This window comes from Lathyrus oleraceus, chromosome 7 (assembly GCF_024323335.1).
Source record: "Lathyrus oleraceus cultivar Zhongwan6 chromosome 7, CAAS_Psat_ZW6_1.0, whole genome shotgun sequence".
NCBI classification, from domain to species: Eukaryota; Viridiplantae; Streptophyta; class Magnoliopsida; order Fabales; family Fabaceae; genus Lathyrus; species Lathyrus oleraceus.
Genome location: NC_066585.1, coordinates 42,717,066 through 42,789,154, shown reverse-complemented (window position 1 = coordinate 42,789,154; position 72,089 = coordinate 42,717,066). Strand labels below are relative to the sequence as shown.

The window sequence follows — 72,089 nt, the reverse complement described above, 5'->3', positions numbered from 1 at the left end:
ATTAATTTTTTTTTCCAGGAAAAATGAAGGGTAAATTTTGGGGTATTACAATGTCTATGTGGATCTTCACCTGCAAGACCACTAAACTTTGGCAACAAGTGTATTAAACCCGATTTTAATTCAAAAGGAACAGCAACAACATCATATTCAATACACAAACCATTGTAATTCACATCAGGAGCAGCTAACTGCCTTAAGGTTCTATTATCAGCCATTGTCAAAAACAAACACAATGAAGGAAAACGATTAAAATAAATTTATAAAAATAAACTAACACCGAAATTAGTCTAATAACGTCATTTAAAATATTTGAGAATTTTTCCGGAATTTTCTAAAACTATCAAAACAGAAAAAAAATCATAAAAAATAGAAAAATAAGGAATTTTGATTTTTTAGGGTGTCGTCCACAATTTAGCCCCTAAATAGAGGCTTTTGATCCTTGATTTTTTCCTAATAAATAGACAAAAAATAGGAACAATCTGACACGATTTTCCTAAAAACAGATTTTTTTCCTAAACCGCAAAAACACCCGAACGTAAGTTGGACGAAACTGCGAGGAAACTAGGACCTATACGCTTAGACACTAAACCTATGACTCTAAAAACGATTAAAAGAAACAAGAATCCCCGACAACGACGCCAATTTGATTCGCTGTCGCACGCGGGTCAAAACGAGTAATTTTGTAAAAACGTAATACAACGACAATTAAACTCAGATATCGTCTCAAGGATTCTTGTTTGTAATAATTAAACGTAATCGAATGGGGGGGGGTTGATTTGGTGTTCAATTACAAAAATGCAGAAAATAAGTGATTATGAAAAGTGATTATTTGAATAAGCTGAAACGAATCAACCCACTATATTATCTTCTGACTTATCATTGATCCCTATAAAACTCCAATTCCCTAAACGAGTCTGATCCTATTCGATTACAAAAGCTACTGACAAGCGCAATAACAATTATACGAAGTATGCCCCTGAATTCCGAGTAAAGCAAACGGATTAAAACTATTGCGAATTAAGCAAACGCAATATGATCGAACGCGATAATGCAAAAGCTACACTAATCACGAAATTGATTCAAAAGCAGACAACAATCAAATTAAAGAATTCTATCATGTAAAAACAATTAAATTAAGCAAGTAATTGTGATTATAGATATAATTCAAAGGAACAGATTAATGGAAAATTATAAAAGAACCTCAAAGTGGCATCCGATTACAGTAAATTGATTCTTGGGAAATTAGTTCTCCATAGTCATTCTTTGCAAGCTCTCAAATTCGTACCTCAATAGTGATTTTCCCGTCCCCTTCCTAATGGTGTACGGCTGCTAGACCTAGGGGAAAACAAAGACCCGTTTTACAACTCAACTGGGTCGACCCAGCCCACTACAAATGACCCAACAAAAATACAAATAAAATTCTGCAACTTCAACAGACTTTCTGGCCCTGCTACAGTCCGATTCAGCTCTCGACTTCTGAACAAAAGTTGTAGATCTTTTCCTTATCTTTCCAACGCATACTCACAAGCCTCAATCTGATACTCGTAGCTCAAGATATGATTTTTCTCGTGAAAGCTGCTAATGCTGAAAATATAATGCGAAAAACAAATAAGTGCAAAAATAAAATAAATTGTAAAAACACATTAAAACATAAAAATAAGTAAAGCAAACCAAAGAAATGCTTAAGTACAAACATGGAAGAACGTGCATCAAAATGCACTGATCAGACCCTCCACAGCAAACCCCATCTGTCTCCTAAGAAGCACCGGGTTGTAATTAATGCAACCCTGAACCCCATCTCGTCCATCCATACCATTGTGAGTCCAAGCTATGTCCTTGGCTCGCAAACCCATCAACCTGAATGACCACTTGACAGTAGGATCAAGAAAAGCAAAGGCACCTCTGGAAGGCAAATACCCCATGAACCACTTGTACAGCAGCTGAGCGCAACATCGGATCAATCCCCCACGCCGCTTCTCGTTCTGATTATGGACCGAGTAGTATACATCTCCAACCAAGGTAGGAATGGGATTCCTCTGCATAAACATCCTGATGGCATTAATGTCCACAAAGTTCTTCTGATTAGGAAACAAAATGGTCCCATAAATGCTCACAGCAATCAAGGCACAGACAGTCCTCCAATTACCCACAACAGCATGCTCCTTGGCTTTAGCCTCCAAGAAACTCAGATGAAAACCGGGTAACTTTCCCTTCTCCTTCAAACCTCCCTTGGTCACCTCCGGACTCAAATAAAGAGCACGAGAAATCTCAGCAACATCAGGCTCCCCCTTAGTGGCAAAGAAAGGAATCTGATCTCGGATCTGAATACCCAGGATGCTAGCATAATCCTCCATCAAAGGCCCTAACAAATAATCCGGGAAGACGAAACATCTCAAGCCCGGGTCATAGAACTGGAGAAGAGTATGAACGACGCTCATATCATTGTCTGTGAGCCTGAAAACCAACTTCAGAATACCACTGTATGCCTCACGGAACATCCCCACATGGTCAAGCGTATCAATGCTATCATATCTCTCAGCACACCAATCTCTGGGTCAAAGAAACTGTAGACGACGTCATCTTTCAAGCCGGTCCTCATGTCTGAGCAAAGAGGTCTCTCAACCAGGATCTCAATTAAAATGTCCTCTACATATGGATAAACATGAGTTAGATGCAGATAAATGCAAAATGTGAATGATGTTGATGTATGAATGCAATGCACTGTGCCATCCTCCAAGTCCTCTGATCATCCACTGCACTGAGTTACAGCCTCTGAACTGATCACAACCATCTGAAGGAATATGTAACCACAAATCCCACTCAGGGTTCCGAAATAAACGGAACTGAAAGATACATCACCATCATCACCAGACATTCTCTGAACAGATAACCATAAGACCTTCTGAACCAGCCCAGGGAATCCTGAAATAAATGGATCCCCACTGATAAATACCACGGACAGCACTCCGGCGTCTCGGAAATAAACGTCCATAAATCCGACTTATAAATAGGACTCTGATCAACGGCTGAACCATTAGTCACCAACAAAGTCACCATCAGAACATGCATCTACAAGAATCAACCCTCCCCTCACAGGTGAATTCTAATCAGGTCATCCTAAGGCGGATAATGGTCTCGACAATCGGGCAAAGATACTCAACGGGTTTGCCCTTTCGGGTGTGCCGTTGTAGCTCTCTTAAAATCGTCTAAACCAAAGATCCGGGAAAGATCGGTCACCGAAGTCAATAGCTCAGATGAAGTAACTCAACCAAAGTGGATACTCCACAAAGGAAGAGCTCCCTCAAATGAACCTCGTCCGGCTTGTGGTATGTCACGTCGCCAAAAACATGTTGACCTAACATGAGAGGCAACATGAGACCACACTAATCCTAGGTGTATACTCGGGCCTGGGTTTTAGCCCCACTCATAACACCCACCCCAAATCAGAGAAACCACCTGTACAGAAGACAGCACAATAATAGTATGATGCATGCAAACATTTATGCAAATAATCACAACATAATAATCATAAATTCAATAAATAGAACAGCACAAGCAACCTAAACTATCCTAGAGAGCGCTAGGAGAGACTCGCTTAGGGAAGATGGACCAGCAAGAGGTCAACTTCTCATGTCCCCAGCAGAGTCGCCAGCTGTCGCATCCGCGAAAAACAACCGGCGGGCTAAAACAAAACAAACAGAGCCGCCACCGTGCGTTATTTATCCCAAAAGAGGGAAAGGAAACGCTCGAAGTAAACCTGGAAAAGACATGGTCTCGCGACCAAAGAGAGATGGGATCGGGAGTCGGTTATACGAAGGGAAGGTATTAGCACCCCTACGCATCCGTCGTACTCGACGGGATCCACGCTCAAAACGATAGAAGAAAGGTTGCTAAACAGTGCTCAAAAGAATGCACACACACACTGGAAACAACACAGGTGGGATAAGAGGGGAAAGGGCTCGCTAGGATATCGCATCATATGCCTACGTATCTCATCTGGAATGAGAATCAGAGCTACCGTAGTTCGGCTCACGCACGCCAAATAAAACACACGCAGGAAACCGACTGCCAATCGCTGGACTTACGTCAGACTCCACACAAACAGGCAAACATGGAAACCGAATGCCAATCGCTGGACTTACATCAGACTCCGAACCAACAAACACACACTGGAAACCAACTGCCAATCGTTGGGCTTACGTCAGACTCCACACAAACAAACACCAATAGGATACGGACTGCCAATCGCTGGTCTTACGTCCATCTCCTAACACACACAAGAAGGTTAACAAACAAACAAGTTAATAGGGAGTCTGGAACTCGAGCCTAATAACTGTCAAGCAAACACACTCAAAAAGAAAAAGGGTGCCCGGAGAGATCTCGTATGATCTCCTACCTACGTACCTCATCTGGTATGAGGATCAGGGCAACGTAGTTCCCCTTAACAGGGGAGAAACTTTCTCCTAACCAGAGACTGGGAAATGACAAACTAGAAGGGAGACTGACTCGAGCCTAATAGTTATCATGTAATCCACCATAGTCCTAGGTTGAGGTTTCTATCTAACTTGCACAGGCAGCAAGCTATCCTAAACAGCACAGGCAAAGCCAACATACACACAATTAGCACACACTATATACAAACAAAGTGGGCTCACACAAGGTTAGGCTGTGAAACACAAGCCAACTGGAATCGGGTGTAGTTAGCTCTTAACCCTAACATTGAGAGTTAGGGTGAAGCAGATGAAATGGGAAGTGAGGGTAAGACCTCACAGCTCTTATCCCTGGCCTGGGAGAGCTTCAGACAAATGAAAGTGTGGGAGTTCAGAAAGTTGGAACTCTTCTCCACATATGACTGACTCAACAAAGATCTTGGGTTAATATCCACAATGCATCAACACAAGGTGTGTGAGCAAAGTGGATGACACACTGAATAGCAGGAGATGGATTGCACATCTCTTTTATCTGCCAATTACCTCATAGAGGTCTTTTCCTGCTTGGCACAAAAATAAACATTCACAAGCATTGCCTCTTAAGGAGGGCTTCAGACAGGTGCCTGCCCAAGTAACAGGACAGGTCTTCCAGACTACATGAAGTCAGAGAGTTATACCTATGTGGTTAAGCAACCAAGCAAAAGCAAGTTCAAATTGAACTTAAGCAACTTATGTACCTGTAGAAACATCACACAAGTCAGTTAAACTGTACAGACAAACAGACAATCATGAATATCAAACAGTCAAACCCAATGATCAAAGGCATAAGCCAACAAGTCAAACTCGAATGAGTTAACAACCCTACAAAACACACAAGGTTAGTAGCCAAAAGCAAGCATCACATGCTTAAGTGAGGTAGCCTCATGAACCATATAACCTGGATGTTCAACCTGAAATCAAAGCTCAAAGATGAGACAAACCACTAGGTCAAGGCCTAGGGTCAAAGAGGGGGGAAAAATTCAAAACAGAACATGAAAATTGACATGAATCAACTTCAATCAATTAATAACACCATCCAAAAGGTCCCATGTCAACATCAATTACCAATTTCATTTCATGAACCAAATATGACAAGGTATGCACATTGAAACCACATTGTGACATCAGAATGAACAAATGCACATTAAATCAAAAATGATTCAAATAATTTCAAAAAAATTCATGGGTAAACAGAACATACAACATGATCATCACACAAAAAATTAGAGCATTTGGACAATAATAGGCATGGTAATCAAATTGCATAAGTCAAGGCAAGCACAATCAAGCACATATGTGACACAATTTGGTACACCAACTTAGCACAAGCCTAAAACAGAAATGGTAAAAGGTAAAACCCTCAAACCAAAGCCAAAACACCATTCAACATGTCTAGAAATAGTGTGTAAAATTTCACATCCATTGGATAAACAACCAGCATTTCACAAACAATTGAAATTCAAGACACTTCAAAATCTCACAAATGACCATCCAGAATGAAAAATCTCAAACAAATCAGAAATGAATCCAAAAATTCCAAGAAAATTCATGATCAATCACAACATCCACATCAAGCATCATACAAACAATCACATCATTTGGCATGGAAAATCAATTAATCAAGTTGAGCAAGCAAAGGTATGACACACATTGTCACACCTACATTCACATGATCATATTTCAGCAATGGCACATGATAAAATTGCAAACTCAACACCAAAATGTCCAGCATGAAGTCTAGTTTAATCATGTAAAATTTCATAGGAATTGGATAAACAACCATCATTTCACAAATGGAAAAGCAAGGCAAGGTACAAATAGCATACATGTTCACAAACCCTAAGCCAAATAATTTTCCAGCCAGGCACATTTTCTGAAAAAATAACCAAAAAAAGCTAGACACAAAATGTGATCTAATGCAAAAATTCCCATGTTTTTTGGATCATTATTTAATCAGATATGAATTTTTAAAGTGAAAGAAAAATTAAACAAATGCATGTGAAGTATGTATGAACATGTGGAGATAGCATGGAGAAAAATGAAATGAAGCATGAACATATGGCCTGGCAGGGATTCGAACTCGGTGCATTTTCAAACAAGAAAGGGTGCGCTTGCATGGCAATCTCATGCAACCAATCAGGTTGCAACCCTAGCGCGCGCCTAAGGCCACGCTTTGGAACAAGAAAAAACCGTTGCCAAAAGCTTGTGTTCATCTTCTTCAAAATTCGCGCGCGATGAACAGTAACAGCATCATCAACTCAAGAACAAATTTTCCAGTTTTTGAAATTGAGCACATGGATAGGTAGATCTTTCATCACATAACAATAATCCACAATCAATTTAACCAAAAACGCAAAGGCATGCATGAATCGAAGACATCAAAAATCATGTGTGAAACTTTAATTGCATGTAACTTCATGGATATAGCACCAAATCACTCGATTCAAAGTGCAGAATCATCACCATTAAGAGATCTACAAGAATGTATCAACAATTTCAAGAAATAAGAGGATCGAATTTGTGACCTCTTGATGAGCAGCTTTGTAATTCGTGTGTTTCTGGCCTTGCAATGCTTCAATCTTCCTCTAGCAAGCTTATACAAGTGAATGGAAGAGATTTTGAGGTTCGATTGGTCTTGATTCAACAGAATTTTGATTCCACCATTGATGCACTCAAGCTTTGAATATGCTTCAAACTGCACGAAATCACTTGGATCTTGGTTCAAACATGCTCCATGATGATACTAGATGATGAATTGATCCAAAAAAATGCAAGAGATGTGAAGAAATTTGGAGAAAAAATGAGAGAGAATTTTGAGAGACTTTGAGAATTCTAGATCTAGAATTGGGAAATGTGATGAATTCTGTTATGATTTTCTATTTATATGCTATGCTAAACATGATTAATTAACCTAAACCAAGTGCTAATGAAAATTAATTAAGTTTGGAGGTGTTTTGCAAAATTGGAATTTCACCTTATGCATGAAAATGCATGGATGAACAGTACGAATTTGCACTTATTTTCACTTCAAATGATGTTTTGGAGCCAATGGAAGTAATGCCATGTTCAAATAATTGACCAATTTCAAACTTGGAAATTTCCCTCCAAAATTCAAGTGAAAAATCAAATGGTTATGTGATGAGAATACATGGCATGTGAGGTATGTTTTGGATAGTATATGTCAAGACATGAACAATGCAAAAAGAACCACTCCATTTGGCCTTTTGGTTTGAAAGTTATGCCCCTTTGAAGTTCCATGTTCATTTGGCCAAGTTTGATCCATATCTCCTTAACCACACATGAGAAATTCATGATCTTGGACTTTTTGGAAAGGGGAGAGAAAGATCTACAACTTTCATGTTCAACAAAATTTCATTTGAAGCTTTCTTGATGATGTAATCTTGAGTTGAAAACCTTTCCATTTTTGGCAATTTCAAATTATAAGTCACTTTCTATTTTTGGAAAGTTTTGTCCTGACTTTATTTTCTTCAATGTTGATGTTTGAAATGTCAAATGAGACTTGTTTGAACATGAATGGAGTATTTCTAGCCACTTCCCACCTCCAAATCCAACAGTTGACTATACAGTTGACTTTTGCAATTGATAGATGACTTGGTCATGCACAGATGAACTTGGGCCTCAATCTCCTGATGAAATGGCTCCAAAATGAAACCCTAGCTTATACAAGCTCAATAAAATCATATGATGATCCCCATCTCAATGAAGACCTCATCTCCTTGCAAAACCCTGACTGGCATAGCGCAACTGATTAGGGTTGACCAGAGGTCAAAACCCTAATCCCAAGGAGTCTGATCAGGAACAATGAACCTCTTGGTGATGATAAGACCATGATGAGGGTGATGTACCATTTCAACCAAGATAATACTCAACCTCCTTGAGGAACCAAGAAACCCTAATTGAAGCACAAACCCTCAGATGATTAGTGATCAATTCATGAGACCCTCAAGCTTAAATCTTTTAACCTCTCCATCTTCTGAGAAAGACCTAGGAGGATGACTTGCTCATTATTTCCACATGATATGAAAAAATGTAATGCCTAATGTCCTACAAAATGAAATGCAATATGCTAAGCTAGTCCCAAGAGAGGAGGGCAAATTTTGAGGTGTTACACATATGACCAGGCAAAGACGTCAATATATTCTCGTAGCAACTTAATCAACCCATTCTTAACAGGTTCTTCCAGGAGTGCCCCAATCTTCACTTCTCGCACACAATCTTCAGACCCCAAGTTGATTGTTTCCAGATTCTCAAGATGCGGCTGAATGATTTTCTCTTCATGCTCAAGTAGTCGGGTGATCTCATCAGGAATCTCTTCAACATCATCTTCCTCTGCCTCAAATACAGGGAATTCAAAATTGGGAGATGGTGTTGGGTCATTATGTTCAATGGGTTTAGAAATCAACCTGCATAATGATTTTGGATATGAAAAGATTTAGAATTCAAACAAGGCAAATCATTATGCAGATGAAAAAGATCGATTTTATTCTATTTTTTAGGGTTTTATGTGATCACCAATTTCATGCAAAAAGCAAAAAGGGAAAATAAATGGGAAAACAAACATTTAACATGAATTTATTGAATGAAAATATCATTGTACTTATGCGCCAACAATGTCATCACTCCTCCTTTTGGCATGGGAGAAGGGTTTTCAAACAAAGTGATCATTACGTTGACTTATGGACAACTGTTGGAATATCCACAGCAACCCAATTGTTGCAGACCCCTCCAGGGATGATGAAATTTCCAGAATCCTTTGTATCTTCTTCTAAAACGGCAGCAGCCTCCTCATCTAGACCAGCGTGGATGAAACCTCCACTCTTGAATAGCCCTTGCTTGTTGAAAGTACCAGAAGAAAAACCTATGCCATCCCGGGACTCGTTGTCTTCTAACTCAATCATTTTTCCTAAACCAATGGTTGCACCACGCTCAATGGCCAACTTTGCATCTTTGTAGGAAGCAAATGAAGGAGTTCTCTTCTCAATAGGCTCAGCAATAGATAATGCTTGGAAAGGAGTTCCAACTTCAACCTCAGCATCTATATAAGAGAAGGAAGACAAATGGCTAACCAGGAGAGCCCTTTCTCCCCCTACCACTACCAGCTTCTTGTTTTTCACGAATTTCAATTTCTGGTGTAGGATGGACGTCACGGCGCCTGCCTCGTGAATCCATGGTCTTGAAATATTGGCTCTAGTGTAGTACCGGTGGGTCAACTTATCTTCAAAATAAATGAAGGACACAGAGTTAGACCACAGGGCAAGGGACCGGAAACAAAACCTGCTTATGCATATGATGCATGCAATGTTTGTGCATATGATTTGTTTTTTTTTCAAAGGAACTTTAGAGTTTTATTTGCAAATTTTGGAAATATTAAGCATTTTATCACATATGGAAATATCTCATCAAATAATATCAGGGAAAAGAAGTGCAACATCGTCAGTCATATACAAGAGAAAGGGAAAATAATCATCCTATGGATCCCTAGAAACAATCATCTAAAGCTCGGGACACAGGAAGATAAGATACGTGAAGCCTCTTCACCTCCCTCTCGTAGGCTGCCTCCATATCGGCCTTCTCTTTGGCGAGTCGATCATACCTCCTCTTCCAGAACTTAGAAGACTGAGGAAGTAGAGAAGTCCATACATCATCAAGGTCATCCATAACCTGATGCTCAAGAAACTCAATCAACGCATCCTTCTCCTTAATCTGCTAAAGCAACTCTTCACGTTCACGGATCCAGGCACGTGAACGGTCTTCGTCTCTCAACTCCTCTACTCCTTGATTAGGGAGGGTTGAAGGCCCAGCCATAATCATAGGTGTAGGTCTCGGATACTCGTAAGGCATGAGATACTCAGACGCCCTCTTCCTAACCCAAACAGTGTAAGGCTCCAAAGCGATGCAATTCTTAGGACCTAACTCTTTCCTTCCTTTCCTATGAATCTTGCGCCAAGCGCGGACTATCCTAGCTTTCAAGCCTTGGGGATCTTTACCATCCTGAAAGAATACACCCTCTAACAGAATGTTATTGGGTTTATCCTTTAAGGGGGACCCAAGATGACGACGTGCCAAAACAGGATTGTAGTTAATCCCACCACATGTACCAAGAAGAGGTACATTGGAGAATTCACCACAAGAGTCAATAATCTGCACACCATCATACACACGGTTATACCAAGAGATATCATCATTAGTGAGAGACATAAGTCTCGTGGACCACCGTAGACATTCCTTGTTCTCCTTGAAAGCGACCGTCTGAGGTAAGTGAGAAATAAACCACTTATACAACAAAGGCAAACAACACACAATGGCGCCACCACCCTTTGCATTTCTCATATGCAAAGAGAAGTAGGTATCGCCCAACAGAGTCGGAACGAGATTAAGAGTAGAGAAAATCCTAATAGCATTCACATCCACAAACTTGTAGATGTTGGGGAATAACACTAGCCCATAGATGAGAAGTACAAATATGGTCTCAAAGGCGTCCTCACTCATGGCCTTCCCATACATAGTAGCTTGAGCGATGAGGAACTCAGAAGGGAGACCTTGAATTCCCCCTTTGGTAGTCATATGAGCATCAACCAGAGAATCATCTACGTGTAACATGTCTGCTATCTCTTGAGAAGTAGGAACCCTTTCCAAGCCACTGAACGGCAACTGATCCAGAACAGGTATACCCACAAGATAAGCATACTCCTCAAGTGTAGGCAAAAGCTGAAAATCCGAAAACGTGAAGCAACGGTACAAAGGATCGTAAAACTGCACCAATACACTCATCAATCCTTCATCCACCTGAGTAGTCAGAAGAGGAAGAAGCTTCCCAAAACGAGCTTTGAAACCCAAGGGATCTAATACATAAGATGTCTAATTCCTTAACTCTTTCAAGTCTGGTTGTCTGAAACTGTACTTCTTTGTATTCCTTCTTTGTCTTTCCATGTCTGAAAATTTTGCAAATAGACCTCTTAAGTTCCTTGAAAATTTTCTTATTTATTGATGATATGGATGCAAATGGGTGCATGAATGCATGAATGCAACAATCACACTCAAGGATCAAGCAAAGCACACCAAACAAAGGTCATGGGATGGATCATGTTATCCTTAATATCAATCATCCATTTTGGTGGATTATGGTTTACACCTTATCAACACCCAAGTTCCATTGATATTAAGGATTCATGAACGGATCAACCATGAATCAAGGGTTTGTTGTAAGTCACGAGCATGGAGTTAGGTTAAGAACCACCCAAAAGGGAGTGTACTAGGGTTTAAACCTGCCAAACATGTTCTACAAAAGGTTCCCATAGTCATCATCCCATCTTTTGGATATTATCGGAGAAACGACTACTCGTATTCCAAAAATATTCTCAAGAGAGACTCTTATGAGTGTAGTATCGCGTAACAATCGTATCAAATCTTACACTTGAACGACTTTCGCACTACATCCTACGAATAGGCCAAGATGGGTTTGGTAAACTAAGGCCCTTGGCTTCTAAGGTCTATATTGGAAAAGTAATGTCTAACCACAACTAGTTGTGTGACATTATTGATCCCAACATGACCTCCACCAAGTGAATGGGCTTGCAAGTCAACTTGCTAAGGAATAACTCCACACAAGTCGACAAGACTATGCCATTCTCCTATCCTAAGTGCACTCGAGTTCGGGTATAGAACTCATCTCACAAAGATCACCAAGCATACAAGGAATTAATATTCAAGCAATTCAATCATTACATACAATACAATAATCCCAAATTGCACAAAAATATGTCACAAAACAATATACAATATAATACAACAAAATATGAAAAGTAGGCAAAACCCACTAGGCAAACAAGTCCCCAGCAGAGTCACCACTTTTCTGTAGCGGGGTATTCGTTACCATTAGAGATATTGACTAAATCCAAGGTAAATCATACAAGTCGAGTCGCATCCGCACTTCTATTTATCCAAAGGAATGGTTAGAAAGCGAACAAAAACCTAAAAGTTTTATCGAATCAAAAACTAGTAAAAATGCCAGAGATCTGGGTAAGGGGGCTGGTTATGCAATGGGAAGGTATTAGGCACCCAAAGCATCCTAGGTACTCCTAGGGAGCCCTTTTCACATTTGTTGCAAAGGTTGTTGTTTTCTTTTTTGAAAATTTATTTGTGCGAACATGATTGAAGGGATGAGAAAAACGTGTATGTTTATCTAATGTACTACTTACTAAAAGAAGGGTCAAAAGAAAATGACTCGCACGGACGTCGCATCCACTGCATACGTATCTCATCTGAATCTGAGAATCAGAGTCTTCGTAGCTCGGCTACCTATGGGTTAAAGAGGAGTGTGCTCGCTAAGACACCGCGTCTTATGCCTACGTATCTCATCTGGGATGAAAATCAAAGCAAAACGTAGTTCGACCAACTACGGGATAAGGGTTGTGTTTTGGGGTGAACGACATTACTACGCAATCTACCGGATGCTCGACCTTTGGAGACTTACTCGCCTGTAGTAGAAGGAGTAAACGTGTTCTTAGGAGAAGAAAAATCAATGAAAAAGGGTAACGAGGATAAGACCTCATAGCTCTTAACCCTGGACCGGGTAAGCTCATGACAAAAAGTGGGGGTTCAGAAAGGTGAAACCCTCTCCACTGACCGACCGGACAAAAGTAACACACAAGGACATTGCCTCCTATCGAGGTCTTCCAGCTAAGAAAGCAGTAAAATATGGGAAAGTGGTAAAAGTACCACACGGATAAAGATCCGAAGTAATAGCAATTAAGGGTACAGAAAACCCAGAGATCTCTCAAGCTAGCACCATCAAAGAAAGTGAGTCAGTACAGGTAATCGGAATAAACCTCCAGGTGGTATCCCACAAATAAAGTGGAACACCAGGCAAGCCATCTCTGCAAGAGTCATATGAGCCCTCACAAAACAAAAATCAACAAACAGGTTAGAGAAACAAGATAGGGTAATCAAGAGTTGCCCCTAAATCAAAATGTAACCACATGAATCATGCCATTAAAATTCACAAAAAGCAACCAAGGGTAAGAGGCCTAAACCTCTTGTCAAACACATGCATCAAAAGGGTATCAAATTCACCCATAATACCTCATACATTCAGAGCATTCAAATTAAAAGCATAAAGTAATGGGAATAAGGCAAACCTGACTAGAGAGATCGAATGAAATTGAATTGCCCGGTTGGGTTTGCAAAGCATTCTTAGGGTTTATATGAGAGGGAATTGGTTCTTTGCAGATGAGTTCCCTTCAGTCTCTGGAGGTTGCTCTGAACTCTGTTAGCTCTTCTCTAACTATCTTTTTCCTGCCAGGGTAATAGGAATAGAATATCTTTTGTTTCACTAAAACTCTGAATTTATAACCTGATTTTTGTGGACCTGTGGGCTCAAATGAGAGAGGCCCAAGTCCAAAAAAATTCTGTTATATTTTATTTATTTATTTATTTATTTATTTATTTGTTTATTTTTATTTATTTATTTTTTTCGTTTTTCATTTTTTTTCGTTCTTCGTTTTTTTATATTTAAACATGTGGGCTTCGCCTAGCGAGCATGACAGTTCAAGAAATTCCTCTGAGCGTAGGTGATTCTGGTGGCTTTTCTTGGGACTCGCTAGGCGACCAATTCTGCTCGCCTAGCGAGCATGACAGCTCATGAACAAACTTTTACTCCGTCAAGATTAACGTTTTGACTGACAAATAGACCCCATTTGAACCTGTTGGAAGTATCTCAAGCCATTCCCTTGTGTTGACTGATCATCTAAATAGAACCCACAAAGTATCTTGGATGATACTCAAGCTTTAAACAAAAGATGTTAGTGACACATTTTTGTGCTTTTGGTTAGTAAACAAAAGTAAGAGAAACAATGATGTATAATTCAAGCATGCTTGGTGATCTCAAACCAATCACAAGGAGTCCCACCCAAAGGCAAAGGGAACCAAGATGCTAAAGATCCTTGAGGCAATGCAAATGCAATCTTATGATGCCATAAGAGATCTTAGGGTCAAAATTGGGGTCTTACAACGTCATTGCTTCACCATACTTTCGTCGGATTCCGAAGCAAATGACCATTGATCGCTCAAAGGAAAACAACCATTAAGTATTTGAATGAACGAAAGAGAAACATTATATCATATATACCGTATTTTGCATCAGAATTACTTATATCATATATATAACTTGATCGATCTCAATTGTGTAACCTATGGACGATCGATGTATCGCTGCTTCACCATACTAACGTCGGATTCTGAAGCATAGTCAACATCAATCATCCAAATCGTACACACATGATGCCAAATTTAATTACTCGTTTACTCTTTGATTCATTCTGTCTTTTAATCGTATTAATCTAGAAAATACAGAAAATAAACAGATATCAGATGCATGGTTTCATAAGTGGCTCTGATACCACTTAAGGAGAATAGCGATCCAAAACGCAACGGAAATTACAAATTTTCTCCTTTAGTAATCCTTACGGTGTTCTACAATTCACTTAAGTGCACTGTACCTTACGGTGTTCCTTATTTACTCTATATCTCATCAATTTGTCCTTTTGTGTGTGACCTTGTAGGTTTTCGGGACATTAGCAATTACATTAAATCACGTATTTAACATAATAAACAGTGAGCAGTATCTAGCAACACATCATTGCTACCCAAGACACGAAAATGTCATGTGATCTGACAAATCATTTTGTGATAATACTTATGTGCATAATTACCCTTTTGCCCTTATGTATATATTGAACACAAGGCATAGATCGTGTCATCCTTATCCAATTCAATATTGGGCCTTTAGGCATTTATCCTGTTACGCAGGATGGGCAAATTTCATCTAGGTCACTCATGTCCCCCACCATGCTTCGTGGAGTACCCATCAACTGTCCTTATGGTCATCCAGTTACGGACAATGTTTGATCAACAATAAGGCATTCGACTCTACATCTAGGGTCCATAGTGGTTTTAGGTCGAAGGGTGGTATACACCACTATCATCATGAGAATAACTTATGACACTTTGCATAACATTCTATATAGTATTCTCATAGCGGGTCAATCCAGTATAAATATTACTCTTAATATTCATACCTATGTTTAAGACTTGATAACTCCTTATCCATGATCCATGAGATGTGATCATCAGTCTATATACATAATAGTCTTAATGCTTTAATGTTATCCAACTTTATAATAAAGCTCGACTACAGATACTTTAAGAATAATGTCCTTATGTTTAATGGGATCTCATGATTAAGTCACACTTGATACATTAAACGGACTAGCTATTCTAGGGACTTTATTAAACATACATAATAAAGAAAAAGCCTTTTATTATTAATAAATAATTCGATACAAGTACCAAAAGTATTGGCCTCTAGGGCTTACACCAACACATAGATGGCTCTAATGGAAATGGCAACAAAATTTCTTCAACCCTCTCCTTAATCCACTGCGTATAGGCTTCCTTAGCAATGTAATCCTTCTTCCCTAGCTCAGATATTCCTTGAGGACAGACTTCCCTCCAAGCTTTGATGATCTTCTTTAGTAACTCACGATTGTCAACCCCTTCGTACAAAATAAACTCCTCCACATGCTCGGAATTTGGCTTGTGCATCAACGGGTAACCCAACTGACATAAAGTTATCCTTGGGTTATAGTTGATCCCACCTTTTGTACCTATGAGGGGTACATCAGGGAAACTTCCATAATTAAGGATAACCTTGACATCATCATAGGCTCTAAAGTACCACATAATATCATTAGTGGTCAGAGACATGATTCTCTGAGACCACTTGAGATTATCCTTGTTCTCAATGAAAGAACCTTTGTTGGGTAGGTACGAAATAAACCACATATACAGCAGAGGGACACAACACATGATATTACCCTTCTTCTTCTGAGTCCTCGTATGGATAGAGTAATAAGTGTCAACAAGAAGTGTAGGAATCAGATTCTTGGGCAGGAAGATGTGAATAGATACAAGGTCCACAAAGTCTACCATACTAGAAAATAACATGATCCCATAGATGAGAAAAGCGAATACGGCGTTGAAATCTATCCAACTTCCAACGTCGACAAAGGCAGTGGCTTTCTTAACTAAAAACTTCAGAGTAAAACCATGGGTTCCATCCTTAGGCTTAAGGTTAACCTCCACTTCCTTCGTCTCTAAATGCAAAGCTTCGACTAAAAGATGAGACTTTTGTAGTTCCTTGGTACTGAGGAAAGGAACCTGATCCTTAATTCCGACCCCCAAGATATATGATTATTCCTCTAACGTCGGCGCCAACTGATAATCCCAAAAAGTGAAACACCTCAAGGGAGGATCATAGAATTGTACCAAAGTATGGACCGATGTAGTGCTCACTTCAGTATTGAGAATACCTAGGAGATTCCCATAGGCCTTCTTGAAGTTCTCTCTGTGATCCAGATCCAAATGAGTTCCTAGACCCTTCAAGGCTTTCAACTAGGGGTTCCACAAACTTGTAACTGAACATTGTTCTTCTGCCAGGATTCATGTTGTCTATGAGCACTCAACAACAAGCTAGGCTCTCGGATTCCCTGGAACTACATATGCAAAAAGAGTTATATGATGTTATGATGTTTTATGATATGCAAAATATGCAACAGCATGGCCACACTCTAGATAATCTGAATATTTTTCTTGATGTAGGATTAAAAGTATGATGTTATTGGAGAAACAAGGTATGTAAGAGCTTGGTTTCCTACAAAACCCAATATCCCACTCACAAATATGAACTAGTCTTAAAAAGGTGATCCTAAAAGGTCTCTCAGAGTCATGGAATCAAGTGAAAATACTTTGTTGTAGCGAATTCTCACATGACAAGAGTACTCGTAAGTGAAACTAGTCTGGATGTGGGTCTCATGCCAACCAAACGCATGAAACGTACGTCAACACGACTATCCACAAGTTTATCCTGTGTATATACTCAAGCTCGGGTGTAGAGCTTCTCTCAAGTAACATCAACACATCCCCACAACATCAACAAAACAAATATCCAGAATGGGGTTAGCAAATATGCAAAATATAAAGCAATAAACATGAAATAAATAACATAAAAGCTAATATAGTCAAACCTAAAAATAAACACCCAACAAACAAAACTAGGCTTGACTCCTCCTAGCAACTAGGTTATTCCGTAGCAGAGTCGCCAATTGAAGCTAGCTGAAATATGCCCACCGAACGCATCACACGCTCGAAGGTACAACAGAGTCGCCATCGAACTTTATTTATCCCAAAAGAGGGAAGGGAAAATATCGATAAACCCCAAGGGAAAAGAAACAGAGAAATGGGTAAGGGAATCAGTTATGCAAGGGGAAGGTATTAACACCCCTCACATCCATGGTACTCCATGGGAACCATTTTGAATGTTCTTGCTTGGATGAGTGTTATAATCTTCATGTGCCTGCAATAAACAAAGGGGTTTAAGAAAAGGGAGTGCTCGAGGAGGATTGTGTCCCTCATGCCTACGTATTCTCATAGTGCAATGAGAAATTCAGAGTCTTGTAGTTCATGAAACTGGGGAGGATAAAGAAAAGAAAAGAAAAGAAAAGAAGGTGCTCCCCAAGTATTCGCATCCTCGTGCCTACGTATCCTTATAGTGCAATAAGGAAGTCAGAGCTCCTTAGTTCGGAGGACAAAGACTGAGAAAAAGTTATGATTGGGGGTGGTGTTTAACCCGTAAAGAAAAGGGTAAAAGTAGTATTAAAACCAAGAAATGGGGAAGAACCAAAAAGGTGTGTCCCAAAAAGAAAGCGGTGTCATAACCAAGAGCGGAAATGTAAAGGTGGTGTCAAAACCAAGAGATAGGTTTAACTCATGTAGGTGTGTCCATGAATTGTGGTGTCATAACCAAGAACTAAAATAAAAGTGGTGTCAAAACCAAGAAGGGAGTTAACCATGTAAGTGTGTCCCTGAATTGTGGTGTCATAACCAAGAACAGAAGTAAAAGTTGTGTCAAAACTAAGAAGGGGGTTAACCATGTAGGTGTGTCCATGAATTGTGGTGTCATAACCAAGAACTAAAATAAAAGTAGTGTCAAAACCAAGAAGAAGGTTAACCATGAAGGTGTGTCTCTGAATTGTGATGTCATAACCAAGAACTGATATAAAAGTGGTGTCAAAACCAAGAAAGTGGGAATGACCAAGAGGTGTATCTCAAAATAAAATGGAGATATTGCAATAGTGTTTAAACCTAAAGGATCTGAAAAGAAGATCCACATAGGCTAGGTGAAAACTTGACAGTGAATTGACTGGAATTATACAAAAGTCTATGAATTTCGCTTTTGTGCTAATCACTCCTGAGAAGTTCTGGAAAGATGTTATGTTGTTGCTGCAATGTTCTCTCTACATCTGCTTCTGGAGGCGACTTTAATTTTCAAGCTTCTGAAGTTTTGTTACTTAGCTGAAGACTCTGAAGATCTCAAGTCAGATGCTGACATGGTCAAGATTCTGACCGAAGATTTTGATTTCATCTTTGTGTTTCTTCTTTTCATGCTTCATCAATTGTTTCTCATAAGCTAATGAATTTGAAGATAAGATCAAAGTGGATACGTGATCAAATAGTACATGGTACAAATCAAATATTCCTTCCACTCCTAAAATTATGGACGAATGACAATACTATACGTCACTCGTGTCACTGAAATTATGGGCGAAGTACTGTTCTATGCATCACTCATGTCACCAATCCAATAATGGACATCTGCTCTTTTGGTATCCCGATTTTGCCATCCAACAATCTCTTTCTTATGCTATATAAGGACTTGGAGACTTGAAAAAAAATATTATAACAATTTGAAAAGTTTGTTTCTACATGAAAAACTATCAACTTTGAGCATAGTTTTTCTTTAAGTGTTTGTTTTTCATTTGTGTAAAATCTACTTGTGTAGAAGCAACTTGTAACACAAAAAGCTATTCAAACTTATTTATTTGTATTTCCTTAAGAAGACTAGGTTTTAGTTGGATCCTTGAGAAGATAAAGAAAGTTGTTCTTTGTAATTTTTCCTTAAGGAGACTAGGTAATAGTCGAATCCTTGAGAAGACAAAGAAAGTTGTTCTTTGTGATTTTTTCTAATCTGTTTGATCATAGTGGATTAAGTTCTTGTGTATAAGGAGAAATCATCTTGGCGGGTGGACTGGAGTAACTTTGATTTCAAACGAACCAGGATAAAAATCCTTGTGTCTCTCTCTCTTTGTTCTCTTGTTTGTGTGGAGTTTTTGAGTTGGTAAAAAGATTTTGTTTTTAAAACCCAATCCCCCCCCCCCCCCTTTTCTTGTATTTTTGACACCTTCACCTCATTTGTCTGAGCCAAAAACATTCCTTTGCAGACTCCATATTAAGTATTTTTATTTGGGTAAATTGATTAACCCTAATGATTTTGAAAGGTAAATTTGATGGGTAAAAATAAATAATGAGTTTTTCGTGCTAGTATACTCATTAATTCGACAAAACAATATCACATTCGTTGATGCTTGCCATGTCATAAATTTTGTAACACAAAGTTAATGTCGATATCTACAAATAATAGTTTTTATTTTATTTTTATAGGAAGCAAATCCATATTATAAAATTTACCAAAACAAAAACCAAAAACGTTGTACATTTTTTAGACCCGTTCATATATTTAAACCCACTAATAATGGAATTAGATTTTGTCAAACTCATCCCTACAAAACAAACTTGTAAGATAAAGGGTGTCACTTTATATAATCCTTTCTTAAGATCTATCTTTAATCAATGTGGGGTTTGGATTTTTTATAATACACCCCTCACACCTAACACTATTGGACTTGCTTTGTGGATATAAACGGTGGGTGGTTCGAAGTTATCAATTTATGGACTTCGTTTTTCCAATACATCCATTTATACCAAACACTATTGAGTTTGCTACGAATATAAATGACGCGTGCTTCAAATCAATAGACTCATGATACCATGATAGAATTGGGGTTTGGTCTAACTTATCCTTACAAATCTGACTTTTAAGATGATGAAGGACACTCTATATGAACTCTTTTCAGGCTTTATGTCCAACCAATATGGGTTTGGTGCATGGATATAATTGGTGAGTGGTCCATGGTCTGATTTGTAGGCTTTGATACATAGAATTGGAGTTTGATCCAACCCATCCCTACAAAAGTGGTTAGTAAGGTGAATAATGTAACTCTATATAAATCTTTATTAGGATCTATTTGTAACTAAACTCGTGACTTGAGTTTCCCTATAACTAAAAATGATAAAATGATAAAATATTAATAATAATGCAATTCAAGTAATATATTTTAATTATATCACATATTAGTTGATAGTAAAACATAAAAAAAAATTATTTCTAACAAAATACATCACGAATTAAAATTTTAATATATGAACAAAATTAAAAACAAATCTTACTCTTGAGCAGTGACGAATCCATAAATTCAATAAATGCATGGCCAAATTTTATAATTTATAATAATAAAAATGATTAAAACCATATAACCTAAAAATTAAAATTAAAATTTATGAAGTAAAACTGGTAGAGGATATCCTATTAGAGATAACTTACTTAAACATAGCGTCTTAGTTGATTCACATGGAGTTTCTTGTCCTATGTGCGAGAAACCAATCAAATTGGTTTCTCATCTGTTTATGACATGTGAGGTTGTGGCGTTTGTTTGGTATACGATTTTTAGGTGGTTGGAGGTGGTTGGAGTGGTTTTTAATTCTTCCTAGGGATCTTTTGAATCCTTTTGAGGTGTTTATCTCACTGGAATAAGTGACGATTATGAGTGGGTCTTCCATGATCTTACATTCGGTTGTGTGGTCCATATGAAAATTCTAAAATGAAAATATTTCCAAGTTCGTTTACCAGTGTGAAGGATGGGGAAGAAAATTGTATTTTCCTAGCTTAGAATGGTATTTTGGTTGGTCTATGGTCAACTCATGGTTTTTTGTGCTAGCCTTGCGAACCTTATTCTCTATTGGATTCAATAACAATTTGATAGTTTATGACCTCATTCTTGCAGTGAAGTGTACTTGGTCTTTTCCCTAGATGACTCTTTTCTATTGATGGTGGTTTCTTTGGGCTAATATCTAACCTTTGTACCCCCTTCTTTTATTATATGTGTATTATCTTATATTTTCCCTCTTTTTTTCTTGTGTTTGGTGGCTTGTATATATGTTTGTTTTTGAGAATTTCTTAGTTTTTATTTTTCTACTATTTATTTTTTTCGTTGTTGTTCTTAGTGGCATTTGTTGGAGATTAAATATGGGGTTTTCAAAATTTGATCCTCTTAGTGGAACAATCTTGATGAACGAATCTTAGTTAAATCATTAATCATAAATCAAACATAAGTTAGGAATATTAGAATATCTATTGAATTGTGCTTTAACATTGATCACGAATGTAGAAAATACCATAATCTATATGAAGTCCACTCGAGAACAAAGTGGAATGTGATGCTAGTCGTTTTTATTGCGGCGCAAAAAAATACATGAGCATACTAACGCCCGAAATAACTATAGATTCATCACCGAAGTTTTATTTTTAAAGGGAAACGTCGATAAAACCCTTGAAGAACAGAAACATGGTCATCACTAGTTTCGGGTTCAGGGGTCGATTATGTGAGGAAAGGTATTAGCACCTCTCATATTCGTTTTACTCAACGGGAACCTTATAATTAGTTTAGGTGACGTGTTAATCAAAAAATGTTTGCAGTTTTTCTCTTTATAAAAGATAATTACAAAAGGGGAGAAATTTTAGTTTTTTATTAATGGGCCTGACGAGACGTTGAATCTCACTCTTGTGTATCCCCGAGTGTCATGGGGAACTCAAGGCTACATAATTCTTTGGTATAAAATATTTATGTGTTGGTTGATTTTAATGAATAGTGTTCAGGTCGCGTTCGAGCGGTTAAACATTTGCTTGTATGCTCTCATTATGGAGGCTGAAGTGTTTGTTTTTATTTTGCGTTGGAATGAATAAAACACTATTCTTTTGTAAAAAAGTTCATTTTGATTGCACAGAGAAAAAAATATTAATTTGATGAGTTGAGGTTATTTTTATGTGTGGAGGATGGATAACCGATTCGGGCGAAGCGTGCGTTAAGCCTTCGGTTGTTCGAGAAACAAATTCATTTCTCTTTTAATCCTAAGTTTATGGTGAAATTGTTGTTGGAAGACAAATGATCGTTCAGACGAAATGTTAGGTAAACCCTCGATTATTCGAGAAATAGATGAATACGCATTCACTCATTTCTTTCAGGTTAATTAGGGGTATTTTAAATGGGATACGAGTGAATGCATTTGCTCGTTCCACGTTTGTTATATAAAAGAGGGGAATTTATTTAAAAAGAAACATAACTATTATTTTTGTATTTTCTAAATTTTATTTTAATATTTTCATTTTGTATTTTCCTAACAATAAATAAAATAAAATAAAATAATTAATTAATAAAATAAAAAGGATAAATGTTAATCCCAAAGGGGAATGAAAATTGAATAAGGGGCATGGGTTTAAAAAAATGCATGAGGCCTATTTGATAGGCCCATTAATCCACAAGAACAAAAAAGAGCTAAAAAAGGTAGCTTCAATCTAAGTCACTGGATATGCCAAAGGCTTATATCTGGCCACAAGATCCCATGAATTAGGCCATTGGATCTTAATCCTATGGTCATAAGATAAGGGTCCATGGTAGACCCAATGGGGAATCCTGTATAGAATTCCTCCACTTTAAATTTTAGCTTAACCATACATAACATGATATGTGTCTTACAATTATAATAAAAGAAAATAATAATAATAATAACAAATAAATTTTAAAAAACTAAAATGAATAAAAGAGGGAAAATGAAATCCCTAACTCCTTCTTCATTTCCCTCTTCTCACTCACGTGATCTCTTTTTGAAAGAAAGACAAAAAATGACACAAATCTCTCTTCCTCTCAAATTCGTTACCATGGCAAAATTGCTTTTGCTTTCCAAACTATAATCAAACACAAATCCAACATATGTACATATCCAAGATCCAAAAACACATACAAAGCTAAAAGAAAATCAAAAGAGTTTATCGTAAAAAGGGAGAAGGAAGATACCAACCAGGATGATTGTACGATGGCCGGAGAAAATGTTGCACGCAACTCTGAACAGCGAGAATGATGCAGGAGTGCACGGTGTGTCAGCATCCGATTTCACGTCACAGGTGAAGTCGATGCAGTTGAAGGATGCGTCTTTGTCAAAGGAGATGGTCACGGAGGAGGTGTGGAGCTGGACAGAGGTGGGGCCAAGGTTGTTGGTGGTTGATCGGAGGGAGTGATTCGCGCAGTGGAGGGGAGCATCGGTTCGTCATCTTCTTTGTTCCCCTTTTCCTCCTCTTCCACTTTTCTTGCTCCTTTTAGTTTTGAATGGTTGTAGTTATGTATTGAATTGGTTTGTGTTTGATTTATGATTGTTGTGTAGATTTAGCTAGTATGATGCGTGATTTTGTTTAAAGGATGCAAGTTTATGTTTGATGTTTATGTTGTAATGATAATTTGAATGAATATTGTGATGTATGGTATAATGGTATAATGGTTTATGATATTGGTTTTGAATTGACTCTTGATGGATGAATGCGTGTGAAGTTTTGATGGAGGTATGAGTGTTGTTTATGAATATTGAAGGATTATATTAATTCTTGAAGAAGAAGAACACGTGAGAGAGGGGAGGTTTGTGTAGGTTTTTCTCTTGTGTAGTTGTGTGTAATTCTTCTCCCCTTTTGTGTTAACTGGGGATCCTATTTATACTAAAACTTAGGTTAAGTAAAAAAGAAAATGAAATCAATAATAATAAAAAAGTAATGAACAAAAACAAACAAAACAAAATCAAAAAAATATTTGATTTGATTTTGTCAAATTGAAAAGATCATACCAATAATTCTACAATTCATTACTTACCTACTAATATAAAATTGAAAATAACAATTAAAAATAAAATAGAAAACATTGTTTATGTATTTTTTATACAAAATAAAATAAAAGTGCAATACAATTAATGCAACTATATATTTTTATTATATTGAGGAAATAACAAAATATCACTAAAATAATTATTTCTAAAAAATATAAAAACCACACAAATATCTACTAAAATTAAAAATAAAACAAAAACTCGGACAAAATTGGGGTAAGATAGTTTTCTTAGAATACCGACAATTAGAATTAGCAACAGAAAGAACTCATATATTTCTATAGAGAGATGTTAAAACTCTATTGCTTTTATTTTGGAATTTTTTAAAATAAGTTCAATTTTACTTATATTTAAATAAACTCTTTTAATTAAATTAAGTAATATATTATTCATATTTAATTAAATTCATTTTAAAAAATAAAATAAAATATTAACTTAATTAAATCATAGTTAATTTTATTAATTATCTCTTCTCTTTTATTTTATCAAACCATATTTAATCAAATAAATTATATTTGGTGGGTGAGGTAGCTCAACTGATATGTTCTAGTTGAGTTAAATGGGTTTAGCGTAACGTGTCAGTCCTGAGTGTGAACTCTGACGACAACATTTATTTAAGTTTATTTATTAATGTAAATAATTCATTGTTATTGTTTCATTATCAATAGTATATGCGTGTGACCATGTATGTTCTCGTAACTTTGGAAATAATATTAACTCTCATATTTAATATTATAAATAATGAATGATATCTAGCAACACATCATTGCAATCCATGTGATGAGAATATCATATGATATGACGTAACCTTTATAAGATAATGATCATGTGTAAAATTACTTTTTTACCCTTATATCTATATTGAACACAAGACATAAAACGTGTCACCATTGTATATTTATATTTCTTGATACCTGAGTATACTTGATAACAAAAAATAAATCAAATATCACATATTTATTTACTTTAGCATGACCATGTATTTTCCAGTCATCTCTATCAATTGGCCCATAAATATTACTCTAATATATTTAAATCACTCATGTCCCTCAAAATGATTTGTAGAGTACCCAACAACCATTTTCATGGTTATCTTACTACAAACAATGTTGAATTAACAGTAAAGTACTTTACTTCATTTCTAGGGTCCATATTGGTCGAAGAATGGTATACAAAATTATCACTATAAGAATAACTTACACATACATAAAAAAGCATGTAGTATTCTCATAATGGGTCAATCAGTATAAATATTACTCCTCATATTTATACCTATGTGAATACTTGATATCTCGTACCCATGACCCACTAGATACGATCACAATATACTTACATAATAGTCTATATGCATTATTGTAGTCCTATCTGACAGTAAAGCTTGAGTACATATACTTTAAGAATAACGTCCTAATATTTAATGAGGTGTCACGATTAAGTCACACTTAATATACCATTAAACAAGACTGTGAACATCAAGCATAACAAGGGGAATCTTCTTCAACAACTTGTCAGTTACGATTTGAATTATGCGCCACGAGCCTTAAGTAGTGGAGAAAAATGAGAGAGATTATTCCTATCATTTTTCTAAGTATCTTTGAGTACGAGACATAGGTCCTATTTATTCAAAGTATTCGCCTTCACTCATAGATTTTAGTGCAATTCAAATCGAATAGTTGTCAAGTCTTCTGCCCCACATCCAACATTTTTCCACAAGACAATAGTGCGACAAATCTTCACCCATTTCTTTCCTGGTTCATTGAAGACTAAAATCACTTTTGTAAGTAAATCCAAAATTACTTTAAAATACGATGCAAATTGCGCGTCATGAGCCTTAAGTAGTGGAGAAGGATCAGAGGGACTATTCATATCCTTGTTCTTAGTACCTTTGAATACAGAACGTAGGCCACAATTATTCAAAGTATTCGACCTCATTCATAGACTTTAGTACAATTCAAATCAAGACAATCTTTTCAAAATTAAAATCAATTTCAACTCACCAAATTCATTTTTCCGTCTTAGGGCATTCAAAACATTTTCACAAAGGACATATTACTTCTATTCTACCGTAATACAAACAATGCTTAAGCCTTTCATACGCGAGTATACAAGCAGCGTTTAACTGCTAGAACACGAACGTCAACATTGTTCACTAAAATAACAAACACATCTGTATTTTCCACCACTAGGGATGACAATGGATAAGGTTTGGGCAGGGTACTATAGTACTCATCCTCATACCCATGATTTGAAAATATCCTCGTGCCCGAGCCCATACTCGTTTGGATGCCAAAGTTAGCACCCGTACACCCGCATTCCTATTAAAAATAAATAGATTAATTATAAAATATCACATAATTTTAAGTTTTTAAAAAATATTAAAAAGTTTTCAAATAATTTATTGTTGAAATAAATAAAAACTTATATTAAATACATAATGGTTTAACATTGATATACGTTTTATAATTTATAGACATATATTTTTATATAATAATATAAATTAAAATATATAAATAAAAATAAAAATACATAAATATATAGTGTGCGAGTATGGTGCGGGGTGAGTATCAAGGTGCCCATACCCTCACCCATACCCGTTTATTTTTGTGGATAATTATCCGAGCCCATGCCCGTATCCATTTTTGTGGATTTTTACCCTACTCGTTGTGGGTAAATTTGCGGGTGCCCATTGGGGATGAGTCAAATTGCCATCCCTATCTATCACGAACTATGGAGCTCTGATTTTCTCATTGCACTATGAGAATATGTATGCACAAGGGTCTGAATCCTTGGTGAGCACACTAATTAGTAAAACATTTTCCCCTTTGATCATTCGCAAATAATCTTTAGATAATAACACTTCTTCGCGCAGAGAACAATCAAAATGGTTCCCGTTGAGTACAACGGATGTGAGGAGTGCTAATATCTTCCCCTTACATAACTGACTTCCTTACCCATTTCTCTTCCCCTGAATTTTATCGATATTTTCCCTTTCCTTCAGGAATAAATAAAATTCAATGATGACTCAGTTGTATTTTCGAACGTGGGATGTGCTCGAATATTTTTCGTGATGCGACAATTATCCTGAAAACGTGAACACTGGGGAATATACCTCGGGTTTTGTGTTTTACGATATTTTGGAATGAATATTAGTTGAAAATAAATTCAAAAATTTGGTGGAGTATTATCTACTATTCAAGCGGAGTACATTATCCTTGTTAAAGGGGTGAAAGAAGTCATTCGGTTAAAGGGTATGATTAGGAAGATAAAAATTACTCAAAAATGTAATAGTCAAAATGTACTTTATTTGAAAAATCCCCAACTAACCAAGAGAGAGCAAAGCACATCTACATGTGGTTACATTTTCATTTAAAATGTGCTAGAATTTAAAAAAATGATGATTGACACGTTTGTTGCGGAAGAAAATATGTGCTCAAGTCATTACCTAGATCATAATTTAAACATTGTTTGAATTTGATCACTTTGTTGAAGAGTAATTCCAAGGTGGAGAAAGTGACATGTGATTGCTTGGTAAAAGTTGAGCATCACTATTAATTAATTTAAAGTCAGGGTGGATATTTGTGGGTGAATAAGCTTTCAAAGTTGTGTTTATAGGTATTCTAGTATGGATGACTCGAATCATGCTAGAGCATGATTCTCATTTTGTTATGATTTTTGCGTTCTTGTTTCATTCTTGTATGGATGATTAGAATGATGTTAAAATATTGTCTATGGTTTTCTGCATGGATTGATGGGAATTAATATTTTTGGCATAGTTTGAATCATGTTGATTTTTTTATTTAAAAGCATATTTTGCATAATTAGTTGAGAACAAGTTTGAAAAACGGCCAAGTGATAATGATTTTTGAAATTGTGAAGACTTTAGAATTGAGAATACAATATAAAGACATTGGGAGAATATAAATCATTAGGGAGAGGATTCAATCTTTTTTTATTGAACAATTTGATTGAACAATTTTGGGAAAAAGAGAAATTATAGATGGGTCAATATGAACAATTTGAAAGTGAACTTGGAGACTGATACAAGACAACTAAATAAAATTTTGTTAAATCAGACACATCTGAACAAATGCGTGTTTGATATTCAACATGTGTTAGTGACCAACACGACACTTGTGATCACAAAGAACTAACAGGAAGAAAAGAAGCCAAGAAAAATATGGAAGGAAATACCAGATTACTGTATCTAATAGGGCATTCATTTCACCTTCTCTAAAGTCTTCTAAAGTAGTTGTTTTCCAGATGCAATACACTGAACAAAACAGGATTCACGGTGATTTCAAGTCCTAGCCAAAATGGTCCGGTATCAAAAGGACACCATGATGCAGAATATTCAGATTACAAACCGAAAAAATAAAAACAAAGCCACGTCCAAATAAGAGTTGAGACGATGAAAAATGTGGTTTGCTCGATCACTGGATAATGAGATGAATACTTCGATCTGTAAACTTAAATCTTCACATTCTTATACACACGATTCCATTTTCTGAATGGCTTTTTCTATGGCTGGCACACTCTTCTTAAAGGTTGACCACTGCTCCCCAGTCAAACTTATTCCTGAAGCACAAAAAAGTTAGAATTCGGAACGTACCCTCAATTATAGAACAGAAACATGTGTTGTAAAAGAAAAAAAACTGCAAATCAAATCAACAAGAATCTAAATTTTCTGAGCGGAGTTGGCCTACATGACATGAACTATAATGCATCATAATGTCCAGTGTTATAAATAGAGTCAACCAATGAACACTTTAATCAAAATCTACAATAGACATATCTAAGAAAGGTGGTTTCAGTTTATGACACTATTGTTCTAGGCCGTTCACAAGGCCTAAAGCAACAGGCCCAAAACCGCTGTCAAGCAGCAAAGTGCCTAGAGCACGTGATCCTTTATTCCTCCAACAATTCAGCCTTCAAAGGCGATGATCACCGTCTAATTAGATCTAACGGCTACCCCCACAACGCATCTAACCTCAAACGGAGGGTTTTAAACCGCTCTCACTATATAAAGAAAAATCGCATCTCACCTCAAACGGAGGGTTTTAAACCGCTCACTATATAAAGAAAAATGCAAGTCATTTCACGCATTCAAATTAGTTCTCACTCTCACATTACTCCTTACTCTCTCACTGACTATGACGTTTGAGTGTTAACCTTGCAAGTCAACCCCCTCTCCGCCGCACGCATCGGAAGCACAACTCCACTGCAGCAGGACATTATCTCATCATTTCACATATCATTTCTAGTTCTAAACTGAACAATTATGATCCGTGTAAGGAATATATAGACCAGTCAAGTCATATCGACAGAATTAAGTAATATTGGCAACGAGACCCCGACCCATTTTGAATCCAATTGTTTCTTAGATATGAAATGAAGTGCAGGGCCATTTTTGAGAGTGTGCAAGGCAAACTACCACAAAGGGTCCAAATAAGCCTTCATAAAATGTTTGTCAGAGTTAAACCCTAATTAAAAAAAAAAAAAATCTATCTATTTAGTCATGATTAATCTATGACTAATCTACACCGAGCCTCTCTAAAAACTTTAGACAACTCTCCTGAAGTGGCAGCGAAACCAAAGACATTTGAAACAGAACAATATCATATGAAAGACTTTGCATAAAACATCATAATTAAAATAAACCAGTCCCATAAAACAACGTGATAACACAAAATCCCTACATGCAGAAACCTTGAAAAGGAGCATAACAGAATTCACCTTTAGAAGAAGGAAGTTCCTTGCCATCCTTGGAATAAAACTCCCTAATGGAGACAAAAGTTCTCCCTTTGAAATCCTGAATTGTCACTTTTCTCTTTTTTCCAAGCTGAAAATCAAAAACAAACAAAAAATGAAACAAAGTAAAATTCAAGAGTAACCCTTTTCCGTTCAATTCATCACTGAAATGAAAAAAAAGTTAAAAAATCGAAACAAACCTCGCAGATAACGAGATCGCCGGAATCATCATAGACATTGTTGTTTCTGCTGGAAACTCCCACTTGTTTGAGCTTTTGTTTTTCTTCTTCCTCCTTTTCTTCTTCCTCTTCCTCTTGCTGTTGCTGCTTCTGTTTGAGAAAAGCTTCGATTATTTGCTTGACTAAGGCTTTGAAAGGAGGCTGAGATAGGTTGAGGTCGAGTTCGTTGGAGGCTTGCTTACGAATCTTGGATTCAGTGACTTCATCCATGTTTGATTCTTGTAAGATCTTCAGAACTGTTTCTTCGATTCTTTCTTTCGTTTCAGCATCTTCCATTTTTTCGGCGCTAGCTCGCTCGCTCACCGGTTCCTCACACACCCGACAGACCCAAAGGTAGATTTTAGATTCACGGAGACAGAGTGTTAAGGGTTTGGTTCTGAAAAATGGAGAAAAAAGTGGTTATAATAATATGTTTGATTAAATCCGTTAATAATAATGTCTCACATTTTTCATTCTTTATTTATTTTTAGCTTTTTAGATTTTTTTTATTTACTTGCCATATTCAAATTATAATACAATATTTATTTTTATATATTAATAATTTTGATTTTGCAAAGACCGGCATTGTTCACAAAAGTAAAGGTGGATTCAGATCTAATGGAAAATTATCGTATTTTTGTGTTTTATAATGTTTTGTTCTGACGATGAGGTATATGCAAATACTATGAAGTTTAAGTCAATGAAAGTCGAAAGTAAAATATATTTTAGATTAGACAAGTGTGTATTTAGTGTGACATCTTAATCGTCAAAGGGGGACATATGTCATAATATCACTTGTTATAATATCTTACAATCATGCTCTAATGGTTTTCTTCTGAATGTCTCTCTAGAGCATGTGTATTACAACTCTAAAAAGGGTGTTGTTGTTAGCCTGATGTCATCGTAATGATGTTGAAATTATGTGACTGCGGTTTCTAAGCTCATTTGACACTATATCTTTAGAAGACTATATATTGGGTTGTATCGCAATCATTTGGGCCTTGTGATCAGGTCGGGACAATAGCCACCCAAGTCAGGTTCAACAAAGTTGAGGCGTGGTTTATTGCACCTATGAATTAGTCCGCCAAATGATTTTATCTTCTCTACATCCCCTTCATTGGTGCCTTTGTCCTCCGTGAGATTGATTTTAGTAGACGCTTGAGGATAACATGAGTGAATATTGTACCGCTGGTTACTAGCTAGAAATCTTCTATTATTGTTGAAGGTCGTGTGAGTTAATATTATCGACAGTTGCTCCAATGGGAGGAAACACAAGAAGATTTTGAAATGTTACTTTATGATAGGAGTCCATTACAATATATTGTTGAAAGCATATAGTATCATTTGGCATCGCTTACGTGCTTTAAGTATCAATTTGTGTTTTAATGTTTTACCATTCGATTATTGTCTCATTGGGTATTTGTAATTTGTATGTTATCTTAATTCATCTGTGTGATTGTACTATTCTTTTCATTTGATACTAACCACTTCGAATACTAAATTGTACCATTGAGAATCCTCTACATTTCATGATTATATTCATGTGATCCTTGTTGGTATTTCTCTTTTTGAGCCTATGAAAATTACTATTTTGTCATTTCCACATGAGCAACTTGAATCACAAGATATAACATTTGAATTTGGATGAAATGATATTTGATTCAGATCAGTTTTATATTTGATTTGAATCACTCGCCTGTTGAAAATTGGAGCACCATTCTGGATCAAATGATTTGGATAAAAAAATTGAACATGATTCGAATCATAATCTCATTTGATTCGAATCAATTGCAAATAATGATTCAAATCATTAGCTTTTAAAAATGCCATTTTGGGGGCTGTCCATATTGATTCGAATCAAACCTCAAAATTTCTAATTTTCCATCACTTATTTAAATGATTGTTTCTTATGGGAAAAGTAACATTTTGTGGGAAATCTATGGTGATCCATAGAGACAAAAACTATGATTGTTGTCTTCTCTTCTTAGTGTGTTTATCTTTACACCATAGCTTTCTCTTATTCTCAAAACATTCAACCTTATTGATATTGAATCCATGTCAATTCTTTATCCTTTGTGTTGCATCTTATTTTGTGCAATTTGGTTGTTGTTCTTGTGTGAATTTGAGAATGAGTTGATCAATCTTGTTGAAAATTGACCATGCTCCTGATAACAATCAAGAACCAAGACCCACTCACCTAGAAACTTGATTGAAACTTGTATGTGTGTTCATCATTCATGAAAACTCAATTACTTGACTAACAACTCGTAATGTCAGTGGTTGTTGAGATTACCTGGCCCTATTCACCATCTTCATCCTTAGTATTTTTCGTTTGATTATGGTACCTCCTCAAAATATTGAGTGTAAGGGAGACTAGTGGTAGATTAGGGTATCTAATGTTTTTATGTGTGGCTGTTTGTTTTTTGTAATAGGTGCAAGTATCGTTTCTTGAGTGTATTTTGGCATTGAGTTGTTATCTATCAAGATAAGAGTTTCCATTATACTCCAAGGAACACTATAACAACATCTAGTATCAACGACCCATAAGGTGGAGTAGGAAGTTGTCCTTCTTTGGTGGTGTTTGAGAAAGATTATTTGTAGACAAAGTTGGGAGTTGTCCAATATATGCTCAGTTAATGGAAATCGCCCAGACAATAAATTTGTGGGATCAGGGGGATTACCACACGAATACTTCGAGCAGGTTATTATGGATAACGAGGTTATTAGATCTAGTTCTTGAGAGATATTATATTTTATTAGCAGTTTAATGTCTGCATCACCAGAGGAAATTATCGTGTGATAATTCTTTGTAATTAAAACGATGTAAACATTTTATCAAAATAGTGGAAGACCGTGATTATATTTCGATGGAATCATCCATTTAAGAGTGCACTTAGGCAAAGCGGGGACGAATGTCGAAGCACTATATATCTTTGTGTATCTTTTCATTTCCCAATTTCTTTTACTTTACAAGTATTCGTTTAAATTTGTTCTTGCATTATTGCATGATTTCATTGATTGTATACCATATAGGTCAAACTATGCTTATATCTCATATTTAATTTTTAGTCCCTCAAAATATTTCCTTTAAAGAATGGTCCTATTAAAATTTTGTATCCATACTTTTGGTCTCTCATACAACTTAGCGACGGTTTTTCAAATCTTAGTGACAAAATTATTGACAGTTCAGTGACTGTTTACTACTTAGCGACTGAATTAGTGGCAATTTTAGCAGGAAAGGCCAAAAGTTTTGGTGAAAATTTTTAGGAGGATCATTCTTTGAAGGAAATTTTTTGAGGGACTAAAAGTAAAATATGAAATATTTAGGAGGATCACAAATATATTTAACCCTTTAATGTATAAGCATATGTTTATGGTAGATCAATTTTATGGAATCATCATGAAGTCAGTTATGTATTGTTAAGAACATCTAAGTAATGTATTTTTAAATCGCTTCGTTTAAAGCAGCTTCGATTGACTTGTAAGTGACTTACACTAAAAGTAATCAATCTCATGGTAACTTCATGTACCATTTCATATGGATTGATTCATTGAGATGCTTCAAAGCTCTCTTCTTTTGTGTTTTTCTTCCGCGCTTCTTAAAATCTCTGATTTTGTTTTATGGGGCCTAAAAAGTTTTTCAAATTGTCTAAAGGGAATTTTGGTCTATTTAACCCCCCCCCCCCCCCCCCCCCCATCTCTAGACATTGTTGTACCCATATTCTCACCCAACAATTGTTAGTATTCAATTTATTTATTTTTAAATGCTTTTACTGTTAATGTATTTTTGTTTTGTACTCTTATAATAATGATTTTGAAGATTTTTGGAAAGATCAAACCAAGTCAAAATCATCTTAACAAGAAAAGGAGGAAAATTAGAGGGAAAAAATACAAGAAACAGTCGGTAGTGTTGCACCTACACAGCACGTATATGTGTTATCAAGCTTCAAATAGCCAAAGTGGTGTTTCCAATAACACAGCAATGCAATTCAAACATTCAGCCAGATTTCTAAAATAGAGGAATTGAGTAATAGCAGTGGGATTAAGTATAATCACAACGTGGTCTTCCATTTTTTTAAATCTATAAATTGTAAAATGTGTTTAGTCGTTAAGGTTTCAAAATTTCAACGGTCTAAGACATATTTTGGCATCACGGAGTAGGGAAAACAAAGACTACGATTAGGGTTTTATTCTTATTCATTGTATGTTTGATTTCTTACTTTTCAATTGAAATAACCATGAATTTGAATTTCTTAAAGATAAGTAGTTAGTTATCTTAGATTAGGTTCCTTTTATATGATTTTACCCTTAAGATATGTATCAAGCGCATAATTTATATTAAAGTGGTAAAACATTGTTCCACTAGGGACTAGTTGATTACCCGTTATTCTTTTTCTAATTGATTAGCTAAAAAGGAATCAATGTAGTGTCGTTTAGTTATTTTAAGGATTATAAATTTAATAAAACTAGCCTTAGGATTATGATTCTTATCTAAGACTAACAATGTAAAACATCATTTCTACTTTGTAGCGAGAATTTAAGATATTATAGATTTTAAATAGAAAAATATAGATTATATATCCTTTCAAAATATATAATTGTATCTTAGATCACTGAACGGTCTATTTCATGGCTGGTTCACTGATAAGACATGTTAAGAAAAGTTTTTGGTGAAGAAAAACAAAACTTTCTTAATTAAACCAAAACTATTTTCATAAGTTAGTTTAATTGTTTAACCTTTAAAATCCTAAATTGTCACTTTTCTCTTTTTTCCAAGCTGAAAATAAAAAAAACAAACAAAAAAATGAAACAAAGTAAAATTCAAGAGTAACCCTTTTCTGTTCAATTCATCACTGAAATGAAAAAACAGTTAAAAAGTCGAAACAGACCTCGCAGATAACGAGATCGCCGAAATCATCATAGACATTGTTGTTTCTGTTGGAAACTCCAACTTGTTTGAGCTTTTGTTTTTCTTCCTCCTCCTTATCTTCTTCCTCTTCCTCTTGCTGATGTTGCTTCTGTTTGAGAAAAGCTTCGATGATTTGCTTGACTAAGGCTTTGAAAGGAGGTTGAGATAGGTTGAGGTCGAGTTCGTTGGAGGCTTGCTTATGAATCTTGGATTCAGTGACTTCATCCAAGTTTGATTCTTGTAAGATCTTCAGAACTGTTTCTTCGATTCTTTCTTTCGTTTCAGCATCTTCCATTTTTTTGGCGCTAGCTCGCTCGCTCACCGGTTCTCACACACCCGACAGACCCAAAGGTAGATTTTAGATTTATGGAGGCAGAGTGTTAAGGGGTTGGTTCTGAAAAAGAGAGGAAAAATGGTTGTAATAATATGTTTGATTAAATCCGTTAATAATAATGTTTCACATTTTTCCTTCTTTATTACTCTCTCCTCCATCTCATTAAAAATGTTTAATTTCAACCATTCACAGTTTTTAAGAAAATAATTAGATGGGTTGGTTTTGATGATAAATCTAATATCGTTTATTAGAATATCCCTATTAATTATAGTTAAAAGGGTGGTTGAATAAAGTGAAAGCTAATAAATAAGGGTATGATAGTGGAAAAATAATAATAAATGTTATATTGATATTGTAAAAGGACAATTATTTTGAGACAGAAAAAGTACAAATGAGACACTTTTTAGGAGACGGAGGAAGTAATTTTTAACTTTTTAGATTTTTTTATATACTTGCCATATTCAAATTACAATACAATATTTATTTTTATATATTAATAATTTTGATTTTGCAAAGACCGGCATTCTCACAAAAGCAAAGGGGGATTCATATATGATGGAAATCTATGGTGTTTTGAGTGTTTTGTAATGCTTCGTTCTGACTATAAAGTATTTGTAAATACTCTAACTTTTAAGTAAGTGAGAATAAAAAATGAAAGGTGTTTTAGATTTAAAAAGTGTGTATTTAATGTGACATCTTAATTGTCAAAGTAGGATGGATGTGAGAAGATCACTTATTATAATATCTTATAATCATGCTCTAGTGGATTTTTTTTTCTGAATGTCTCAGTAGAACATGTCCATGGTACTAGAAGACTCATGTGTATTACAACTCTAAAAAGGGTGACGTTGTTAGCCTGAGGTCATCATAATGATATTGACACTGGGTAACGGCTAGATCGGGAAGTTTCTAAGTTTATTTGGTACTATATCTTTAGAAGACTCTATATTGGGTTGTATCGCAATCATTAGGGCCTTGTGACAAACACACCTCTTTCTCTTAGGAAAGAAAATGCATCAACTAAACATTGGGCCATCATTGTATGGTCAGGCACGAGGGACCAGTGTTGTGCCCACCATTCTTCGAACTCCTGAGTACAATGATAAGAAAGTATGTAGTCGAAAGCATGGAAGAAAACTTCTTTCTTTATGTAAACTAAACGGCTGCCCTTGAGCCACCTCTCAGTAGCAGTGTCAAGCATGCAGAATAAGGTTTCAACTCTAGGAATGACACACTTAGGTAGCAACTCGCTCAACCCGATTTGTCTGGCCACCAAGTTTGGTTGGTAAGGGGCAACCCTTAAACCTACCAGTGAAGTGGTAAGCCTAATCCAGATAAGGGTGGGATTGAAGCAGGAAAATAGAACTCTATATATCTCGTCTTGCTCTTGTCAGGACCAGTTGGGGTAAGGTTTCCTGAACTAGTCAGGACTACACTGTCAATTGGAAAATAGGGTCATCAACTCAGTGAAGGTTTTACACCTGCAAAACATCTGGAGATAATCTTCAAATATCTCCAAAGAGAATGCCTTCCCGTCGTTGGGAGTAAGCTTAGCTAGTCGATGCCCCTCAATTCTTGTCGTTGGGTTGGGAGGAACTCTGGTCTTTAAAGAGGATTCAAAAGTGGATTTCAACTACAACTACAAGATCCAAATAGGTCCACCTATTTGGAGACTATTGGGATTCTCCGGTCTTACCATATCAGCAACTGCCAAGGCCAAAGACTCGTAAAGTCCCATGAGTATCAATTTGCTCATATAAATTTTTCTACCCTCATGGAGTTGGGTTGCAAGGGGCATGTATTTTTTAGCCACATGAATGGACCGAACGCAAAATACACACCTCAATAGCCATCAAGTAAGAAAGGAAATATATTTGTGCATAAAAATATCGTTTGTTGTATCTCGATGATCCTCTATGAAATAGTTGTAAGCTATCCTGGAGAAGGAGAAGGCAGTACCAGTTCTTGTAACCTTTACAGGATCGAAGTAAAACCTAGTTGGTCAAACACTAGCTATAAAGGCTATGTTAAAGAAAGTGGGAGTTATCATCCCACAGGGTAGTTGAAAAGTGTTTATGGATGTATCCTAGAAACACATGGAAGCAATCAACATGTGAGGATTATAAGGGAGACTCACCCTAGATAGTTGGCTTAGGCCATAAATACCTAAATCCTTCAAGTAATATGCTCTCCTTCTCTAAATCTTATTCAACCATTCAATGTACTTAACATCCTCAGGCGGGGGAGAGGAACGGAGGACCTGGTTCTTGAAGAAATTAAACTTGAAGGGTTCATCAATGAACACCAGTGGTTCATACCCACAATATATAGAGAAGTAATCTTGAAGCAGTTTGGGTTTCTTAATGTATTTGGGTAAAGGGCCCATAAATGCATGCACCTTACCAGCAAGCACGTAAGGAATGAAGGCAGAGTGATACCAGACCTTTCTGCTCTCTGCTACTAAGGGAGACTCTGGTACTTAGGCACGATCGTAACGAAGATGGGAAGCTCAATCTCAGTTGTGAAACCCGCATGGTGTTGTTTTGGAAGCGCCATTGAAAGGTATGGGTTTTCTGAGTAAGATCTTAAGTAAGAAGGAAACAAAATCTAGGTTTTTGGTTTTCTCTAAGGTGAGCTACAAAAACGGGAAAGAAGTAGAATTTTTTTTGAGTAAGCACGTTTAAGTAGAGAAAAAAATGGTTTAGTTTTTCCCAAGAAAATATCGTCCACGTGTTGGTTGACTCGATAAATGGCGTATAAAAGCCATGAGGAAAGACAAAATGGAAGTTAGAGCAATTCTAAATGATTTCAGTTCATTTAATCCTCCTAGGAAATAGGAAGTAAACATCGCGGATCTGCATGCACGTATGTGACGTGTACAAAGGTGAATAGTCACAAAGTGGTCACAAAAAATGCCACCTTTCTCCCTTCAGATATGGCTCGACAATGACATTTTGGGGGGGGGGGATCTATTACACTTGGATTTTTCAGCTAGTAGAAAGTCAACAAAGAATGTAAATAAAAAGAGATTTATTGTGAGAAAGCATTAATGAAGTTGTAAAGAGAATTAATGATGAAGCGTTGATAGACTAAGAACGAGGGATCAACCGAGCTGTCGACACGGGGAAATGTGGTTTGGAGGAATCTTATAGGAATCTCAGGAATAAATCCCCAAGACCAGGATCGCTTGGAAACATGTCTAAAATCTTGAAAAGGGGAGTCAACAAGGGCCTTTATTTAGGCAAGAAACCCAGTCAACTGAACCACATAAGTTTGAAAGACTTAGTAAAGTTACAAGTCCAGAATCCTTGGTAAGCAACATCAACAACATGTTGGAGCAATTACTATCAGGGGTTCATGAGGAAGTTGGAAGTAGTTACAACTCAACATGGGTTTTAAATAGATAAAGTCGTGGATGACACATAAACACGCTAGTAGGAGCCTGAAGTTTGAACATAGAGTGAATGCAGCAGTTCCTTAGTGGTCATAACCGTCATCAATAGTTACTTTGTAAATAGAATAAATATCAGACTCATACATGGGATTAAGGGTTGCAAGATTTCATATATAATCTCCATACCACTGGAGTACTCGAGTCAAAGAGTGAAACAGTTCAGTGAGAAACATGTATGTGTCTGTGTCCAGTCTCTTCATTGGTCTTTTGTTTCCTTAAACAGAACATGTATTTTTACTATTTCATTTTACCTTGTCATTTATCTCAACTTAACTTCATTTAAAGTCTTTTTTATGTCATTATCGTTCATGCGATGACTGCATTTAATTCACATGCATGTGTGTTCACACAAATCATTTTCACAAATTGCTTTGGAGATTTTTCGATTTAATCTCACATAATTTCTAAACTCGTGATTGTTTACCAAAAACACCGGTAAATAGGAGGTTGGTGAATGTTGCAGATGAGCCAGACTAGTAGTTTTTTTTCCACGGATGCTCCTTCCTGATTTAATGTTTGTTACTGAATTAATGGTCATGTATTGTTATTTCATTTTGTTTCTTTGTTTTCTTACAGCTATTTTTACTTGATATTCCTTTTTTTCGAGTTCTGAGTCGACTTACTTGGGAATTGGCTGATGTGTGAGGTCATGCTCAGAAGTTTTATCGGACGTCTCTGAGAAATGTATCTGGTTAGAGGTATGCTTCTCTTCCATTTTCTTGAGTTTAGACTTAGTTCGAGGATGACATATTTAAGGAATCATATTTTGCGCCTTTGAGTGGCTACTTACCAAGATGAGGTGAGCTCAGATCACCACTTAGTGTTTGGTTTGTTGTCTTTATATGTGTGACTTTGTTGTGGGTATTTAATTGCTTTAGTCGTACACCTATAATGTTTATTACAATACCCCTTAATTATGCCTATCCTTCCGTGATCATAAAAAGGAGAATTTAGTGGAAAGTATATTTATTATATGGGAGAAAATATTACATAATGACATAAAGTAGGTTTCAGATACATGTAATAGAAATGATTAACTAAGAAACATCGTCACTTCTTATTAGTAGGGTTTAACATTGTCGTCTTTTGGTTAAAATTGTTGTTGTCTCCTGCAATCACCAAACTATAACATTTCATATTATACGTGATGGAAACACTTGTCCCTTTCTTTGGTTATCTTTCCTAGGCGTTCGCCAAGGAAATCCATGTTGACCTCCATCACAATTTCTTTACCTTTTCTTTGTCGTTCGCACTACAAGGACTTGTGTATCCTTTAGACTCTAGATAAATCAATACATATTCTCAGTGGTTTGTCATGGACATTGTGGTATTTCATTTTCAGGTGGATTGGAGAAGCTAATACATCTAGTTGCATAGTGAAGGGTTTTCTCAGGATGTAGTTGTATACACTATTACACGAGACCACTAGGAACTACTATCTTGGTTTCTCTCCCTTCCCCAAAAGTGATCATCAACTAAATTTATCCTCAAGGGCAAGTAACTACACAGTTAAAGGCTTGTAGGTTAGATCTCGTATATGGTGAAAACGTTTCCCTCTTCATCCCAGGTTTCTCGAAAACCTCTGTGTACATGATGTTGCATGAACTCCATCCATCAATGAGGATTCTCGATACATCAAAGTTGGCCATATTTTCCCTTATCATAAAATGGAAGATTTCATTTGAAATATCGCCCACCTTTTCACTATCGTAAGACTCTAAGATGGGAGTCTTCAATGATCTTCTTGAGAGATTCTTTTTCTCTGCGAGAGGATCAAATTTTCCTTGGCGATCCATTCCGCCACTTGTATTCTTTCTTCCTCCCGCGGTCATCTTTTTGGCTGTCCTCCATGGTGTATCATGCGAGCCTCTCTTTCTTTATCAATTCTTTGATTATTTCCTTCAAGTGTATGCATTTTAGTGTTGTGACCATGGTTCTTGTGAAAATGGCAGAACTCTGTCTTGTCTATCCTAGTTGTTTCCTTCACGAGGTAAATGTTTTTTCATCTCATCTTCCTTGAAGTCGATATTTGTATGTTCTTATAGGATCTTCTCTTTTAATGTTTTCAAGGAAGTGTAGGACGAGAACCTAGTATGAGGTCCTTTGTCTCCATTTTCCTAGCAACAGTTATTATATATATATATATATATATATATATATATATATATATATATATATATATATATATATATATATATATATATATATATATATATATATATATATATATATATATATATATATATATATATATATATATATATATATATATATATATATATATATATATATATATATATATATATATATATATATATATATATATATATATATATATATATATATATATATATATATATATATATATATATATATATATATATATTTCATGATCATTTCTTCAATTCCATGATCCTCGACTTTTTTCTAACTCTTCTACCAAGAGTTCTTCTTCGTAGATGATGTAAGGTTGGACCCCTTGTTAGGAGTTCATTTAGGCTTTTGATTCCTTCCATCCATAGATTCTCAAGTAACATACATTTCACCCTTAATCTCTTATTAAATATCCAACACTTTAACTCATCATTGGTCACTCCCACATCTATTGGAACAAAATTGGTTTGTACCACATCTCTAAGGTTTTGGTGATAAAAAAGTATTTAAAGAACAATATGGTATACTAATAAATGTTCAATTCTGCATGACCATAGACTAAGATTTCTGAAGAGAACTTAGTACTGGTACTGAAAATTGACTTTTAAGGAGAAGCTAAAGATTCATATTCTGAAAGATCAGAAGCTAAAGACCGGGCTCTAAAGACTCAGAATCTGAATGAAGTCAACCTCTGAAGATTCAAACAATGCAGATCCTATGAATGCAAGGATCAAGGAGATTCTGATAGGTCTATCAGACTCTGAGGACATTTTGTCTTCTTTTGATCAAGTGAAGACTTAAGAAAAAAATCCGCAGAAGCAACTAGGATGCAACATATAATTCCTTTTGTAGCAAAGGGATTTCAAATGAGCTTTCAATAATATTAACTATATCAAGAAACATCTCAATGTATTTGAATTAAGCTTCTCAAATACTTTCTTGTGCAAACTCTTCAACGAATCTTTTTTTTCTCTATTTAAGGAGATGAAGACTTGAAGAAAAACAAATGAACTATTGACAATGAAAGAGTTGCTACTCTATTAAACAAAAAGCAAAAGTTTAACTTAGAATTTCTTAACACTTGTAAATTTTATAAATTCTTAAGTCTTAAAGTGTCTTTTTGTGTTGTATTTTGTCTACAACTCTAATTGTATAATAAGTGTATTTTTTTCACTATCTCTTAATTGTAAGTTAGAGCTTAAGAAGTCTCTTGCTTGTGTGTTGGAGCATATGAAGTCTCTTTCTTGTGTGCTTGAGCATATAAAGTCTCTTGCTTGTATGCTTGAGCATATGAAGTCTCTTGCTTGTGTACTTGAACATTAAAAGTCTCTTACTTATGTGTTTGAGCATTGGAAGTCTCTTTCTTAGTGCTTAAGTAATTGTAATCAGCTTTTATTATAGTGAAATCCCTTGGAAGTGCAAGAGGGCTTTACTACTCTCAATTTTTGAGAGAAACCTGAATAATTGCTTGTCTCTCTTTCTTTCCTTTCTACCTATGAATTGTTTTAATCCGCTGCTAAATACTTAACTCTGATTCAGATTCAAGACCTTGTGTTCATGATTTGATAAGAGAATTTCATAAAAGAAAGAAAAAATCCAACAAAATTTAACCCTCTCCCCTTCTTGTTTTTTCTCACCTTTAGTTGGTATCAGAGCCTGGTTTGTGCTTTTAACACTTAACTATGGTATATAAAAGATCCTGAGAGAAAAACATGGATGACACACCTATTCCACATGTTGTTTTTAGTCATTATTATAGTGCTTCTGAAAAGAATAACTATACAGCTAGATCTCCAACTTTTAGTGGAGACTCTACATAGTTCAAATGGTGGAAGAGTAAGATGTACACTCATATCATAGTCTTGATGATGAGTTGTGGTACATTCTTGAAGATAGAATTAATATTCTAGTTAATGGAGTAGGAATGGTAACTAATAGAAAAAGTCTCACACCTGCTCAAAAGAAGACTTATAGGAAACATCACAGAGTTAGAGGCATTTTGGTAGATGCTCTACCTCACTCAGAGTACATCAAGATTATTCATAAATCTAATGCTAAAACCATATTTGAATTATGTGCTGCATATGAAGGAAACCAACAAATAAAAGAGGCAAAGGCTAACCTCTTGGTCCAACACCATGAGCTATTCATAATGAAAGAAGATGAAGATATTGGAACCATGTTTTCAAGGTTTCAAGTTCTGATATATGACCTTCAAGTTCTGAACAAGAGATATACTACTTATGATCATGTCAATAATATTCTTAGGAGTCTTCCTGTCAGATACATACCAAAGATGACAACCATTCAAGAAGTCAAACACTTGAACAATATAAGTATTGAAAGCTTAATAAGCAATATCCAAAGTCATGAGATGGAGCTCAGTGGAGATGAACCTGTCAATAAATAAAAGTCTCTTGCTTTTAAATCATTTGGTAAATATTCCAAATATCATCAAGTCTGGGAACTTGAAGAAGTTGCATGTGTAGGAGATTTTGAAAAGGGTTCAGATGATGAAGAAATGACATTTTGAAGGTGTGAAAAGCACAAGAAATAGGGGTTTGAATTGGGTTTTAAAAACAAAATATTTTTACCAACTCAAAAACACCACTCAAATGTTAATAACAAAGAGATAAAAACACAAGTATTTTTGTCCTGGTTCACTTGAAACTCACAGCTACTTCAGTCCATCCGCTAAGGTGATTTTGCCTTATACACAATGACTTAATCCACTATAATCAACTGATTACAATAATAACAAATAATAACCTTCTTTGTCTTCTCAAGGATCTAACTACACCCTAGTATCCTTAAGGAATCATAAAGAACAACTTTATTTATCTTCTTAAGGATCCGACTATACCCTAGTCTCATTAAGGAAAATCAAACAAACAGTTTGAATAATATTTTGTGTGTTACAAGTTACTTCTACACAAGCAGATTTTACACAAATGAAAAACGAATACCTAAAGAAAAATTGTGTACAAAATTGATAATTTTTCACAAAGAAATAGACTTGTCAAATTGTTGTAGAACTTCAGCCTTTTCTTCAAGTCTTCAAGTCCCATTTATATAGCATAAGAAAAAGACCGTTGGAGGTCAAGATGGGGAGACCAAATAGAGCAGATATTTATTGCTGGATAGGTGAAATAAGTGATACTACATACTATCCTTCGCCCACAAATTCAGTGACATGTGTGATGTATAGTACAATCCTTGCCCATGATATCAGGTAGTGGAAAGAATATTTGATTTGTATTATGTACTATTTGATCATGTATCCATTTGATCCTATCTTCAAGTTTGTTATCTTCTGATGAAAGTCAATGAAGCATGAAATGAAGAAACATACAACTGGATTCATAAACTCAGAATCCTCAGTCAGAAACTTGAAAGCGTCAGCAGTCTGGCTTAAGATCTTCAGTATCTTCATAATCTTCAGACTCTTCAGTCAGAACCTTGATAACCTCAATGTCTGGCTTGAGATCTTCATAATCTTCAGCTAAGTAACAAAACTTCATAAGCTTTCCATTCTTCATAAGCTTGACGATCATAGTCACATTCAGAAGCAGAAGTGGAGAGAATGTTGCAGTAGCAACATGGCGTGTCTTCAGAAACTTCTTAGGAGTGAATCAGCATTGAAGCAGAAAGAACATTACAACAACAACTTGATATCTTTCAGAACTTCTCATGATTAGCGCAGAACAAAAATTTGGGACACGATGTTTAGAAACTGATGGCGTTGCACATCATATACTCAGAATCAAAACTGGTTGTTAATGCTACACAATAACAAACCATTAGGGTATCGAAATTGTTATCACACAAATACAACATTATTATCACCAAAACTCAAGGTATAAATGCAAAAACAAATCTTGTTCTAACAATCTCCCCATTTTTGATGATGACAAAAACATGTATTTTGATGAACAATTTTGTGTAGTGTAATCATAGAAATATACATCTTACAGAAGCACAAAGCTCCCCCTGAGATGTATAATCCTAAAAGGATAAAATCAGAATGAAAGAACACTTCCCTGATTAACTTTTTTGAAGTACCAGAATGATCTTCCATCAGAATTTGGTTTGTCTTTAGAAGTTGCTTGAATTTATCAGAAGCACTGGTTGTCAAGCTCAACATTCTGATGAACTTCACTTCAGAAGCTTGGTTGAATTCTTTTGAAGAAGCTTTAGAGCCTGATTCTCTTTAAAAAAAGTCTTTGAAAAAAGCTTTCAGAACCTCGTTATAGATTATTCTTAAAAGCTTGATTACCATGGAGTTTACACTTCCTCAGAACTTGATGCCGAATTTTCAATTCTTCCAGTCTTGATGCCAATTTCAGAGCCTGGTTTTCAATTCCTTGAAGACTCGATGCCTGGTTCTAATTCCTGGTTGAGATCCTTCTCAAACAACGTTAAACCTTCAGACTCAGAGAGTAGATTAAGAAACGGGTAACTTACATTCTTATCTAAAAAACTTCAAGAGCTTCTGATGTTTGAACGTATCCATGTAAAACAATTAACAAACTATTCTTCAAAGTAGTTGTTATAAAAAATATTAAAAATATTTTGGGTTCTGATTCATGAATATGGGTATATCAAAATCAATTACGACTTCTCCCCTTAAATATGTTTCTCCCCTTTTGTCATCAATCAAAAAGACATAGACAAAAATAAAATAATGAAAAGAAACAAAACATAATTTTCATTAAATATGCTAGAAGGAAGAAATAGTATAATCATGTTATAGATACATAACCACAACACTTAAACAAAATAGAACTAAAAAAAATAAAAATGAAAAAGTACTTAAACAGAAGGAAAAAGAATGAAAGTGCATAAGCTATTTTTTTTTAAAACTAAGGACTTTGTGGCGGAGGAGGAGGCGGAACATCTAGATAGTCATCACGTAGATTGAATGGATCCACCAATGGATCAATATTATCCTCGAGGCAAATTTCCATATAGTTCGCCAAGATTTCCGGAGGATCGATCTTGGTGAAGATAGGATAGTTTTCCGATGGGATATTAGTACCGCGTATTTCTTCCTTGGAGGGAGGAGTGTTCTTATCGACGACTGATTAAGGAGAAGATTGAGGTTGAGCTTGTTGCTGTTGTTGCTTTTGATCAGCCATTGATGAAAGTTGCAGATGAAGAGGAACAATTGTAGAGAGGTTATTTGAAGGTTTGAAAGTGTCTGAGTAGTTATGAGTGTAGTGTGAAAATGTGAGTGAAATGGATTTATATATAAAATAAACAATGATGAAAAGCTAACAAACACACAGTAAAAAAGAAGGGAGAATAAGAGATTTTAACCTAATCCCAATAAATGTGAAACCCAATATGTCACGTCATTATTACGCATGCTCATAAAGTGGGACAACTATCACCACTAAGAACCACACGCTACCAAACGACAAGACAAGCATTTAATGCAACAACTGTTCAAAATCAAGAAGACAAATCGATAAGATTTCTTCTGATCAGAACCTTTCTGATTCATGAAACTTCCTCACTTCAGAAAGCTTGTGTCTCAGAATCAACAAATAAATTGTCATAATCTTATCTAGAGTTCTGAAGACTTAACATTCTGAAATTCATCTTTTCATTCTGGACAAAAATCCATATATAGGTTTTTCAGAATGAAAACAAATCTATCTTCAATAAGGGGTTTTTGTAAAGATATCATCCTATTGATGATCTTTATCAACAAATTTTAAGTGAAAAACACCCTTCTGAACATAGTCTCGTAAAAAGTGATGCTTAATTTCAATATGCTTAGCCATATAATGCAAGATAGGATTCTTAGACAAACAAATAGCATAAGTATTATCACGGAGAATAAGAATGTTACTCTCGAATATCTGATAATATTCTAGTTAACTCTTCATCTAGAGTATCTGAGTGCTGCATCCAGAAGCTGCAATATACTCAGTTTCGGTTGTTGAAAGCGCAATTGTTGATTGTCTCTTGTTGGACCACGAGATCAGATTGTCTCCCAGAAATTGACAACTTCCAGAAGTACTTTTCCTTTTTATTATGTCTCCAGCATAGTAAGCATCACAATAGCCTATTAATTTATACTCATTTTATTTTCTATAAAACAAACCAAGGTTAGTAGTACCTTTCAGATACCTAAAGATTCTCTTAACAGTAGTTAAGTGAGTCTCCCTAGGACTTGATTGGAAGCAAGCACATAAGCAGACACTGAATAAAATATCAGGTCTAGAAGTGGTTAGATAAAGGAGAAAGCATATCATATCTCTGAATAGCTTCTGATTTTACCTTACTACTTACCTCTTTTTTCTCCAGGATGCATGTGGGATGCATTGGAGTCTTTGCTTGCTTGCATTCTGACACGTTAAACTTCTTCAAAAGTTCCCTTGTATATTTTCTCTGATGTATGTACGTTCCTTTTGAACGTTGATCAATCTAGATTCCCAAAAAGAACTTGAGTTCTCCCATCAGGTTCATTTCAAATTCTGCTTGCATTGACTTAGCAAAATCCTTGCACAACGAAGCGTTAGCAGAACCAAAAATAATATCATTAACATAAATTTGCACAACTAGAATATCATTCTTGAAGGTTTTGTGAAAGAGAGTTGTGTCCACTTTCCCTCTGGTAAAATCATTTTCCAAAAGAAAGTTACTTATTATATCAGACCAAGCTTTAAGAGCTTGTTTCAGACCATATAAAGACTTTTTAAGTTTGAAAACAAAGTCAGGGTTTTAAGAACTTTCAAAACTAGGGGTTGGTGCACATACACTTCTTCAAAAATGTATCCATTTAAGAATGAACTCTTAACATCCATCTGATATAGAGTGATGTTATGATTAACTGTAAACGAAATTAAAAGACGAATATACTCTAACCTGGAAACTAGAGAAAAGGTTTATGTATAGTTTATACCTTTTTGATAACTATAGCCTTGGGCTATCAGTCGAGCCTTGTTTATGACAACTTCTCCCTTCTCATTGAGCTTGTTTCTAAAAACCCATCTGATTTTGATGACATGGAAACCCTTTGGTGTCTGAACAAGATTGACGTCATTCTTGGTGAACGGATTCAGTTCTTCATGCATAGCCATAATCCATTCATTATCCAGAAGAGTTTCATCAATATATGCATGCTCTATCAAAGATACCAAATGTTTGAATGAAGATCATCAATTCTTCATTCTTCAAAAGGTTTGAATGAACACCGAGTTCTGACTGGTGCGTCTTTATCTCCCATAATCAATTCTTCATAATGAGAGGCTCTTGATCTACTCTTCTTCTGATGAGTTAAACCAACAGTGGCTTCTGGTTGAGTCGCTTATGAGTCTTTTTCTTCAGAGTTTGTTTTTCCTTCTGAGTTTTTATCTTCAGATTCTGAGAAGTTAATCTTCATATCTGGAAATTTCTTAACTAGTTTTGACTTTTCAGGGTCAAGCTTATCATTGAATTTGACATGAATTGGTTCTTCAACAATTCGTGTCTCAGTGTTAAAGACTTTATAGCCTTTACAACATTCATAAAATCCTACTAATAAGCACTTTTGTGCCTTAGAGTCAAACTTGTCAAGACTCTCTTTAGTGTTTAACATAAAACAGTCACAGCCAAAAGGATGAAAGTAAGAAGTGTTGGGCTTTGTGTTCTTCCATAATTCATAGGGAGTCTTACCCATAATAGGTTTAATAGAAGTCCTGTTCTGAATATAACAAGATGTGTTAACTGCTTCTACCCAAAAATGCTTAGCCATATCAGTTTCTTGGATCATGGTACATGCCATTTCTTACAAATTATTCTTCCTTTCTACAACCCCAATTAGCTGTGGAATTCTAGGACATGAGAAATCATGGGAAATGCCATTTTCATCAAAGAGATTTTCAAAATGTTTTTTCAAATTCTCCAACATGGTCACTTCTAACTCAGACTATTTTGCAATTCATTTCTGTTTGCACTAGTGAGCAGAAGGTAAAGAACACAAAATGTGACTTATCCTTGTGTTTCAAGAACTTTACCCATGTCCTACGACTATAGTCGTTAATGATGACCAATCCATACTTCTTACCATTGATAGAGGCAGTTTTCACTAGCCCAAACAAATCAATATGCATAAGTTCTAACGGTCTAGAGGTAGACACAGCCGTTTTCGCTTTGAAAGATGTTTTAGAAAACTTGCCTTTCTGACATGCTTCACAAAGAGCATCCGAAGCAAACTTTAGGTTGGGTAAGCCTCTGACTAATCCAAGCTTATTTAGTTGAGAAATCCTTCTCATGCTAACATGGCCCAAACATATGTGCTATACCCACTGCTCCTCATTCACAGACATTAAGCATTTTACATTTTGATCCTTAAGATCAGAAAGTATGATTTTATAAATGTTGTTCTTTCTCTTTCCCTTAAAAAGGATTGTACCATCTTTCTGACTAACAACCTTATACGAATTTTGATTTAAAATGATATCATAGCCATTTTCACTAAGTTGACTAATAGACAATAGGTTATGCATCAGACCATCGACCAAAAGAATATTATTAACAGAAGGAAGTTTATTGTTGCCAATAGTTCCGGAGCCAATGATCTTCCATTTCTGGTTTCCTCCAAAACCAACTAAGCCTCCAGACTTAAGTTCCAAATCTTAGAACATAGAACTTATGCCAGTCATATGTCGCGAGCATCCATTGTCTAGGTACCATGACTGGTGTTTTAGCTGAGCTGCTAAGGATGTCTGCAACATAAGTTATTTAATCCTTAGGTACCCACTTTCTGGCTCATCTCTTGTTAGTTTTCCCAGAGTTTCTTACAACTTTGGGTCTTTATGCAGAAGGATAATCACGGGGAATTTGTGCATGATACTTAGGTTTCAGAACTGAGTTCTTACCCTTTGTATGTTTCTGTGCAGACTGTAGCACCTCAAATTTGCACCTATCATTGTACATCTCATTTTCATATTAGGTCATAGCATATCATGATCCATTGCATAGCATTTGCATTGTTCCTCAGTTGCCTCAAGAGCAAGCAAGCAAGAATTAGGTCAAACTGATCAGGAGATCAGTCTACCAATCAAGCCAAGGTGTTTCTCAAGGAATCAAGGTCCTAGGGTTTGACCAACAAGTTCACATGCCTTGGGGGTCTTTTTGAAGTGTTCAAGTCAAGGGTTGAAGGCTCAGAGGTCAGCAGTCAATGCACAGGCAGGCACAAAACCCTAGATAATCAACAGTCAATCAAAACAGTGGATGGTGGCCATTCTTTTGGAATTTGGGCACCATGATCAATCATCAAGAGTTCATATGTCTTGGGACATCATTTGAAGTCAAGATTTCCAGGAACTAGGGTTTGGAATTCATCAGAAGTGCACAGTCAAGTCCAAAACCCTAGAAAGTCAAAGTTGGTCAACTGTGGTTGATTTTATGGTTTTGATGGATGGAAATGGTTTGAAAGAGCTTATTCATGTCCTAATAGGTCTTATATGTCATGGGAATCAACATCATGGAAGAAAATCAAGTCAATCAGAAATTTTTCCAGAAATAGAAAGGGGACCTGTAATTTTAACTGCCAAAAATAGAAACTTCTTGATCCTCAACTTGCATCATGATACAAGCTCCAAATGAATTTTTGCCCAACATGAAAGTTGAAGATCTTGTTCTCCCATTTTCAAAAAGTCCAAGAACTCCCAAATCCCATGTATGATTGTCAAGATATGATCAATTCATTTTCATCAATTTTTGAACTTCAACTGAGCATATCTCTCAAACCATAAGGCCAAATTTGGTGGGGTTTTTTCCTACAAACCACATTTTTCATCCTCTTTCCAAAAATATAAACTTCATGACCTAAAACCTTACCATTCAAAATGGCATTTTTGGACCTTTTTCATTTAAAATCAAAGTTTGACCAAACTTTGACTTTTTGAATTAAAACTTTTTTCACCATTTGGCCAATTGGGATTCACTTTATACCATATTTGTGACATGTTCCAAGCATAATTTCATGTTCATGACATATCCATACTATCATTCTAGACCAAAATGTCAAATTTCACAAATATGCAAATGGTTGGAAACAAGTGAAGCAAAGTGTAGTAATCATTCAACAGACCAAAAACAGTTGAATTGTAGGCCATTTTGCAGCTGGCCAAAGGCCCAAAACCGTGCAATACATACCCCTCATTTCCACTTAGACAAAATTAGCAAGATGGCATTTTAATTGATTTGGGTTAAACTTGTTTACCATTCACTTAGCACTATCTAAACAGCAAATATAAGTTCAATTTCTGCCATTTTGTAACCCTAGAAACTAACTGCAGCCAAAAGCACAACAGATTTTTTTCTTTGCTCCATTTTCCATTCATGCTCGATTTGGACATTTTGGCTCTAGCCTTCAAACCCTCAAGTTTCTTTTGTTTCTCTTCATCATCCATCATCCTTATGAGCCACTGTCCAAGCGAAAAATCCCAGTTAAATGGTCATCCTCAAGCTCTGTTTTGCAAAGGATCTTCAATGGTGAAGCAAGGTTTGGAAGCTTCAAAGCATCATTGAGCTGGAATACTTCAAGGTTTCATCAGTCCATAGCATTGTAAGCACCTGTTCCAAGCTACATCCTTCAAACAACTGCTGCATCTTGATTTTCTTCACAACCAAGTAATTTTTCGACCATCATCATTCTCTAATCCATGCCATGTATTAGCTAGAGCTTGCTTAACTGAGCTTATTGCAATTTACATCATGTTAATTGGTTGTTTATACTGTGAGAAAAATGAATTTTATTATTTAGGTTCAAACAAGTTTTAGCTCGATTTGTGTTGTGCATGAGGATTTAATAAATTTGGATACCATAATCTTGTTGCTTGAGGTCTAATAATGATGTTTGCATGTTTGATTGTGTTTTCTGGACATTTTGAAAATTCGAATTGCAAGTTGATGATGAATGAATGCGTGCCGTTCTTGTTAAAACTCTGCCCAGAATTTCCACAATTTATTGTTTGTGTGGTTGACAGGTTGATGACTTGATGTTAACAATGCCATGCTGTTATGTTAATTTGTTTGGTTTGGATGTTTATTTGAGGATTGAACATGATTAACACGATGCCCTGCTGCTGTTTACATGAAACCCTAGCTGCTGCATGTGAGCCCAGAAATTCATGGGGTTCGATTGGCTGATGTTGTTTGTTTCCCATGCGTTCACTGTTTCATTAGAATTTAGCCAATCAGGACATTTCCTGTGTTGGCCTAAAACGCTGCAGTTTCGTTTAATGAACCCACTATTTACTGAATTGCCATCCGTTGACCTTGTGTTGACCATATACCTTGCTAGTTTGTTCATGTTTTGCCCAATATTTCATCCCATTTCCACATTTAATTTCTCCTTCATTTTTCATCAAAAAATTATGATTCTTTTTCCATGATGTTCATGATTGAGTTTATTATTTAATGGTGAATTTTAATTATTTTTCCATTGGTTGGTTTTTTATTGGTAATTATTTTCCCAACATGTGTGCATAAATGATACATCTCACCATTTCAATTGTGAAATGCTCATGTCATATCCAATGCCTTTGAAATTTTTTTTAGGGTGAAACTAGACACCTTGACCTTCATTCCCATATAAAGTTTGTGCATTTATCATTTGTGGATTGAGAGTTATGATTTTCTGAAGTTATGTGTTGAATTTGGTGCTATGCCATGATCATGTATTTTCCCAATTTTTGTTCACATGCTTCCTCTTATCCAATTGACCCCAAATTTTGCATGAATCATCCTTTGTATGTCTATTTCATGTATGAATTTTCTTGGAATTTATCTTGCTGTTTTCCATTTGATTGTGATTTTTCTTCCCTGCCTAGTCCATGGTTGACTTTTTGTGCTACATGTTGCCAAATCTTTTGGGAAATTCTCATAACATATTGTATGATCATGAAACTTCATATGTGATAACTAGACTCTTTGAGCTTTGCATTGGTGTTAATCTCATTCATTTCTCTTCTGTTTTCAAATTGATATGATTTTTTGAAGTTGACCTATGCTTGTTGACTTTCACCATGCTTACTTGAATTTGGTTTGACCTCATGATTTTATTTGACTGCCTTCCTCTCATCCAAATGCCATGAAATTTTACATGTCTACCATGTTAGATGTTAGGATTGAGTGTGATTTATTTCATAATTTTTGGATTTGTTTGAGTTGACTTTTGATGCAAGTCATTCTGTTGACTTTTGTATGCTTTCCTTTGCCTTGTTTTGGTTTCAAATGTTCATGAAATGATAATGATGCATGATTTGAATGTGGGCCCAAGTGTGTTAGCTTCCCAAATGTTTGACTTTGACTTTGAGTTGACTTTTCCTTGCTGCCTTGACTTTTTCTTTCATGTTTGACCCTAGGCTAGTCCTAGTGGTCCTTTGGACTTATGTTGAGTTCATCTGTTTCAGGTTGAGCACAATGCTTCAAAGATCATTCAAACTTGTTTGAATATGATTTGTTTGTCCCATGCTAACCTTTTGTTTTATAGGTGACTCATGTAACTTGAGTCTTGCTTTGCACAGTTGACCTCCTGTGGTTGACTGTTTATCCATTTCTTTTGATTTTGACTGTTGACTTGTTTACTAATGAGTTTGACTTTTTTCAGGTACTTTAGTTGCCTAAGTTCTTTGAACTTGCTTGCTTTGCTTTTTAGCATTTGCTTTGAGGTATAATTACTTCTTCTTCATGTAGTCTGGAGACCCGGTCTGTTATTTGACCGGGCAAACTGTCTGAAGCCCTCCTTAAGAGGCAATGCCTGTGTTTGTTTAAATTTGTCCTAAGCAGGAAAAGTCCTTCAAGTAAGGCAATTGGTGGAAGGTAGGGATAAGCAATCTATCCCCCACTATTCAGTGTGTCCTCTCTTTGCTCCCAGTACCTGGTTGAAGCATTGAGATAAATACCCAAGATCTAATCGAGTCAATAATGTGGAGAGAGTTCCTACTTTCTGAACTCCCACACTTTCTTTGATGCTCTCTCTGATTTGAGATAGAAGCAGTGAGGCACACCCCTCATCTCCTATTCATCTGCTTCACCTGAGCCCCTCAATGGCCAGGTTAAGAGCGACCTTCACCCATTACAGTGGACTTTCAAAGTCAAACCCTCTTGTGTGAGCCCCCAATTGTTTGGCTATAGAGTGTGCTGTTTGCTATTCATTGACTGATTGCTTGCTCTATGTGCATTTGCTTGCCTATATGTTATGCATTTATCACCATCAATTGTCATTAATGCATGAGCATCTCTTTTGTCTGTTTGACATCATCATTGTTGTTTACCCATTGAGGACAATTGTAAGTCCCACGAGTTGGCATTTGTTCCTATGATATGGAAGTGAGTATAAGACCATCACATTGGCCACTCATTTTGTCTTTGCTTATTGCCTTGTTTGTTTGTATGTGAGGATACAATTGTAAGTCCCACAAGTTGGCAGTTGTTTTCCTAGGATCATACTGTGTGTTAGAGTAAGTCCCACAAGTTGGCATCTGACATCCCTGTTCTGCTTTCTTTGTTTGTGAGAGGATGCAATTGTAAGTCCCACAAGTTGGCATTTGCTTTCCTATGATCATGTGTGGAGTTAACCTAAGTCCCACAAGCTGGCAGTTGACTTCCATATTTCTTCATTGTTTTCTTTTTAAGGAGATTAGTGTAAGACCATTGAGTGGCCTCTGATATCCAGTTCTGTTTTAGGAGATTAGTGTAAATCCAGCTATTGGTATCCGATATCCGCTTTTGTTTGTGAGACTGGAGCAAGACCATTGAGTGGCATCCGGTATCATTTGTTTGTTTATTTCATCATTACTTACTTTCCATTCCAAAGGACACCCTTGAATCATTTCTCATATGATCTCAAGAAGTGAACCTCCTGAGAAGCTTTACTTTCCATCCTCACTCATTCATCCTCATTGTGTCCTAGAACCTTTTCACACTTTGATCTTAAACTTGACTTAGACATTGTGCAAACATCTTCATGTTTTTTTCAAACTAAAAACCTGGACTCAAGTCCTTGACTCTTTTCACAAACTCCATTTCATAATACTTCTTTTGAATTAATCTTAATCATACTTTGACTTCACTTTCATAATCACAATCAATTAACTTCACTCATTCACTTGTTTTGGCCATGTCCATTAATCTTTTCATGCATTAGCCGTAGGTTTCAATTATCATTGTGGTTGATGTAAACCTCACCTTATCTTTAGTGAGTCGACAGTAAGACTTCCGTACTGAAAATAGGGTTAACCCCTCTCGTACGTCGAAGCTGTCCTCGCATGGTGGATGTTGGTTTTGGTCGAGTGTTCTCCCATTGATAATGAAAAGCCTCAGTGCTATTGTTTAAAATTGAATCCAACTCACTTTTGGAAATCTTTTAGCCGAACTACGGCGTTTTGATCCTTACCTTTGATGGAAGGTACGTAGGCAGCGGGTTCATCCGCTCAAACCCAATAAAACTTGTACATTCTTTCCTCATCATCTCACTCATGTTTGCACAATGCATATGTCTTAACAAATAACAATCTTTTACAACAAGTGTGAAAAGGGCTCCCTAGGAGTACCTAGGACGTAGTGGGTGCCTAACACCTTCCCATTGCGTAACTTACCCCTTACCCGGAATCTCTGATCTTTTATTAGTTTTCTACGTGTAAAACTTCTTAGGCTTTTGTTCGCTTTTTAGCCAATCCTTTGGATAAATAAAAGTGCGGTGGCGACTCGAAACTTCATTGTATTGCTTTGCTTATGGTTTAATCGATAAATCATATGGCGACGAATACACCGCTACACAGACACATCAAGCTCAGTGCCAGCAAGCACGAAATGCTCATAGAGAGGTTTTGGTTTTACCTTCTGAATTTAGTCAGGTTTTATAGTTTCTATACAACCTAAACCTTCCTTGCCATTTATGTTAACTCCATAGATCAAAGAAGCCATTTTGCTTCTATTTATGCTTTTAGCCAGAACGTACTGGAATGCTCTGTCATATTTAATGACGCAACCAGTACTAGAAGCTTTTGAGACTATTTCTTTCTCTAGTTTTGAAATTTTACTTTTCAAAGCAGAGTTGTTACTTTCTAAAGAAAATACTTTTTCATTTAGAGAAGAAATATCTTTCTCAAGCTCAATGCGAGTTTCAGAAGCAACTAATTGGACTTGTTTAAGGTCATTGTACCTACTCTGAAGACTCTAGTACTTTTCCAGTATTTCAGAGAGACATGATTCTAAATCAGAACGGGATAGTTCAGAAAATTCCTCTTCAGAATCAGAGTCTGATTCTGATTCTGACAACACCTTATCTTCTGGTTCTTCAGGGCCTTCTAGATTAGTTATTGTTGCCATTAATGCAACATTGGCTTGTTCTTCGTCAAAATCTTCTTCTTTGGATTCTGAGTCATCCAATGTAGCCATCAACCCCTTCTTGCCTTTAGAAAAATATTCTTAGGTGTTCTGTCCTTTTTCAGCTTAGGACATTCATTTTTGTAGTGGCCTGGCTCCTTGCACTCAAAGCAGGTAACTTCTTTACCAGAACCTTGCTTCTTCTGTCTAGACGAAGAATCAGAATGACTAACAGTCCTTCTAGCTCCTCTGAACTTCCCTTGGCCATTCTTCTTGTGTTTTTAGAATCTGTTGACCCTCTTAGAAATCAAAGACAACTCATCATCATCTTCCGAGTCTTTATCAGAAACATATGATTCTTCCTCAGCTTGATAAGCTCTTGTATTCTCAAGATTGGACTTTAAAGCAACAAATCTACCTCGCTTCTGAGGTTCATCTTGCTCGAGTTCAATCTCATGGCTTCTCAAAGAACTAAAAAGTTCTTCAAGACTGATACTATTAAGATCTTTTGCCAGCTTCAAAGCAGTTACCATAGGTCTCCATTTTTTAGGGAGACTTATGATTATCTTTTTGACATGGTCAATTGTAGAGTATTCTTTGTCCAGAACTTTTAGTCATGTAACAAGCATATGAAATCTTGAGAACATAGTCTCAACCGTTTCATCATCTTCCATTCTGACTGCTTCATACTTCTGGAATAAGGCCAAGGCCTTTGTCTCCTTAACTTAAGCATTCCCCTCATGAGTCATCCTCAGAGAGTCAAATATGGATTTGGTAGAATCTTTGTTTATTATCTTCGCATACTCAATATAAGAGATAACATTTAGCAATATAGTTTTGTCCTTATGATGATTTTTGGAATCTTTCTTTTATTGATCAATCATAGCACTTCTTGCTGTATTATTTCCTTCAACATTAACTGGGCAAGCGCAGCCATTGACTACAAGATCCCAGAGATCAACATCGTATCCAAGAAAGAAAATTTTGATTCTATCTTTCCAATAATCAAATTTCTCACCATCAAAGATTGGTGGTTTAGCACTGTAGTGATCTCTTTCATTGTTGTTAACAACATTAGCATCGTTAGCAACAACCATTGTTTCTCACATAAACTAGATTGATACTGAACATGGTGAAGTGTTGATAAATCCTTTATCACAATCAAAACCGGAGCTATGATTCCAATTGAATGTGTGAAAAACACAAGAAAAGGGGGTTTGAATTGGATTTTAAAAACAAAAGCTTTTTACCAACTCAAAAACACCACTGAAATGTTAATAACAAAGAGATAAAAATACAAGTATTTTTATCCTGGTTCACTTGAAACTCAAAGTTACTCCAGTCCATCCGCCAAGGTGATTTATCCTTATACACAAGGACTTAATCCACTATAATCAACTGATTACAATAATCACAAAAAATAACCTTTTTTGTCTTCTCAAGGATCCGACTATACCCTAGTCTCCTTAAGGAATCACAAAGAACAACTTTCTTTGTCTTCTCAAGGATCCGACTATACCATAGTCTCCTTAAGGAAAATCAAACAAATAGTTCATATAATATTTTGTGTCTTACAAGTTACTTCTACACAAATAGATTTTACACAAATGAAAAACAAATACTTAAAGAAAACTGTGTATAAAATTGATAACTTTTCACAAAGAAATAGACTTGTCAAATTGTAGTAGCGCTTCAGCCTTTTCTTCAAGTCTCCAAGTCCCACTTATATAGCATAATAAAAAGACCATTGGAGGGAAAAATAGGGAAACCAAATAGAATGGCTATCCACTGTTGGATAAGTGAAAAGAGTGATACTACGTACTGTCCTTCACCCACAAATTCAGTGACAAGTGTGTTGTATAGTATAATCCTTGCCCACTATATCAAGTAGTGGAGAGAATATTTGATTGTACTATGTACTATTTGATCACATATCCATTTGATTTTATCTTCAAGTTCATTGGCTTCTGGTGGAAGTTGATGTAGTATGAAATAAAGAAACATACAACTGGATTCAGAAACTTCAGAATCCTCAGCCAGAACCTTGACAACGTCGGTAGTCTGGCTTGAGATCTCCAGTATCTTTAGAATCTTCAATCAGAATCTTGATAACCTCAACGTCTGGCTTGATATCTTTCGGATCTTCAATTAAGTAACAAAACTCAGAAGCTTGCCATTCTTCAGAAGTTTGACGATCAAAGTCACATCCAGAAGCAGAAGTGGAAAGAATGTTGCAGCAGCAACATGGCGTCTCTTCAGAAACTTCTCAGGAGTGAATCAACATAAAAGCAGAAAGAACATTGCAATATAAACTTGATATCTTTCAAAACTTATCATGATTAACGCAGAAGCGGAATTTGGAACACGATGTTCAAAACCTGATGACATTGCACGTCATATACTTATAATGGTAACTGCATGTTAAAGCTACAAAATAACAAACCATTAGGGTACCAAAATTGTTCTCACACAAATACAAAATTGTTATCATCAAAATTCAAGGTATAGATGCAAAATAAAATCTTGTTCTAACATATTTATTATCAAAACATTTTAGTATATAGCAAAGAAGAACAAAATATTTTCAAGAAGAAGCAGTGGCTTCAGAGGATCAAGTTTAAGAGACAAGAAAGATGACCAGAAGGGATGCTTCAACTGCAAGAAGCCTGGTCATTTCATTGCTGACTGTCAAAAGTTGAAAAAGGACAAGTCAAATAAAGGAAGCTATCAAAAGGACAACTTTAGAAACAAGTTCAAGAAGAGTCTCATGACAACATGGGATGAACTTGACAAACAAGATGAATCAGAGAAAGATAAGGAAGAAGCCAATCTAGCTCTGATGGATCTTACATCTTCAGACACAAAATCTGACTCAGATTTTGGTTCAGATTCTGAAGAAGAGGATAATGTATTTTATAAACTATCTTGTTCTGATTTGATTACTTTTATTCAAGACCTTATGGGTCGTTGTCAAGAAAAATCCATACATATCAAAATCTTGAAAAAGAAATATGATCTATTGAAAGATGAATTAAAATCTTCTCAAAATAAAAATGAAGCATTAGAAAGAGATCATATTACTCTAGTAAAATAAATTTCATATAAACCTCTTGATGAGCGTGAAATGGCTCTTCAAGAGTTTATCATAAATAGCCTTAACGGGACAAAACTTGCATCTATGATTTATGGTGTAAGTAGGAGCAAAGGAAATGGTCTTTGTTATTCTCAAAAACCTTTTAATCCAAGGTCTATAACCTTGATTAAACCAATAGAATTGTCTTCTTCAAGCTCTGCTCAGAAAGGGCTAGATTCCTATTTTGTACTTACTGCTGACAAAGAAAAGGTTATGAACCAATCAAAACCTAAAATTTTAGAGTCAAAGATTCTGAAAAAATTAGAACCTGAGATTTCAAAGTCAACGGTTCTGAAGAAACTAGAACCATAAACTCTTAAGTCAAAGGTCCTGAAGAAACTAGAACATAAGACATCAGAGTCTAAGGTTATGAAAGGTACATAACAAAAGGATAAGAGTTATTAAAGACATCAAACTTTTAAACCAAAAGTCTTGAATGATCCTAAGCCTTACTATATGAAATCTAAGGTACAAAATAAGAAGAAACCTGTTAGAACTAACCCCAAAGGACCCATAAGACTATGGGTACCTAAATCTGAAATTATTTTTGCAGCATATATTCTTCAAGGCAGAAGCAAAGCAACATTCTTGGTACTTGAACATTGGCTGCTCACGGCATATGATAGAAGAAAAGCATATGTTCCAAACCCTAACTCTAAAAGAGGGAGGAACTTTGGGCTTTGGAGGAAACCTGAAAGGAAGGATCATTAGTGTTGGTACTATTGGTATTTCCTATATATCTATTAATAATGTTTCGTTAGTAGATGGATTAAAACATAACCTACTTAGCATATGTCAATTTTGTGATAGTGGTTACAAAGTTATGTTTAATAAGAACAATTGTATAGTCATGAATGAGTCTGATAAATCCAAAGTGTTCAAAGGTAGGAGAAAAATAAATGTTTATAAGATTAATTTCTCTAAATTGGATGATCAGAAGGTACTTTTCCTTCTATTAGTGAGTGATGAAAAGTGGCTCTGGCACAAAAGGTTAGGTCATGCCAACTGGAGATTCATCTCTAAGATTAGCAAGTTAAAATTGTTTAAAGGATTGCCATAAATCAATTATCACCCAAATATTCTTTGTGGAGAATACCAAGTAGGAAAAATTAATAAAAATTATTTTAAATATAAGAACATTTTCTCCACCTCTAGACCCTTAGAACTGCTTCACGTTGATTTATTTGATTCAGTTGATACTACATCAATCAATGGGAAGAAATATGGACTAGTCATAGTTGATGACTATAGTAGACAGACTTGGGTTAAATTCCTTATAACTAAAGATGAGTCATATGATGTGTTCACCATCTTTTGCATACAAGTACAAACTGAAAAATTATCAAAGATTTTAAAAGTAAAAAATGATCATGGAGGAGAATTTGAAAATGATCAATTTGAAATCTTTTGTGAAAACCAGGGAGCTCTCCATCATTACTCTTCTCTTGGAACTCCACAACAAAATGAAGTTGTAGAGAGAAAGAACATATTTGACAAGAAATGGCTAGAACCAACTTCTGAAGCTCATCTAGAGGAAGCAAGTTTTGAAGAAGCTCACCCAGAGGAAGCAAGTTTTGAAGAAGCTCATAATGGCTCACAAGAAGCAACTCAATCCAGAAAGACTTTCAAGTACAAGTCTTCACATCCAGAAGAGCAAATAATTGGAAACAAAGAAATTTATCTAAAGACAAGATATCCTATCAGAGAAGAACACTCAATGCTAAGACTTATTTTAATGATTAAACCTACTTCTGTTGATGAAGCTTAATCTAATGATGGTTGGATTGTGGCAATGCAAGAAGAGTTGAACCAGTTTCAAAAGAATGATGTTTTGGATCTGGAACCCAAACCTCATTAGAAGAATATCATTAGAACAAAATGGGTATTCAGAAACAAGCTTAATGATCAAGGAAAAGTGGTAAGAAACAAATCTAGACTTGTAGCTCAATGCTACAATCAATAAGAAGGTATAGATTTCTCTGAAACCTTTGCACCTATTGCAAGGTTAGAGGAAATCAAATTACTTCTCTCTTATGCTATTAATCATAATATAATTTTATATTAAATGGATGTTAAGAGTGCATTTTTAAATGGTGTCATTTCTGAAGAAGTGTATGTTAAACAACCACCTGGGTTTGAGTATTCACTCCACACAAATCATGTTTTCAAACTTAAAAAATTACTATATTGCCTCAAACAAACTTCTAGAGTTTGGCATGAGAGACTGGGTAATTTTCTATTAGAAAATGGTTTTCAAAAAGGGCAAGTTGACACTACATTATTCATAAAGACTTTAAAAAATTACATCATAATTTTCCAAGTGTATGTTGATGATATTATTTTTGTTTCTACTAATGCTACTCTTCGCAAAGAGTTTTCTGAGTTAATGCAGGCTGAGTTTGAAATGAGCATGATGGGAAAGCTAAAGTTTTTCCTTGGAATTTAAATCAACCAATGCAAGGATTAAGTCTATGTTCATCAGTCAAAGCACACAAAGGAGCTTCTGAAGAAATTCAAGCTAGATGACAGCAAGATCATGACTACTCAAATGCATCTAACATGCAGTCTGAGTAAAGAGGAAAGTAGCACCAAAGTGTGTCAGAAGTTGTACAGATGTATGATTGGTTCTTTAATTTACCTAACAACTTCTAGGCCAAATATTTTATCCAATGTATGAATATGCGCAAGATTCTAGTCAGATCCTAGAGAGCCTCATTTAACTGTTGTTAAGCAAATTTTTAGGTATCTGAAGGGAACTACTAATCTAAAACTACTTCATAAAAAACCTAGATTAGAAGCTAGTTTGATTCTATGATGCTGACTATGTTAGGGATAGAATTGAGAGAAAATCCACTAGTGGAAACTGCCAATTCATAAGTGAAAACCTAATATCTCGGGCTAGTAGAAGACACACAACTATTGCTTTGTTTACAGCAAAAGCATAATACATCCCAACTGCTAAGTGTTGCACACAATTGCTTTGGATAAACTATCAGTTAGAAGATTATCAAATAAATGGAAGCAATATTCTAATATTTTGTGATAATACTGCTGTTATCTGTTTGACAAAATATCCTATTCAACATTCAAGAACCAAACACATTGAAATTAAACATCCTTTTATTAGAGATTATGTTCAGAGAGGTGTAATAGATATACAATTAATTGATATGGATAATTAATGGGCTTATATATTTACTAAATCGCTAGCTATTGAAAGATTTGATTTTATTAAAAAGAATTTGAATATGTATTTTCTAAAAGAATAAGTGCTTTCTTCGGAATAACTGATCATAGTATGATGATGATTAGAAGTCACTATGATCAGAGTCTGACTCAACCTATGATGTATAGCAGCCTCTGATGCTCAAAATCTAATTATTTTCCTATGATAGCATTTAAGTGGAAAGCCTTTTTATCTTCTTAATGACATCTGTCCCACTTAAATGACATGTATTTGAAAAGTTTTCTAACATGGATATTAGCTACTGGGTAATAACTGTTAGGTTATGATGAATTTATTTTGAATACTGTGTCCCGTGCCCATTTGTCATAAATTTTTGTTTTAATCAAAACAAAAATCCCTTTTCACTCAAAACACTTAAACATTTCAGCATTCACATACTTCTCTCACTTCACAACCCACACTTTCGTTTTAAAGCCATCTTTGAAAAATAACCCAATTTTTACAAAAAAAACCCTTTAGAGCCCTAAAAATCCCATTGCAATGACATCTACATCTACTTCTCAACAAGCTTCATTGATTGTCGAATATGAAAATGGATTACATTTCAAGCCCATAATAATGAAGATCAAAGAATAAGAACTCAAGTTGATTATGGAACAAATCATTGATTTCGAATCTTTTAAGGTAAATGGGTATCCTATGAAAGAACATTTCAAAGTTCAAGGATGGATGCACTTCTTTGATATGCTTAATTGTTAAACATATCCCTACTTGGTTAAAGATTTCAACGTTAGGGATGAGGTCTATGATGAAGTTGCTGCATCTTTTGAAGAAGAAGGGAAGATTGCTAAAGATGAAACTAATAAAGGGAAGTCAAGATCTAAGATGAGTCTGAAAGAGTTTAAATAAGTTGACATCAGATCAACTGTGATGGATGTTGATGTTACCATCACTCAGAGGGATATTGCCAAGTTGATTTGTGTAACTAATGAAGGAATATGCATTATGAACACCAAAGATAGCAGTAAACATGCTCATCTGATCAAATCAAGCTTGTTTACCAACTCTAAGGACTTTGGTAAAGTGAAGAATATGCACATTGCATATAGATTTCTGTTCAAAATCATCATTGGTTGCTTAAAGCAAGGGCTTGTGATCCCAAGAGATATGATAAGAACTTTCTTCTCTAGGGATCAAGCAACCAATGATGATTTTGAACAGAAATCTATATGCAATGTGCATATTCTTCACTTTACCAAAGTCCTTAGAGTTGGTAAACAAGCTTGATTTGATCAGATGAGCATGTTTACTGCTATCTTTGGTGTTCATAACGCATATTCCTTCATTAGTTACACAAATCAACTTGGCAATATCCATCTGAGTGATGGTAACATCAACATCCATCACAGTTGATCTGATGTCAACTTATTTAAATTCTTTCAAACTCATCTTAGATCTTTACTTCCCTTTATTAGTTTCATCTTTAGCAATCTTCCCTTCTTCTTCAAAAGATGCAGCAACTTTATCATAGACCTCAACCCTAATGCTGAAATCTTTAACCAAGTAGGGATATGTTTAACCATTAAGCATATCAAAGAAGTGCATCCATCCTTGAACTTTGAAATGTTCTTTCATAAGATACCCATTTACCACAAAACACCTTTACCCTTGTATCAAGGCATCTTCGTCTGGAATTTCAAACTGTATAATTTTGTCGAAACATTCCATTTTTTCACAGGAACTTATTTTCTTATTTAATTCCCTTAATCCATATCAGGCGTTGAAATTGGAACTAACATACTATAGTCACACAAATAAGATTTAGAAGTATTCTTGTAATATAAATCCTAGTATTATATATGTAGTAAGCACATTTGGTCGAATTGCAGAAACAAATATTTCTATTACTCTTTTATATGTTTTAAGACCAATGATTAGGCCATTTAGTTTTAGGAGGAGTCATAACAAAAATAAAGAATTACCCTCAAGCTAAAAAGTGTTCAATAACATTTGCATTAATTGCATATATCACCAATATTTGGACTAGTCATCCAAATATATTCACAAACGAGACCTACATTTTCTAAACATATTTGATCAAGTCCTCTATGTGGACCTTGTAGTTAGGGAAAACCTAACACTTACAATTTAACATACTCATAATTTCATTCTTGAAATCTTGAACATAAACTAGAAAGCCTTTTCTTAACAAGAATCCAAATCCAAAATTGATCCATCTGCATCAGCAGCAACAACAATAGCATCACTTTTAGCAATTTTTCCGGACTTAACCGGCGTCAAGAATGCACTAAACAATGTTGGTTTCCATCCCACTTTCCAAGCACTCATGGTTCTGCTCCTTGTAGGACTAGAAGTAGAATATGCAGTTGCAGCCATTCTCATCTTCTCAATCAATGCACCGGTATTCACTTGTTCCGACAAAATCTCCTCTAAATGTCTTGTATCAATCACCAACTTCACCTTCCACACACCATTCTTAACCGAATACGGCAACACTTCAAGCGCGGAACCATTAGACAGATTCTCCACGTAATCACACGCTGCAACATGCACTACTCTTTCATCACTCTCAGCTTTTCGGCCATCCTTCAGTGGAAGAAGATAATAGAGAAAACCATAGCTTAAACTCTCTTGCTCTTGTAACGGCAAAGACACATGGCCTTGGCGAAAAACGCCATAACCGTGATACTTTTCGAGGACTTGTGCAACTGTTTTAGGACCTTTGAACTGTAAAATAGAACCAGTGTCGGTTAGAATTCGGATAGAGTGATGACATTCACCAGTAGTAGTACCCTTGAAAGAACAATTCCCCATTTGATAAATTTCAGTGAAGAATGTATCAATTTTCGGTGTTGTTTTGTTACTAATTTAAGCTTGTTTATATTGTAAGTTTGAAATCTCTTGTGTTGGACAAAAACCTTGTCCTCATCGTGTCATTGCACGTTAGTTAGTGTCCTGTCATAGTTTTGTTTATTCTTAGCGGCGTTCACGTGAAATTGGACCGTTGGGGATTTGGTTTGAAAAATGTACAAACGTTGGATTTTTGTGATAACAAGTGATATAAAGAGAAAACAACAGAATAATAGGTAGATTCTTCTGTGTATTATTATAAAGAAACGAAAGTTTATTTCAAATATCAATGCTAGAGACTCTGCATCCCTTTCTGGTGCAATTGTTTAATTCCATTTCAACTGTTTGGGATGTTCCACTATACAATCTAGAATTATATAAAAAGAAGCTGGACAAAATAATTTACACAACTTTCTGTTTATTTTTTAATGTAGGTTTGATTAATTTTTGTGCAATACTAATGTTACTATCCTCAACTCAATTATGTAATTCTACAATTCAACTAATGTGAAAAGTTACAAAATAATGAAAGGCAAAGAGGAAACAAGTAGCTTCTAGCCGTTTTTGAATAACAAAATCAAACTTTTAAGAAACTAAACTATGGGGAATAATTCAAATTCCATATTGATTAAAGTCTAAAAATAAGATTTATAGAGAGTGACACTTGTAATAAATCTCATATACATTATACAAATTTCTAGGATTTATATAATGATGTTAAAAATTTAAAAAGATATGTGAAATTCTGGTGTAGTCAGAGTTTAGATGTTCTACTCCAAGTCATGACATCTAATCCAACATTGTTACTAATACAACAAGGCATTTATACACATTAAAACCCAGTACTGATATGCACACATTCACAGATGTCACGACATCTGCTACTATATCACCATAGTATGGAAGAACACTCAGTTCTGTCCATCTGGTACAAAGACACAGCAGAGATCAACCATAACACTTACTTCTGTTGAGCCTGCACAGTTATCAGCATGATGTCTCAACATTGATTTGAACATCACCTGTTACAGCATTACAGGTTTACCTTATTTTATAACTGACAAAATTATAACATGCAGAAGGTAAAAAACACAAGTAATTGTTAACCCAGTTCGGTGCAACATCACCTACGTCTGGGGGCATACCAAGCCAGGAAGAAGATCCACTATCAGCAGTATTAATTCAGAGTTAAACTCCCCCGTTTACAACTCTTCACTTAATCCCTACCCAATGCAATCTATACCTAGGAACTCCTAGATAGAAACCTCCAGTTTCCATTCCTATCACTACAAATACAATGTAATGTTAAAACAACTTGAACTTGCTTCACAGCTTCGTTCAAGCACATAATCACTCTTGCCTACAGGCTTTGAGTTACAAAAACTCTCAGCTTTGAACACTGAGAAACACATGGTAACCTTCCCACAGATTGGGAGGTTTACCTCACACACACCCCTAAATTTTCATTCTAAGAGGCTTACAAAAACTAGGTTACAATATGCTATTTATAACCTAATCACCCAACTGGATTTGGGCCTTCAGAAATCGCAGCAAACTTCTCCTTTGCTGTTACAACATCAGCAGAAACTTTCTGCTACAAACAAGGTCTTCAAACTTTTAGTTCCTAAAATATCTCCATATTTAGTTCCTAAAATATCTCCATATTTAGTTCCTAAAATATCTCAAGACCTCCACAAATAATGCCACATAGGATTCTAACTAATTTCCACATATTAGTGTGCTAACAAATAGGCTATTTGTTAGGTTCCTTAATTGTAGCTTGGTTATTGGTTTCCTGGATTTTAGCCTGAGAAAAATGCTGAAACAGAAAAACTAAACAACCTACAATATATCATATGTTGTCAGGAATGAATGTCACAACATTCAGTTTGACTTCCAAATCATTAACCATATGCTAAGTCTGTTTTTCCTGAAAACAGACTGTATAATTTGTTGTACTGTACAGAACCAATCTGTCCATACTTCAGTATCAGCGTACATTAATAAATGTCAAAACATCCAATTTGACATTCACACATAGAGCCTTACATCAGGTCTGTTATCCTCTTGATAAGCAGACTGAGTTGCATACTGAAATGTAGCAGAAAACCAATCTGCTTATTGTTCAGTATATGCTGTCAATTATGAATGTCATAACATCCAGTTTGACATTCAGACAGTAGGCCTTATGCCAGGTCTGTTATTTCCTTGATAAGCAGACTGATAATAAATACTGAGTTATAGTAGAACACCACCTGTTCTATTCCTCAGTATCTGCTGATAGGGATGAATGTCATAACATCCAGTTTGACATTCAATGAATCCTGTATTAGCTAATCCTGCAGTACACTACTCAGAATGTCATGACATCAGCCAAGACATCAGAGTACAACTAGGTATTCTAACATACAATGCAGTCAAACAAACATCTCCACAGCATGTCATGACATCAGTCAAGACATTAGAATCCAGCTAGTGTTTTACCATACAATGCAGCCAATCAAACATCTACAATATGATATTTTATGATTTATTTATTTATTTTTATTAGAAATGTGGATAATGAGTACAAGTATAAATACTTAGGTATCCTATGACACTAGTACGAGTACGAACATTGGTGTTCACATAGATATGAGATCGGGTATGCGATTTTTTTTAAATTGCGAGTATGAAGATGGATGTTATAGTACCTTAACCAAACCTTATTCATTGTCATCCCTAGTGACATCCCTCATCTTTCAAGTTGATTTTGTTAGAATTAAAGTTTGGTCAAACTCAGCATAAAAAGCCGACTTGTAATATGAGTGATGTCATTCTACATAAACCTTTTTTTAAGCTCTACGAGAGGACTTGTTTTTTCCGACATACTCCTTATGCACACCACTATTGGACTTAGTGCACATATATAAATGGTGGGTAAGTTGTATGTATAAACTCTAATACCATGTTAGAATTAGAGTTTGGTCTAGTTAATCCTTACAAGACCGACTTGTAAGGCGAGAAGCGTCAATTTATTATATAAATTTTGTTTAGGCTTTATCTTTAACCAACGTAGAACATGGATTTTTTCAATATATATTTATAGACATAGGAGATACAACATTGTTATGCGTAATCTAAAAATGTCTAGCGTAAATGATATAAAAGCTTGTTAATTACCAAAACATATTTTCTCATTTTTGACGACATTGTTTGAAGCAACTTCAAGTGATATATGTCCAGTAGTTAAAAAAAACTGATCCTGATCCTCAATGTGGATCTACATGCTTGTAGGTTATGAAGCTCTGCATCTAATGTTTTGACGACGACAACACATGACAATAAATTTCAACCTCGATAATGGTAATCCAAGAAAGTATATTATAACTCATCAACAAAAGGACACAAGATCAAGTATCTATACAAATCAAAACTATCTAGCAAAGATCAGGTCATGTTTGTTTGTCTGTCTGAGTGACCCGGATATTGTAAAAGTAAGGAAGTAGATTAAGAGTACTAAGACACACACACACACACACGCACACGCATACACACACACACCACATGCGCGCGCGCGCACACACACACACACACACACACTATTTTTTCAAATGTGTTTAAACTTAAAAATCATTTTCTAAGCCTAAACAAGTGACTAAAAATTGTCCAACCCTTTTAAACCATTTTTTCAACTAACCAATTGATTGGTCAATTATGTTAATCGATTAGGAAAACTTTTTTGAAGCATCTAATCGATTAGAGCAACAAGCTAATTGATTAATCAAATGAACATGATGACACATTAAGAACTTACAACTATATATCAAAAACTTCATATTTGGGCATGGTAATCGATTAAATGTGAGATGTCTAATCAATTAGAGCTTTATGATAATCGATTAGATAATTAATTTGGTCCATGGATCATTTCCATTTATGTATTTTCCAACTACTATATAAAGGAGGCGCTGCTCCACTTCAAATCATGTCACTTTCCAATGTTTTCATATTTTTTTGGAATTTATCTTTCTTTCTCCCTCTCTAGAAAATATTTTCTTCCACTTCATATTGCCTTAGTGTTATTAAGTGAAGCCTTGCTTGTGAGGAAAGAATTTTTATAAGTGATCGTGCTGGTTGTTTAAATTCTTAAGGGTGTGATACTCTTAAGAGATTAAGTTTAGTTTTTGAGATAAACCTATCATAAAATCTATTCATTTTGGTTTCTTAAGCTTTTCCGGAAAAACTTTGTTTTGGTTATTGAGATAAGCCATAAATCTCTAAACGATTTGTTAGCTTAGCTTGGGGTAAAAGCTGTCATTGGTCAGAGATAAACCCGTTAAAAATCTCAAGATCATATTATATTAAGGTTTGTGGGTGTAACCTTTAAAAGCTTAAAATTTTATAGTCATAACTCTCAAGAAGACCTTTTGGGGACAGGACTAAGCCAACGTTCAGCCAAATCTCAATGAATCTCTGGTGAAATCTTTCTTACCCTATCTTTTTATTTTCTGCTGCAAATTACTCAATTATAGTTACTAATACGATCTTAATCAAGAAAGGTTTAAAATTAATCACCAATTTTAAATACTACAATTCACCCCCCCCCCCCCCCCCCACCCCCACCCTCTTGTGCTTGAAGTCACTTGTCCAACAAGTGGTATCAGAGCCTAACTTCTGTTAAGGATTAGTCATCTTAGGAGAAAAAATGTCTTCAAGCACTAAAAAAACCTCCATCCTTCAATGGACAAGGGTACAACTTATGGAAAGAGAATTTTTTTTATAGAAGAGACGAATCTTATTATTTGGAATACCATGAAAGAAGGATCATTTGTCCCTACACACGAAGTTAATGGTGTTGCAGTAGATAAATCTGAAAATGATTGGAACATAAATGATAAAGAGAATGTGCAACGCAGTTCGAAAGCTAAGAACATTATCACAATCACACTCGGTGTTGATGAATTCCTACGAGTTTCTCAGTGCGAAACTGCTAAATAAATGTGGGACGTCCTCCAAATTATCCATGAAGGTACTACTGAGGTAAAGAGGGAAAGGTTGGACATATTAATCCATGAGTATGAACTCTTCAGGATAAAAATTGAAGAGAACATAAGTCAAATGCAAACATGATTTACCCACATCGGGAGTCATATGAGAACTCTGACGAAAAAATTCTCAAATGAGGAATTAGTTCTTAGATGCTTAAATCGGAGTTGGCAACCCAAAGTCAATGTGATTTATAAATCTAAGGATCTGGCGACTATGGACACACACATTCTATTTGGTAAATTGCAGGAACATGAAATGGAACTCAAAAGACTCACAATAGATGAAGAAGGAGAAAAGAAAAACAAGAGCATAACACTTAAAGATAAAGAATTTGACTTAGATGGCAACATGGCTCTCATGGTAAAGAACTTCAATGGACTTATGAAGAATGAGAAAAGGAAAATATAAGAGAAAGGAAAATATGAAAAGGAGAAACCATACATTCTAATATGCTACAACTGTGGAAATAAAGGACATATCATACCATATTTCCCTCTACTAAAAAAGGTGAATAAAAAATCCAAATTTTTTTTGGAAAAAGAAGAAAGATTATGTCACATGGGAAGACAATGATATGGAATCCTTAGACGACGAAGAAGAAAAATCCAACATCAGTCTAATAACAAAGCACCAAGATGATGAGAAATGCTTTATAGTCTCAAATGCTAGATGATATCTTGATAACATCAGTTGAATCATACGACGAGTGACAAAACCTTATTATCCATCTTCTTTCCCAAAGAAAGAGGATCTGTCTCACATGGAGATAATAATAAGGGGAAAATTCTAGGTTTCAGAACCATCGGTAAGTCCCCAAATCCAAGGATTATAGAGGTCCTATTGGTAAAAGAACTTAAGCATAATTTGCTCATCATAAGTCAACTTTGTGACAAAGGTAACAATGTAACATTTAATTCTTCTGGTTGTGGGGTCATAAAATCAAAATAATATGAAACTCTATTTACTAGCTCAAGAAGTGAAAATACCTACATAGTAAATTTAAATAAAATTCCTTCAAGTGATGTATGTCTCCTAAGCAACGAGAATGAGTTTTGTCTATGGCATATGAGAATAACACACATCCACATGAACCACTTGAACAAGTTAGTCCTCAAAGATCTTGTATATGGTCTTCCAAAACTTATATTTTTAAAATAACAGATTATGCAATTAATGTGAAAAAGGGGGAGCAAGTAACAACCTCTTTTAAATCTAAAAACACATTTCCTACTGATCGGCTCTTACAGCTGTTCCACGTGGACCTTTTTGTCCCATCTATGTAGTTGCATGTCCCT

At 35.5% G+C, this 72,089-nt stretch overlaps 2 protein-coding genes and 1 pseudogene across 2 annotated transcripts; all 3 read right to left on the bottom strand.

Moving 5' to 3' along the window:
* Positions 1 to 28,603: 28,603 nt before the first annotated feature.
* LOC127102273 (RNA polymerase II transcriptional coactivator KELP) lies at positions 28,604 to 30,849 on the bottom strand. The gene is made up of 3 exons (XM_051039666.1): positions 30,374 to 30,849; positions 30,159 to 30,264; positions 28,604 to 29,000 (listed from the first exon to the last, which is right to left on the bottom strand). Exons 1-3 carry the CDS (start codon positions 30,686 to 30,688, stop codon positions 28,909 to 28,911), a joined length of 513 nt encoding a protein of 170 aa, XP_050895623.1. The 5' UTR covers positions 30,689 to 30,849; the 3' UTR covers positions 28,604 to 28,908.
* Positions 30,850 to 35,123: 4,274 nt separating this feature from the next.
* LOC127102274 (RNA polymerase II transcriptional coactivator KELP-like) lies at positions 35,124 to 35,622 on the bottom strand (annotated as a pseudogene).
* A 29,276-nt stretch (positions 35,623 to 64,898) lies between these two features.
* On the bottom strand, positions 64,899 to 65,873 carry LOC127104293 (uncharacterized). Its single transcript, XM_051041480.1, has one exon. It carries the CDS (start codon positions 65,725 to 65,727, stop codon positions 65,098 to 65,100), a length of 630 nt encoding a protein of 209 aa, XP_050897437.1. The 5' UTR covers positions 65,728 to 65,873; the 3' UTR covers positions 64,899 to 65,097.
* Between the last annotated feature and the right edge of the window lie 6,216 nt (positions 65,874 to 72,089).

Bases quoted from the DNA above. Each gene is read 5' to 3' on its own strand.
- LOC127104293 (XM_051041480.1), bottom strand. From the start codon at position 65,727: ATGGGGAATTGTTCTTTCAAGGGTACTACTACTGGTGAATGTCATCAC.
- LOC127102273 (XM_051039666.1), bottom strand. From the start codon at position 30,688: ATGGAAGATGCTGAAACGAAAGAAAGAATCGAAGAAACAGTTCTGAAG. The intron at 30,265-30,373 runs GTTTGTTTCGAT...TTTGATTTTCAG, and splicing joins GCGATCTCGTTATCTGCGAG to CTTGGAAAAAAGAGAAAAGT. The intron at 29,001-30,158 runs GTGAATTCTGTT...TTTGTGCTTCAG, and splicing joins GGAACTTCCTTCTTCTAAAG to GAATAAGTTTGACTGGGGAG.